The sequence below is a fragment of the Gastrolobium bilobum genome, unplaced genomic scaffold (assembly GCF_033153095.1).
Source record: "Gastrolobium bilobum isolate Gb01-03AN ecotype WA unplaced genomic scaffold, APGP_CSIRO_Gbil_v1 utg15885, whole genome shotgun sequence".
Taxonomy (NCBI): domain Eukaryota; kingdom Viridiplantae; phylum Streptophyta; class Magnoliopsida; order Fabales; family Fabaceae; genus Gastrolobium; species Gastrolobium bilobum.
This window is the reverse complement of record NW_026899231.1, coordinates 1,928-74,016: the sequence shown is the minus strand read 5'-3', so window position 1 is coordinate 74,016 and position 72,089 is coordinate 1,928. Positions and strand designations below refer to the sequence as shown.

General features: G+C 33.8%; 4 protein-coding genes and 1 pseudogene across 5 annotated transcripts; 2 read left to right on the top strand and 3 right to left on the bottom strand.

Moving 5' to 3' along the window:
- Window positions 1-2,592: 2,592 nt before the first annotated feature.
- On the bottom strand, window positions 2,593-4,089 carry LOC133288675 (uncharacterized). Its single transcript, XM_061486492.1, has 2 exons — window positions 3,947-4,089; window positions 2,593-2,979 (listed from the first exon to the last, which is right to left on the bottom strand). The coding sequence occupies exons 1-2, from the start codon at window positions 4,086-4,088 to the stop codon at window positions 2,648-2,650; spliced, it is 474 nt and encodes a 157-aa protein (XP_061342476.1). The 5' UTR covers window position 4,089; the 3' UTR covers window positions 2,593-2,647.
- A 2,560-nt stretch (window positions 4,090-6,649) lies between these two features.
- LOC133288678 (cytochrome P450 71D10-like) lies at window positions 6,650-7,848 on the bottom strand (annotated as a pseudogene).
- On the bottom strand, window positions 7,147-11,352 carry LOC133288677 (pentatricopeptide repeat-containing protein At3g06920-like). Of its 2 annotated transcripts, XR_009748385.1 has the most exons (3): window positions 11,222-11,352; window positions 8,260-11,098; window positions 7,147-7,271 (listed from the first exon to the last, which is right to left on the bottom strand). XR_009748385.1 is itself a non-coding variant. In XM_061486494.1 (2 exons), the coding sequence occupies exons 1-2, from the start codon at window positions 11,244-11,246 to the stop codon at window positions 8,409-8,411; spliced, it is 2,715 nt and encodes a 904-aa protein (XP_061342478.1). In that variant the 5' UTR covers window positions 11,247-11,352; the 3' UTR covers window positions 8,003-8,408. The 2 variants fall into 2 exon arrangements, 1 of the variants encoding a protein (XP_061342478.1); XM_061486494.1 differs by lacking the exon at window positions 7,147-7,271 and having other exon boundaries at window positions 8,003-11,098.
- Window positions 11,353-36,498: 25,146 nt separating this feature from the next.
- On the top strand, window positions 36,499-47,303 carry LOC133288679 (sister chromatid cohesion protein PDS5 homolog E-like). The gene is made up of 14 exons (XM_061486495.1): window positions 36,499-36,573; window positions 38,195-38,398; window positions 38,536-38,717; window positions 39,844-39,970; window positions 40,100-40,297; window positions 41,482-41,541; window positions 41,672-42,763; window positions 42,866-42,961; window positions 43,552-43,625; window positions 44,432-44,483; window positions 45,536-45,622; window positions 45,711-45,754; window positions 46,657-46,725; window positions 46,807-47,303. Exons 2-14 carry the CDS (start codon window positions 38,267-38,269, stop codon window positions 47,021-47,023), a joined length of 2,430 nt encoding a protein of 809 aa, XP_061342479.1. The 5' UTR covers window positions 36,499-36,573; window positions 38,195-38,266; the 3' UTR covers window positions 47,024-47,303.
- A 7,393-nt stretch (window positions 47,304-54,696) lies between these two features.
- LOC133288676 (cinnamoyl-CoA reductase 1-like) lies at window positions 54,697-63,311 on the top strand. Its single transcript, XM_061486493.1, has 6 exons — window positions 54,697-54,920; window positions 55,092-55,246; window positions 55,849-56,034; window positions 60,993-61,345; window positions 62,466-62,615; window positions 63,025-63,311. Exons 1-6 carry the CDS (start codon window positions 54,788-54,790, stop codon window positions 63,038-63,040), a joined length of 993 nt encoding a protein of 330 aa, XP_061342477.1. The 5' UTR covers window positions 54,697-54,787; the 3' UTR covers window positions 63,041-63,311.
- Window positions 63,312-72,089: the final 8,778 nt, after the last annotated feature.

Genomic DNA, 72,089 nt, shown 5'->3' with positions numbered 1-72,089 from the left:
TCGGCATCCTGTTCATCCTCATCTATTTCCTGCAGTGTTATCTGACTTATGACATGTGCAGGTGCAGATAAATCGACTACTATTTCTTCATGACCAAAATACGGTTCACTTCTTGTATGCATGGGTGCAGATGAAGATTGACCACAATCTAATTCAACATATATCTCAATAAAATCTTGAAATTTTCGGTCAACAATTGCATCTATGACACATTCGACATCTTCATCATCACATATATCGTTACCAATGTAGTAAATAGCATCCTTACCAACTGTTGTCTCTACCCTGGCAATCATCCATTGAACGCATTAGCTGCCTTGCAAACCCAATTTTTGTTGAATTCTCTCCTTTAACTCATTGTATGTAGTGCCCCGTTTGATTTTCAACATTTTCGTTTTTCCTTCAAATTGAACACCATTGGGGCCTTCATAATGCTTTCCATCATAGTAGATCATTGTCACATACATGTTTGGACTTGTGCTCATCTTCCTCACGAAATTGGGACTTGGGTTCTGAAATTGGGGGTTTGGGTTCGGATTTTGGGGTTTGGAATTGGGCAATGACAATGATTTCACAATATTAGGTCTGTAGAGATGGTGGGATGAAATACAATCGGATTGAGAGGATTACACATGAACAAAGGGAGCTATTTAGGTTTACACAACAACAACAATCGAAATGAGACCGAAAACATGGAAAATATAGGGTTTCAGTCGACATTTAGTCGACTAAATATCGATACTTAGTCGACTAAATATCCCAAAAATGTAGTCGATTAAGATGATTTTTTAGTCGACTAAATTTGCGGTAGTCCACTTTCTGAAGATTGACCATTTGCTCGACTAAAACAGCAAGGTAGTCGACTAAAAGGGGGCAGGTTGGTGGATAGTTCTTGATCAGGGACAAATTGGTTATTAATTAATTAATGAGGGGCAAAAGGGTCAAAAAAAGTGGGGTCCATTTATTTAAAAAATAAATAAATAAAGTGGCGATTTCTGTACAGAAGAAAATTTTGTTTCTTATAACAACAAATTTATATTTCCCAATAAAAAAAATCACTTTCCGTTAAACCCGACTAAGGAATGTGGAGTGGAGATAATTTTTGTATGCAGTCTTACTTGATAAATATATATGTTATATTATAAGAAAGGAAAACCATTTTCCTAGTAACACTTCAAATTTTTGAGCCCTCCTTTTTAAAAAAAAAAAGTTTGCACGATCCACCAAATACATTAAGTCTGTAGGAGATGTTATTCCTTTCCAGCAACATGACGAAAGTAAACCCCTGAACTATTAGGGGGTGTTTGTTTCAAATTTTTGAGGAGGATTACTGGTAATCCTTCTTTGGTAAATGTAATTACCACGTTTGGTAGAAGGAATAAATTACGATTCCTGGATATCTAAGGATTACCGGTAATTTGATTTATAAAGAAAAGTCACTATTCAGATTACCAAAAATAATATGGTAATTCGGAATACCAATCAGAATACCAAGTAAAGGGAAAACACAACAATAAATTTTGAGACAAAAATACCCCAATACACATAAAAATCTAGACCCAATCTATCAATTACAAAAGTAAAAATAGTTTGGGGCTATTTTTGTAAAATAACCTCATATTCCAAGTCATATTTCGTTCTAAACCAAATATGGAATCAGTAATTTTTACCCAATATTCCCGGTAATATTTTGACGAACCAAACAACTCTTTCGTAAGATTCCAAGTAAACTCAATTTCTACTGAATTCCCATTAATCACGATTCCCGGTCACCAAAAAATTTCTCTTGTACCAAACACACCTATATAAGTTCTGCATGGAATTGTTCTAGAAAAGGAAAACAAAATTATAGCTTTTTTGGTGGAGGGTACATGACAATACAGAATTTTGAATATAGTTACTTACCCAAAATATCACTTGCTTTTTGGCACATGACAATATGTATACGTGCATATATATTTTGTTGCAGACTATTAAAACACCACATCACTAACCCACACCTATTGAGTTAACACAGACACAACCCCACAATGTCAGCTGAAAATTGCGACTTCCAAGTTCAAACCTTTAACAAACCATTTTCAACACTAATCTGTCAAATTAATTACGACAGTACACAAGTATCTATATCGTTAATACATATAGTTCATGCATCCATGATAAACACACAATTAAACATAGTAGATGAGTTTGAATTTATCAGTTAAATAAAGTACACTTACATACAAGGGTACTGTGACTACCATATCAATAATATACAATTCCAACATGTCTATATTAGGAACTAATCTAAACTTCCACTTACAAGATTGGCAACAGAGCCAATCTAAACTAATCTAAACATGTCTGTATTAAATATCGTGTGCTGCGTATTGTGTGGATGATTTTGACACAGTTGAAATGGTTTTGGTGGCTAGGGATGAGAGACTGAAAGCAGTGATTGGGCCACTCCTACAAAAGATTGAGATGGAGAGGCTAGAGAGGATTCAAGCTCAAGAAGAACTGATGAAGAGAGAGGAACTGTGTGAGAGAGGCAAGAAAGTGCAGGAAAGTTATGAAACATTACTGAAGGAAGTGAATATCCCTTGGCAAAGAGGGTAATCCAGGATCTTTCCCAAAAAAGAGAGTTTTGACTATCTGCCTAAGTTTAACTTTTCTTTTTACATGTAATACCACGGGAGCCTAATGGAAGATTATCGATGTTTAATAAGTCAATAGAGGAACTAGAACTGGAACTCGAGCTGGAAGTGTCACTATCAGAAAAAGGAAATTTTCTCTTGACCATTTCAATCCTCTGTGCTTTCGTAAAAATGCTTTTCTGTTGGGCTGGATCTGATGAACTTGGATGCTCATCCTTCACATTAATTTGAGAAATAGCCTTCTTTCCAAGCAATCCCGGCGACATATACCTATTGTCATCATCATCATCATCAAGGTCTATCAACTCAATAACATTCTCTGATACCAATCTTCCCCCATCTGGGACAAAAGAGAAATGTGAAGCTTACATAGCATTACATTTGCCAGCACAATAACTCAAGCAAAAGCTTGAAAAAGATAGAATAGTAGATTCTGTAATCCAAATAAAATATTGGTAGCTGCCTCAGCATTCATGGATGATCCAGCCTCTGGCACTTCTAATTGACAATATACGCTTTCATTAAATTCAAATAATATATACAGCAGGGTACCCTATAATCTTGTTTACATAGGAAAAACAAAACGGCTTTTCTTACCAACTTTCGTTTGCCCTTTCTTTTTGTTTTTATGGAAAGAAAATTTTATCAAGAGAAAAAGAAGAAATCACAAAAGACATGATTTGAAGTTTCCTAAGAGAACAGAAATATAAACGAGAACAGAAATCAAAAGAAAACCTCAACAGTTACAAGTTAAAACTTGTGGGAAATTTTATGGCATTTTCACTTTGAAAATAGGAATGGATGATGTGATGAGTTTATGGTCTAAAATTGTGATTAATTATGGTTGCATGATCGTTCAATCACCTAAGAAACCAGTTAGGCTAAGAACTAGTAGCCTCACTGTTAGGACCTTCGACAGATCATAGAAAAATTGTCTGCGGATTTTATTATTTCCGATAGATTATTAGAAGGGATTACAGGACTGTTATAGGACAATATAACAAGAGTTTTTCCTCCTAGCCACTCCTATCTCTGTCAACAAAGGAACTTAAGCAGAAGATTACAAAATTGAAATAAAGTGACTGGCCATGTGTTGGGGCCTAACACTCAACAATTCAACTAAGTTATTAAAACATTTCTCTCTACCATAGTCTTTACATACACATTGCCTTAATAAAGCAGGAAACATCATGGTTCCAACTACCTAAAAATGTGACCAAAGTTCATTCATCTGATCACTTCTATCTAATTCAATATTTCTAAAGTAATATTCACAAAATGCGTATTTGTATGCAGAATTTTCATACCTGATGCACCTAGAGCATCTTTCTTTGCTTTGCTTGGGAACTGAGTAGTGCCAACACCAAGAGAGTGGGGAGTATCTTCATTTCTTTGCAAAGGAGCAGGGCCTCCAGTGTCAATTCCAAACTTGTAGCCATTAACATCCATTTCATTCAACTCTTCATTCTCTTTATCTATGACTTGAAAAGTACCCTTACTATCAGCTGGAGGCTCCCCTTTAATGTTTCCACAACCAGAGGCATCTGCACTAATTAAAAGTTTTGTATCCACCTCCAACTTCACAACCCTTTGATTCATTTCTCCAAATTTCCTCTCCAAAGACTCAACCAATGCCTTAAGCCTGAGCTTCTCGTCTTCCAATTTGTGATTTTGAGTACTCAACTCATCAATGGTTGCCAAATTCTTCTTTACTCCTTCTTCTAATTCATTGTTTTTTATCCTAAGTGCAGCCAAAGTATTCTTGTCATCTAGCTTCTCATCCTCCAACTCACAGACTCTGATCCTAAGCTTATGCAAAACATTGCTATCTTCCACCCATTTTTTCTTCAACTCCTTCAGCTTGAAATTTTCAAGCTCTAATTCAAGGTTTTTATTCCTTAGCTCTTCAATAGTATTTTTATCAACTAATCCATTTGTCTTCACTTCTTTCAGTAATGTTTCATAACTCTCCTGCACTTTCTTGCCTCTCTCACACAGTTCCTCTCTTTTCATAAGTTCTTCTTGAGCTTGAATCCTCTCTAGCCTCTCCATCTCAATCTTCTGTAGGAGTGACCCAATCTCAGCTCTGAGTCTCTCATCCCCAGCCACCAAAACCTTTTCAACTCTGTCAAAATCATCCACGCGATAAGCAGAACGCAATACTGAGATGAGTTCCGGAATGCTCTTCCCCTCAAAGTCTCCATGGCTGCTCGACGCCACAGATGGGGACGCAGGTTCTGTTTTGGGTAGAGAGTTCATGAAAAACCTAGAAAGGTACAAACTTTGGAAGAAAAGAGTGGAGGAAACAATGGGTTTGGCAAAAGTCACCGACTTTTGATCAGAAGAGAATGAGAATAAGAGGCTTGTTCTTAAGCAGAAGAGAGAGAGAGTAACGGGTTGATGTGAAATGAAGCAAAAGAGAGAGAGAGAGTGAGGAAGATGAAAATGGCGCCTAAAACAGAAGAAATGAAGAAAGAAAACTTTACTTTTTTTTTTTTTTTTTTTGGATAAAAATGAAGAAAGAACACTGACTCTGTATTTCTTCACACATTGAACACACACCTTATTTACCCACACTCCTCACCAGGTTAACCCTAATGGGTTGTAACTTGAATAATTTTTTATTTTTTTTAACTACATATTTTTTATTAATTCACTTACTTTTTATTTGTATGGAGAATATTTTTATCATATTGTACGAGACAGTGCAACACATAAAAAGTGAAAAAGAAAGGAAAGAGAGAAAAAGTAACCCACAGTTCCACCTTTGCTTCACGGTTCTCTTTTCTTTTTTTATAATTCTAAAAGCACATTTTTTCAGTAATATAAAGGGTATTCTCTGACTATAATCGAAGACTAATCCCTAATCGAGTATTGTTGGACTCTTTCGGGGGTGGCTCTTCCAAATCTGGGGGCGGCTCTCCCAAATCTTTTTTTTTTTCATTCTCAGGATTCGAACTCGAGACTTCTGGTTAAGAGACGCTCCTTACCACCTGTACGAAAGGAGTTTGGTTAATTCTAAAATCACATTGGTAACAATATATTGTGTTCTAAATTAATTATCATTCTAAAATTTTAAATCATGTGAGGTAAAATATTCACATGAGAACATCTCTCTTCTTAAAATAAAATAAAATAATACTCTGCTTAGAATAAATTTTAATTTTGTATTTTTAGTGGGTTATGTTTGTATTACGTTGCTGTAAGCAACAATAAATTTCCTCCAGACTAAGCCAACGAGAGAGAGAAAATGAGATAAAAAAAGAAAAGAAAAAACTTGTGGTACCCATGATTTTATTGTGTCTACATGTAACCACAATAATTTTCTTATAATATTATATTTACATTTCCCTTCTTTTTTTTTGGTAATCACATTTCCCATTTTTAATTAATGAAAATATGAGACTTTGCATCTTCATCATGGTAGATTTTGCTAGGAGAACATAAAAGTCATTTTCTTAAGTATAAGAATTTCCAATGCCCCATTTATTTATTTATTTTTATACCGATTTTAATTATGTCTTTGAGTTGATTCGGCTTCTTAAATATCTCGATAAATTTTAACTTTTTTGAATCGAATATGAAATTAATCCCCAAAACTTACCCCCTGCTAAAAAATGTATTTGGTGGGTCTAATGTCTGGTTTCAGTCGTAGGTGTCAGCCTCTTGGCATTTACTTTAGCCATCTTTTGCTTCTTTAAGTTTATTCTTCATAGCCACTAAATTTTTTTTCAGCCATTTCAACTTCTTTTAGTCAGCATGATACTATTTGTACCGAGACAGATTAACAGACAACTCATTAACTCATGTTCAGATTTCAAAAGTTATCGAAATTAATTCTAAAGGACTTGCTTTATAAGACATGCCAAATTTCTGAAAATAAAAAAAAAGGAAGAAGAGAAAGAATGACAAATCAATTATTGATAAATTAAGAGCTTGATTGGGTATTATTATGGCCAATGTCTGAGAGGGAGTACACACAAAAGTTTCTACAATATGGCCTTAAGCCCTTAACTTGTAGCTGAGTGATAAGTGATAGGAATCAACTGCAAATCCTGTTTTCTTTTTACAGACAAGCCAAAGGATTCAGTCATATCAAGCTTTTCAGGCTTGTCTCCTTTAGCCACCTTCCAATCAAAATGGAAAAGCAAATTTGCAAGTGAAAGTTCAACATTAACAATGCCAAATGTGATGCCCGGGCATATCCTTCTTCCAGCACCAAATGAGATAAACTGAAATTCTGCACCTTTGTAATCAATTGAGCTATCAAGGAACCTTTCTGGATAAAATTTCTCAGCTTCAATCCAATAGTTGGGATCCCTCCCAATTGCCCATGCATTAACAATGGACCTTGCTCTTGGCTGGTATCTCATACCTATAAATCTCACATTTTTCACTGCATTCCCTTGGAAGTAACAATGCAATAGGTGGATGTAGACACAAGGTTTCTTTGATAACTGATCTCAAGTATTTCAGTTCATGAATACTTGCTTCATCCACATATCCTTTCCCATCAAATACCATTCTTACTTCAATTTGTGCTTTCTACATCACCCTTGGGTTTTTCACAAGATCTGACATTGCCCAATCGATAGTTGTTGATGAAGTGTCACTTCCAGCACTGAAAATGTCCTAAAAGAGATCTTGGAGCATTACATTATGTAAAATAATCACCAAGAATTCATCACAGAATCAAATTTATCAGTTTAGCTTAACATTAATATGAGTTTTCCAATAAAGTTACCTCTCAATTTGAATCCATCAAATTCATTTATTGTTTATGTTAAAAATTTATTGGTCAGGTTAGTGTAAGTCAAGTGGAGTTTTTCCGTGTGACTACAAAGGTGACTAATTAAATAACCACTAAACTTAAAGGTGTATGCATTTCGAACCACTTTCCTAGACACCAATATAAATTAACGTTATCTATATAATTCCACCAGCCAAAAAATCAACATGTACAAAAAACACTTATTTAGTAACAAACAAGATTTTACGTAGAAAACTCAACTGAAAAGAATCACCGGAAGAACTCTCAGAAATCCACTAAAAATATCTAGAATATTGCAAAATTTATCTATATGAGAAAATAATTTTACTATTATTTTCTCTAACTCCCTCACACCAGAAATGCTCTTAACTTTAGCTCTCTCTCTAAACTTTCTCTAAAGCATTTGCTATGCTTTTCTTCTGGTGTGTTTAGAACTTGTTCAAGCACCCTTTATATACGCAAATTTCCATTTAGTGTGAAAGCTAATAGCCAACATTGTAGCATGTTTTTCCATATGAAAAACAAGTAGCCTACCATGTTCAAATTTGATAGCCCACTATGAAAATTAAGTCAACAATCAGTTTAAGTGCGATAATAAGAAGTGGACCTAGGCCAGTTGTAAATGACTGATCTTAGGAGGACTCTACTATATGACTCAAGATTTTGAAATTTCGCAAGGTTTTCTATAGGTGAAATACTGAGAGAAAAAAATGATTGCTCTGACAATACTATAAAAGATGTTCAAGACTAGTATATCCTACTTTGTCCGCATCAAACAATTGTTAACCCAGAAAAAATACTGAAAAGCTATGGCAATTTTGCATGGATTTTTAACAGAAATATACTAACCAAAATGGTTGTTTTGACAATACTGTCAGATAGAGGATGTTCGAGGTCACTATTCTTCTGAAGCCTTAAAAGAACATCAACTAGATCTTCCCCATTTTCTTCACCAACAGCTTCTATTCCAGTACGAGTACAATATATGCAACCTGTTCTCAAGAGAATCTTGTAGCATGTTGAGACTTTGCCATCTCCCTTAAGACAGCACCAACAATAGCTGCCTGCTCAAGGCAGTCAGCCTTATGCAATGCATCTAAAAGAACAACACATGTTTTGCTATGTATACGACAACCTCTCAGTCGAGTTTCCTCAAAAAGTGTATATGCATCCATTGCTTTATTGGCACCGCTTAGTCCTTCTATCATAGCATTATAACAAGCTGAATCAGGTATGCCCCCACTTGCCTTAAATCTCTCAAAGAGGCCTTTCGCTTCTTGAACATTTCCAGCCTTTGCAAGTCCTGAAATCATGGTGGTGTATGTGATAGTATTGGGTTTTAACCCTTGTTTCTGCATTTCTTGCCAGAACACGTAGGCCTTATTAAATTTTCTAACCATACAAAGACCATTTATCATAATGCTGTAAGTTATTTCATTTGGAGAACATTTCAAGCTTTTCATGTTCTGAAAGCAGACCAGAGCTTCATCTATCTCCTCAGCTTTCACCAATGCATCAAGCAAACAATTCCATGTGTATGCGTTTGCGGTCAGACCTTTCTGCATCAACTCCTCCAAAATTAAATATGCTTCATCAATCCTTCCCACCTTCCCAAACCCATCAATAAGACTACTATAGATAACTACATTTAAATCAACACCTTTTGATTTTGCTTCTTCAAATAACATATATGCTTCATCGAGCCTGTCAATTTTAGCAAGTCCATCAATGACAGAACCATAAGTTACAACAGTAGGTTGGAGACCCTTTGTCTTCATTTCCTCCAGCAGTTGGTAAGCTTTATTGACCTTACCAGACTTGCAGAATCCATCAATAACAGTGTTGTAAGCACGGGTGTCCAAATGCAATCCTTTTTCTTTCATCTCATAAAACAATTTATATGTTTCTTTTGAAAAACCTGCTTTCACAAGACCGTGAATTAAAATTGAGTAGCTCCGAACATCAGGAACTAACCCGTGAGCCTTAATTTCTTCAAATAAAGCCCTACCCTCCTCAATTTCACCAGCTTTGAAAACACAATCCATGTAAGTATTAAGGAGCATCAGATCAGGAGAACAGCCCCTATGCAACATCTCTTTGTAAATTTTGTGACCATCCTCCTTCCTACCACACTTGAAGAAGTTCCTAATAAGGGACGTATATACCACTTCATTCGGAGTCTTATCAGAATCTAACATCTTTTCATAAAGCTTATAGGCATCATTCACCCTGCCATGTCTGCCCAAGCCATCGATAAGTGAACAAAATGTAAATGTGTCAGGGGTGCAAACTTTATGATCCAATCCTAAAAATATGGAGCAAGCTTCATCAAGCCTTTGAGCTTTACATAGCCGATCAATCATTATATTTACAGTTATGATATTAGGGAATAAGCCAGCCTCTTTCATGGCATCCTGAACTTTTAGAGCAGCTTCGAGTTCTCCTGCCTTGCAAAGCATGTCAATTAAAATATTGTAGGTTGCAAGATTGGGTGCTGCATCTTTTTTCATTTCCTCATAGATTCTCAATGCGTCCTCTACTTTACCCTTTCTTCCTAGGCAGGTCAGAAGGCAATTATATGCAATTACACTAGGTATACATCCCTTTCTCTTTTGCCTCTCAAGTAAACTGTATGCTTCATCAAATTTCCCAACTGAACCATAACCCATAATCATGGTGTTATAAGCATAAACACAAGGGGCACTTCTGTCGAGATCCAGTTCTTCAAACAACTCAACAGCTTCATCCAACCTCTCAGCCTTGCAAAGAACCCCAATCATGCTAGTATATGTCACGTTGTCAGGCACCAACCGTTGTGCTTTCATTTCATGAAAGAATTTCCAGGCCATATCCACCTTGCCAACTTTGCCAAAACAATCTATGCATACATTATAGAGCAAAAGGTCAGCATCAAACGAGTTACTTTTCATCTCATCCAGCAAGGACAGAGCAGCATCAATGCGGCCCTCCCTGGCAAACACTCGAACAAGTGTAGTAAACAAATGTATGCTTACTTCATAACCTATTTCCTGCATTTGATGAAAGAGAGTGAGCATGAGATCAGCTTCATGAGCTGCAGAGAGGGCACCAATCAGTGTCGTATAAGCCGAAAAAGCAGGACGAAACTTGAACTTCCTCATTGTTTCAATAACACCAAAAGCTTCTCTTAGCTTCCGCGACTTAACAAAACTAGCAACCAGTTCAATACAAGTATTATTAGATGGTCCAAATCCAGCCATACTCATTTCCTCAAGAATCTGTTCAAAGCAGTCCAAGTTTCTGGTCCTAGCCATAACCATGAGAAGTGCATTATAGGCTTCTGGGCAATGAGCTTGTTCAGTTTTCCCCTCCACCCACCTAAAATACTGCAATGCCAACTTCACATCCTTCAACCTCCTTATTACCCCAGCAACAAATTCTGGTTGAGGCATTTCATCAAACGAGTTGAGAGCATCCTCAAGGGCAGGTCCCCAAGGACCAGTGTCCAACATCCGACATACATCATGAACTGACTTTCTCATACCCTCCACTTTTGTTGCATTGTCTTGGTGGGTATCATCAACAAAGGAACTAACTTTCCCATACGTTCCAGAAGAACAAAAAGGAGTCCCATTTGAAGAGGACGATGATAACTTCTTGAATAATGGGTCTATTTTCAGACATTTAAGAGCAAAGCGAAACTTCAGAACTGCAACCAAAATTAAATAAGAATAATAAGATTTCAAATTGCAACCCTGAAACGAGTATATGATAATAAGGACGACGATAATGTATTTATCAAAATTGAAAAAAGAAAAAGAAAAAAAAAGACCTTGGCCCCTTAAGAGAATCTTCATGTGCACAACAAGCACACTGTGTGACTGTAGCGGTTGGTTTGTCGGAATAAATGGAGACAGATAAACAGGAACGTGAAGAGAAACAGAGTTAACCAAAAGCAAGAGGTTAGTTAGTTCTCTCTAAACATCGAAACGAGGTGCTCTTCTAATTAAACCCGACCCCTTATACTGACCGACCCGATCGAGTTACTAGTTATTAGATCACTCGTTTAATTAAGGGGACATTAATTCAATTATCTAATTCGGTAAATATATGTAAATCTATAATTTATATTAAAAATAATAAATATATTTAAATACATGTAAAAAAATAATATCAATTTTAAATATTTTAATATAAAAAATAATAAATTATATATCATTATCCAATAAAAGATCAATTAAACATATAATACTTGTAATATCGATATTTCAGGATTCAGTATATGTCATCTCTAATTAAATCAAAATTTTCTGAATATTGCATAACCAAGATAATACTATTGTTATAGGTACATAATATATGTAAGTTAATAAGCTACAGACCATTCAAATATTTCAAAAAAAAATAAATGATCTATTTGTGAGAGTGAAAAAAAAGGATATTAATTGAAGAGAATAAATCAATTTTTTTTTTATAAACCGAGCTGGATTACTGATTGAATCGATCGGATCATCAATTTTTACACAATGCAGTTGAGTGACACCGGGTTTATAATATGGCCCTCTAATATAAAAACCAATAATCACCCATTCACCAATTTCCTAATCGATCTGATTTTCATGCCACTGATACAAACGCTTCCAACTCTCTCTTTTTTTTCTTTTTTTCTTTTTTGATAAACAAACACTTCTTCTTTTTTTTTGGAAATATTCCATCGGTTCATCGCTTCGCGACTAGTCCGATTCGGGCGGGTCCAGGATTAAGGCTTTAAACTCCTCCCAAAGGTGGTACTGGGAAGGTTCGAACACATGCCCTCACCCCCACCTGCTCAGCTCCCATGCGCCAACTGAGCTACCACCATTTGGTATAAACAAACACTTCCAACTTTTGCAATGTGGTAGTTAATTTTACAAATAAATTTACATTAATCAATTAACACTTTGAGGGACAGTTTAATTTTAAACTGGTAACACCATATTATATAATTTACGGATTTAATTTTCATTGTAAATTTTTTGACTTTGTTAGGGTCAGTTTAATATCGGTTTAAATTAAGGCAAAATTTTTATGAATAAGTTTTGTTAACAAAATTGTATTAAAAATTGAGATAAGTTATTCTACCTATCTCATTTTCTGTCTATTCTTGCCTACCATTACCATTCTCTAACAACATTATATCGGAATCTCAATTACTTTTATTATTTCTCTCTCTTATTAAGATTATGATGTAATAATGTTGGAGTGTGATAAACAAATGTAAAAGAGAAAAAAAGTATATAAAATAACATATCCCTTGAAAATTAACTCAAAAGATATTCACCCGAATCTTTTTGATAGACTATATGAAATAGAGATGTAACTAAAAATTAAATCTTTATATTGTACAATTAGAAGAATGAAGTTAGAGGATGAATTAAATGGGACATTTAGATTCTTCATTGTGATTCAATACATTCTCAGGTACAAGTGATAAACGTAAGTTCGATCAACTCAAAATCTTAAGATTTTGGATGAGGTTAAATTAATTATTTTATATCTCTCTACTCCACGTAAGAGTCCTTTGGGCTTGAAACGTAGATATTGATAGAGAAAAATTAAGATGCAGAAATATAACTCACAATGTTTAAAGAGGGAATACAAATTTCATAAACTGACTCAAACTTAATATAAATCAGAAACTAAAACTGAAAAACATAACATTACACCCAAATAAACTCTAACTTAATGACTCATTATACTACCCAAAACTGACCCATTATGACACCGTTAAGACTCATCAAACAACTTTAGTGCAGCACATGGCCGTTACATCAAACTTAAAAGACCATTGAATTTTCTAACGGACAAAAAACAAAGAGACTCTAACATTCCCTCACTTAAACTGATGTTCTTGAAAAATTCAGTTTACTCCAAATCCTTTGACTTTCTCCATGGAACATATGCCAAGTAATCCCCTGAGCTTTTGAAACGCAACATATTTGAGAGGCTTCGTAAACAAATCAGCAACTTGATCCTCACTTCTACAAAAAATAAGATCAATTATACCAACCTTTGTAAGATCCCTTAAGAAATGATACTTCACATCTATATGCTTGCTTCTCCCATGTAAAATTGGATTCTTTGACAATTTAATTGCAGAATTATTGTCACAATAAATTAAAGTTGCTCCTTCTTGCTTGAAGTGAAGTTCTTCAAGAATTCTCCTTAGCCAAATGGCTTGGCATGCACAAGCTGTAGCAGCAACAAATTCAGCTTCTGTGCTTGACAAAGTGACAATTGGTTTCTTCTTCGATGCCCAAGAAATAGCACCTGTACCAGTCATAAAAACATAACCTGATGTGCTCTTCCTGTCATCTTGATCTCCTGCATAATCACTGTCAGTAAATCCCACTAAATCAGATTTTACACCCTTCTTGTAAAATATCCCGAAAGTTCTTGTTCCTTGCAAGTAGCGAAGGATTCTCTTGGCAGCCAACAAATGTATTTCTGTAGGATTTTCCATATACCTGCTAATTAAACTCACAGAATACATTATGTCTGGTCTTGTTGCAGTGAGATACATCAAACTTCCCACAATTTGTTTGTAGAAGGTGCTGTCAACCTTCTTTCCTCCATGATCTTTATGTAACTTCAAGCCACATTCAACTGGAGTGTGCACAGGATTACAATCCTTCATCTGAAACCTGTCTAGAATATCTTCCACATATTTATTTTGAGAAATAAAAATTTCATCACTTGATTGTGCTACACTTATGCCAAGAAAGTAATGCATCATACCAAGATCAGTCATTTCAAACTCATTCATCATAGACTTTTTAAATTCTTCAAACATAACATCACAATTTCCAGTGAATATAAGATCATCTACATATAAGCAAACAATAAGCATTTTTCCTTCATCACCAATCTTAACAAAGAGTGTATGTTCATAAGGACACTTTATAAAATCAGCCTTAAGAAAATAAGACTCAATGCGACTATACCAAGCTCGAGGGGCTTGTTTTAGTCCATAAAGTGCCTTTTTCAATTTGTAAACTTTATGCTCATTTCCAACTTTCTCATAACCAGGGGGTTGTTCAATAAATATTTGTTCCTCTAAGTACCCATGCAAGAATGCCGATTTGACATCTAGCTGGTAAATAGGCCAAGAATTTTGTGCAGCCAATGCAACCACCAACCTGATTGTATCATGTGCGAAGTGTCTGAATCATCTTTCCTGTCTCATTCTCCACACGAGCTTTGAAATTTTTAAATGTAGAGAAAGCTTCTGACTTTTCCTGTAAAAAATAAACCCACGTTTTTCTAGAAAAATCATCAATGAAGGTAATTAAATATTTTTTACCTCCATTAGAAATTGGATTTATTGGACCACAAATGTCTGAATGCACCAATTGCAAAATTCCCTTTGCTCTCCATGAGTTCCCTTTTGCAAATTCAGAATGATGTTGTTTGCTAACAACACATTCTTCACATACTAAGGAATGAGGAATTGTGATTTGAGGGAGGCCTGTCACCATATTTTTCTGTTGGAGCGTCTTCAACCCACCAAAGCCCAAATGGCCATAGCGAAAATGCCACAACCATGAAGGATCTTTCATTTCAGCCATTAAACTAGATTGGATTCCTTCAATCTTTAATGGAAACAATCTGTTTGAACTCATCTGAATAACAACAATAGCACCTCTAACAGAATCATATATTTCACAAACACCATTTTTAATAGTGATCACATAACCCTTTTCTTGTAATTGGCCAGCACTCAATAAATTACTTTTCAAATCAGGAACATACAATACATTAGATATTGTTTCCACAAAACCATTCTTGGTTTTTATTTTAATGTCACCTTTTCCCATTACTTTCACAGTAGAATGATCACCAAAACTCACAGTAGATTGCATATTTTCATTCAGATGAGAGAAAGAAGACTTACTACCACTCATGTGGTTGCTACAGCCAGTATCCACATACCAAACATCTGGCTCAATTTGCTTTTCATCTTTAGCAACCATCAATAAGGTTTCACCTTCCTTCTTTTCTGCAAAGTTTGAACTTTCTCCTTTTTCTTTGCTATTTGGCAGCTTAGTATAACATTCAGATTGATAATGACCAAATTTATGACACCTGAAACATTCTACCTTGGATTTATCAGGGGCTCCTCCTCTGCCTCTGCCTTGAAATTGATCATTATTGGCTCTGAAATTAGTGGACCTTCCTCTGCCTCTGTCTCTACCTCTGCCTCTACCCCTTCCTTGAAAATTGTTGGAACGAGTATCGGTAGAAGCCTTTAATGCTTGCTCATCTGTGTCTTCCTGTTTGAACTTCTGTTCATGCACCACCAATGAGCTCTGCAATTCATCAAGTGACAAATCATCTATATCTTTAGATTCTTCTATAGCACAAACAACAAAGTTAAATTTTGCTGTTAATGATCGAAGAATTTTTTCTATGACAGTTATTTATTCTGTCCTGCCTCCATGAATTCGCATTTTATTGACAATGGTCATCACGCGAGAGAAATAATCTGCAATTGATTCTCCCGACTTCATTCGAAGTGTTTCGAATTCCGAGCGTAAAGCTTGAAGCTGCTGCCTCTTTGCTCTTGCAGAGCCTTGATACTTCTTTTTCATGGAGTCCCAAATATTCTTGGAAGTTTCTTTGAAAGAATGGTTTCCAAGATAGAACGGTCAATGGCCTGGAAGAGATAATTCTTCGCCTTCAAATCCTTCAACTTTACTGCTTCATGAGCTGCTCGTTGTGCTGCTGTCAACTGAGCTCCTTCTGCTAGTGCTGGTTCAACAACACCATTGGTAACTACATCCCAATATTCCTTGGATAGAAGGAAATTCTCCATCAACATGCTCCAATGATCATAATGACCATCGAAACGTGGAATGGCTGCTTGCACAAAATTAGAATCTATGGCCATGACTCTTCACTTTTTTTTTTCACAACTCAATTCCCTCACGTGTTTAACTCTCAACCTGGCTCTTGATACCACTGATAGAGAAAAATTAAGATGCAGAAATATAACTCACAATGTTTGAAGAGGGAATACAAATTTCATAAACTGACTCAAACTTAATATAAATCAGAAACTAAAACTGAAAAACATAACATTACACCCAAATAAACTCTAACTTAATGACTCATTATACTACCCAAAACTGACCCATTATGACACCGTTAAGACTCATCAAACAACTTTAGTGCAGCACATGGCCGTTACATCAAACTTAAAAGACCATTGAATTTTCTAACGGACAAAAAACAAAGAGACTCTAACAGATATGACACAAGCCTATTATTGATCTGCCTTGTGCTATACAAAATCATTTTTTTGTTTGTTTATCTTGTGCTTTTCTTAATTCCACTTGAAAATAGAGATGATGAGGATCGAATTCGTGACCTCGTGATCATTAAAGCTCTGATACCATGACCGACCTCAATGTCAACCCTCAACAGCTTGTTGATCCTGGTTGCTCATTTATATTACCAGGCAAATGAAAGGTTAGACAGAATAGTTGTAGTCATTGTGCTAAAAAAATGTTCCCTAATGCCTATGCCCAGATATACAGCTTACAAGAGTAAAGAAGCATTATGATCCCTACAAATTCAAAACCGTTATCAAAGCATTACGATAACGGTGCAACTTCTCTTATTAATAATTTAGAATTCTCATTCTCCTTTCCATTGTTAATTGTGTTGGTTCTTTTCAGGATAATGTTATAGCTAACGCAAAAAAGTATAAGAACAAATTGAAAGCAATTATATAAATATTTATTTATAAAATCCAAATTTATTTCCATATTTAGATTTATTTTTAAAGTGTTTAACATAAAAAAATATATTTGTATTTCTTTTTATCTCTTTATAAATATTGTTCACATCACCCTTTTAATTTTGGATGTTTTATATGTTATCCCGAGATATAAAAACTAGGGGAGGGATTTGTTTATAAATTTTTTTGATAAATTTTTACAAATTACACTATCTTCTCCCAAGAGAGCATAGTGAAATTAGTGTTCTCCCGATAGAAGATAGTGTAGTTTGTAAACTAAAAAGTTTGTAAATAACATGTTACTAAAAATTATCCAAAAACTTAAGCTTAAAAGTTAGCATAAACCAGACATATATCATAAAGTTTTTTTTTTTTTTTTTTGTATACATAAAGTTTGTTTTTTTAATATATATATATATATATATATATTTATTGATGAATGTCAAAGTTCTCCTCAAAAATATTTTTCCAATGATCAAACTTTCAATTTTAGGAATTCAAATAACCACTTTTAACCACTATCACTACAAAAAACAAGCTGTTTAGCCACATTTAGAAACGTGGCAAAAGTTAACAAAAAATGTGGCTAAAACAAACTACCACAGTATTGCCAAACGTGGCTAATCATGGCGTGGCATTTATTTAGCCACATTTTCCTTCTCGCTTTGCTACTGCTGTCTTGAGTGTGGTAACATTATTTTGGCCACGTTTTTTGTTACGTTAGCCACATTTCAAATGTGGCTAATGTTTATGGAAAAAATAAAAAAAAATAATACATTTTTATTTCTTTTATATTATCCCGCTGCCCGAATTCTTTTTTTTTTGGTCAATTAACCTTTTACCGAAAAGAAATTCTACCCAAATTAATTAATGAGATCTATATGTGAGAACTCTACGAAGTTTTTTAAGAAACTTCATTGAAAAGAAATATTAGTTAGAAGTAAAATGCTAAGTATTGGTTCTTCTCACTTTTCATTTCAATTATTTTTACTAGTAAGAGCCAAAGCAACTATAAGAATCAAACATATAAATCATACTCTGTAACTCTGAAGATTTCCTTGATATCTAAGGAGCTATCTCTTGTTTATTAAATTTTAATTTATAAAAATTAAATAACTCTTTACACAATGAACCAATAGACCATCACTACTATAACAGAATCGTGTAAGAGAGAAAAAAAAGGGAAGGAATACAAAACAGAATGAAAATCAACCCCTATATATGTAGTTCATTTCTTTCTATCTTTAGTTAGATGATAAGAAATAGGAATGTAGTTCATTTCTTTCTATCTTTAATTAGATGATAAGAAATAGGAATAATTACACTGGTAAAGGTGAAGTCCCTTCTTGCCATAAGCACATACATTATATTTATTTAAAAAGCTAAAAAGATTATTGAAGGTACCCTTGACTCCCTCTCCAATCTGAGTTTGCTAACCAAATACTTCAATAATAACTGAACGGTCATCATTCCATCTCTGAAAGATTCCAAAGTCAAAAAAGAAATGATGAGTTTGCAACTCCAAATCATTCACAAAGTGGTTAGTAGATGGATCTAGCTGGTGTGCAATATTCTTGAACATGTTTGCCCTTATATCCTTACATAATCTATCCTGATAATAATCTATCCTGATAAAATGAACCATGCAACATTTCATTATTAACATGCGTATATCAGGGCATTGGTTAAGTTTTTAAATTTTTCTATAAGCATTTTAGACATACATTTCTATACTGAGATGCCATATAAGCATCGAGTAATGTGAACAGGTTGTCTTTTGTAAACCCAGTGGACTCTTCTCCAAGCCAATTTGGAATCTGCATTCCATGTACAAAAAAATACATGACTAAATAAAGCTAGTAAGCAGAAATTTGAACAGAAAAAATAGACCTTTTTTAAAAGCCTAAGACAAAATGCCATATTTATAGCGATCTAAAAGAATGGTTAAAAAATCTGTTATTAGATTTTGAAGATAAACTCAAGTGCTTGCTTGAAAAGCACCAAATATATTAATTTTGCAGAACTTTTTATAAGTTTACTCATTTCATCACTTAAAGCCTAATCATGCAGTTAAACTTCTATATCTTTTTCTCTACTATAATGAAATGGAGGATTTTACAATGTTAGTGGAAGAGAGATCATAAGATAATAATGGAACCTTCTTTGGCAGCCAAGACCAAATCCTCCAAAATTTTCCCATTTCCATTAAAGATACACCTATTTTTTTTAAAAAAAGATAAATGTTACTAAGAACCAGTTGAGAGAAATGCCAAAAAATATAATTTTGAAACAAAGCTAAGTAAGTTCCAAATGATGTGTGTGTGTGTGTATATATATATATAGGTGCATAAAGGATCCTAAAAAAACAAATAGATAGACACATAGTGTAATTCAACCTTGTGGGATCAAACCCAGCACGAAGAGCCAGTCTAAGCTCATTCCCCCTTACAAGCACAGCACCACAACCCAACTGCCTCAAATGCTCCAAAATCTTTAAATTATTGTTGGCCTTGATGGCATAACCAATAATAGACCTCAAATTATTGTTCCAGATCAGATGCCTCAAAGGTAGGAAGTTCAATTTCTTGAACAGCCACCAGGAAATTCCTCACATTTTCAAAATACTGATATGCCGATAAAGGTGCCCCATCGGGGATCAGTGCAGAATCAACAGGACTCTCCACTTGGGTACAGCTCCAGGTTGAACCTTATTATAACATTGCAGAGGATAATCCCACTTCTTAAACCAAACCTAAACTCTTCCTCCGAGGGCTCTGCTGGTAAATCTTTAGCTGCAACAACTCCAACCATTTTTCTCAGCCACCCTGCTGCTTCATATCTTTCTGGATGCTGCATATTAAAGATTTCCCATTTGATTATATAAAATTATTTGACTTGTATCTCATTTTTCAAGATCATATTAAATTAATCACTAAATAAGCATAATTAACTTTTGCTATTGTGAGCTAAGCATGTATGTTAGTAAGAGCCACATTCTCAATAAAAGCATAAAAACTTCATTCTCCTAAAACTCTGCATCATCAACCCTTGTATCTGGATTAGACAAACTAAGCACAACCTTATTCCCATCAATCACAAACTGGTCCATTTGTTGGCTAAGAACACCCTCAACAATTTTACAATCGTAGGCAGCAGCAACCTTTTGAATTGCATCAGTTACATCCTTGTTCTGAAAAGAATAGAAAAATTGATTAAAAAAAATATACAAACATTGACTGCTATAATGAAAAATAAGGACGTTTATGCATATTAGTTTCAATATTAACACTGTGTTGGCTAAAATAGACAAACACGCTGACTATATATAAATCAGCATAATCACAAACATACATAAAGAATTCAGACACTTGTGACTACAAGGAAAACTCCTCCCCTAATCAATTGAACTTGGTCCTTCTTCATATTTGAAATACAAATTAAGTCTTCAATTACTTATTTATTTATTTTGCTCAAAATATAAATGAATACTAAACCATAATTTTATAAAAACCGAATAAGATCCCCACAATGTCTTTTCCTTTCTCTTCATCATGGATTATATCCTCCTTAAGATTAGAAATTCACAATTACCGAAACAAACAACTAAAAATACAAAAAAAATAAAAATAAAAAAAGTTTGGACTATTCTGGAAAATAACGACAGAGATTTCCAAAAATCCAATTAGCAAAGCTTCCAATAGCTCCACAATCTTTCACATGGCATGCAAATAGCACCTACACATCTCCAAAGAAAAATATGCGAAACCAAGTGTGTGCATCAGAAAAAGGATCCAAACTACCAAAACACACAATATACTGATTGGTTAATCCTAACATTGATGTATAAATAGCGGACGATGATGGATTCAAATTCGACAATTAACGATTATTGATCTGAGGTAATTTGCGAGTACATGAATGTGCAAATCAACAAAAATAAAAGAGGAGAAACCTTCTTGTGCTTGACGTTAAGCTCCTTCGTAACGTTGGCCTTCTCGTTCATGGTTACAGCATCAAAATAAAAACAAATCAGAGCATATTCCAGAACGTAATGTGGAAATTAAGAGCACAAATCCCCTTAACTCAAACACCGACTAATCATAGGAAATTTAATTAAAAAAACGACCACTAAATCAAGATTCATATTCAATAATGAATAGAAATCCAAAAGACTCTCTGCTATGCCCAGTAAATCTACATGTTTATGGTGTCAATATTATCAGCAGCACAATTCATACGCTGAAGTGGTAGAATTAGAGATTTAACAAAGAAACATCGTAAGAAATAAAAGCTCGGATTCAAACGTACTGTAACATCTTCCTCGCGATTTGAATATGAAATCCCAGAGATCGATGATAAATCCATAGAATCTTCAAAAACGAAAGTAAATGCTGCATTCAAGCTCTGGTTTGTGATTTGGCCATAGAAAAGAAAATCAATAAGAGAAATTGAATCTGAAAAAAGAAAAGGAAAAAAAGAAACAAATAAAAATTAGGTTTTACTAATTATGTTGTGCCTTGTTTGACTTTTCAGATGAAAAATCCTAGAATCTTTCATTGCGATTCTTTGCAGAGTCGAGCAAAGACACATTGACTCATATACCTCCACGGGTACAGAAGGAAAATGAGGCGTATTTTGGAGAAAGGAACGAAAAAGGCTTAGGAGAGAAGCGAAACAATATAAAAAAAGAAAAAAAGAGAAGAAATGAGAAGTAAAATAAGTGAGAATAAGAAAATATTTATTGTGTAATTGATTAACAGATGGATCATGATTCATGAGTTATTTTGCCACATTAACTGCATAGTAAAAAATGATTTTACGACATTAAATATAAATGTGGTTAAACTAATGTCCCTACACTCCGCCTTTTTTGTAGTGTATGACCCACCCATTGAGTTAGCGACACCATAAAGTTGATTCAAATATTTTCACTTTTACAAGTAATGTCCGATAGCAATTTTCTTGATAGGCAATATTTTGCTATACTCTTATATGCCTCTTACTTCTAATGTCCGATAGCAATATCTTACTTCTAAGTTCTAATGATGCCTCTTATATGCTTGACCTTTTAATTGGGTAGTCTCCTCTTTTAAATCTTTTAAGTAACAAGGGGAAGAAAAAAGTGTACGACCTAGCTAGGAAAAAAATTAGGTCCTATCATATTATAATTTTTCTATATAAATTTTTTATTCTAGAATATTATGTATTTATATTTTTTTCTTATATATTTTTGTGTATTTCATTATTATTGTGAATTCAGAATTATTTTTTTTATAAATTTTTATTGTTGTTGTGGACTAATATTCTAATAACATAGTTTAGCAATCAAGCGCCAAAAACAATCTATCTTATAAAATTAACATATTGATAGCACGCTTCGAGAAGTTTCTTGTAGCATCGGGAGTATCGAGTTCGGAAAATTTCCCTTTCACTTAAAAAGAAAAAAAAATTTCGACTTTATCAACACTTTTTTTTTGTATAATTTCCTCCATATCTCAAAATTCCTCTGTCTGGTAAAGATGCACAGACACACCTACATCGGGAGTATTGTAGGTTTTCTCCAACAAACCACTTTAAGCGCACTATGTCATATCCTCTTGGAACAAACTCAACTCTTTCAGGTATGCTTTCATGTACATATCTTCCTCCCATTTGTATGTTGTACTTCAATTCTTTGTTGATTGTGTTAAAAAAAAAAATTAAAGAATCAAAAAATAATAAAAAATTAGATCCATGTTCAATAGAATATAATTACCAATAGAAGTACCTATTTTGGTTCAACCCATGATTTTATATCAAATATTGGATTATATCAATTTCATTAATTTTTCCTGCAAGATCTTTTTCAAGAAAGGGATAATGTGAAGATTAGGGTTTTCAATTTTATTTTTTATGGAAATAAAAAATCAATTTGAAAATTTTACAGATTCAATTAGTTGGAACTTATTTATACTTCAATTGATATCAAGAGCATGGGAGTTCTACATACGAGCTCTTACCCATCAAAGCACATAAACGATAAACACTCAACAACTTTCCACCGTATCAAATAAAGCAAAAGAGATCACACCAAATAGTTGCAAAATTTCTAATCTCAAAACCACTTAAATCCCTAATCACAAATATGTTTCTGTACTTACGTATTTTGTAATTGTTGTGACATCCTCAATTATCATTTCTTTTCTATACCTCGTGGTCAATTTGTTGTTGTGAAATCTTTAATATCAAAATCAGATTCTTTTACACCTAGATTGTTTGAAATTATTTTCTTTTATTGTGAAATTCTTAATTTCAAAACCATTTTCTTTTATACCACATTTTTTATTTTGAGATCCTTGATCTCAATTTTTTTTTGTTATATATTTTAATTCTTGCAAAATATCTAATTTCAAAATATATTTTTTTCGATCTTTTTATTGTTGTAAAATTCTTAATCCTTAGCTTTTTTTTACTATATTTTTTTTAACATTATATCTGTGAAATTTTTAATTTAAAATTATTTTCTTCTGCACTTCAATATCAATTATCACTGTGAAATTCTTAATCTTATTATAAATATAAAGGGGAGAAAAAAATGAAGAATAAGTTGAACTACATTGAACAAAATAACAATATAATTAAACTACATCAAACAAACAACCACATACACAACTATTTAATGCTTCTAAAAACCTTTTCAATTTCAACTTCACTTTGTATTTTGTCATGATTTTAGTAGTTTATTTTTTAGCCAATAGTTATGTTATGACTTATGAGCGAATAACATCACATCACATCCCATCCCTTGGATAGAAATCATGGTATACGTTCATTACTACAGTCAAAATATTAACACAAGTTTCATCACCTCGACTGTCTTTCTATGAATAACATGTCCTATATCACTTTGGGATAAGTCAAATATCTTATCCCCTATAAATATATTACTCAAACACATCCAAGTGTCATCACTCCACCTTCATCATACCACTGATTTGAGTGTCAAAATATTGGCAGGTGTATCACCACCTTCTCCGGTAGCCACCAGTACCAATGTTCATGAAAGAGCCACAAAGCCAAAGAAGTTCATTAGCATATCCTATTCAAACCAAGTATCACGAACTGTTCAGGTTAAAACTTCTCACTTTACTTCTACAGACACACACGCAAATATATTAATGTGTGCTTGAGTATGTATATAAAATTTTAATTTATTTTAAATTAAATCAAAATTTAATTTTGTAATTAAAAATTAATATAATTCGATTTGATTGATTGTTTTTAATTTTAACAACCTAGTTAAATTGTTAATATTTTGAATTGTGTTCAGTTATAACCTATAATTCATAGAGTACAATATATTATTTTTAAATGTTTGGTAAGCTTGATTGTCCAGGCCAATCATTGTATTTTTAAAAACAAGGCAGACCAAACTTATAATTTAACTTGTATGCTAACAGGTCAAGGCAAACTTAAAATAATTAACTTAAGTTTAGCCCATTTAAGTTAAAGTCTGACTTCATTTGACTTATTTACACCCGAAGTCATTGCGCTATATATCATTGTCGAAGTTGATCATTTACCTAACTTTTTTTGGGTATATAAGGAGAGCCTTAAGCCTTAAAAAAAGAAAACAAAAACCAAACAAAACTAATAACAAATTAGAAACATCATCCTGGAGCAATATCATCAACATTTCCTGGGAACGATCCTGAAAAATAGATATCATTCTCAATGAATAGAAGTGGGGCCTAGGACAAGAAGATGATGTCTTGCGAGCCCGAGGAAGGCCTAGTTTAGCCAAATAGTCAACACAATGGTTTCAAGAATGCGACACATGATGAAAACAAACATCCTAATCTTTAGATAACCACTCTCCATAGCTTTTAAAATAAGGCATGCGTTCTGTATTAGGAAGCCAGAGATTGCATCTAAAGTATCATTCTCAATAATAACTTTACTAGTAGCAAGTTGGAGACCCTTCAAAATGGCCCAATACAATACTCCACTTCAATAGGGTTGCAAGAGCCAATAAAGTGAGTGAACCCACCTATTTAGGAATGGCAAAATGAGTCAACTCGGCTCGATCCGACCTAACCTGTTTGTAATTGAAAAAAATGAACTAGATTAGAGTTGACTCGAAAAAATGCGGAAAAAATAGCCTAAAAAAATGAAAAAAACATGATAATTGAAGTAAGATAAAAAAATGAATATGATATAAGATAATTAAAATTGCTAAATATAAACTTACATAAAAAAGTTTCTACTTTCTTTAAACATATCTGGTCCCCTTATTATTCTTTTATATTTTTTAATAAAAAAAAGAAAAACCAGTGAGCTGACCTGTTTGACCCGTAGGCTCACTTAATTTTTTTCGAGCTGGCTTGGGTTGTCAGCTCATTTTCACCAACCCAACCCGGGCGAGTTATGAGCCAACTCGCATTGTTGCCATCCCTACACCTATCCATTTGCCATATTCGTTTCTTGCAAGTCAACCATAATCGACAAGCCTACTATTGTGACTAACTGCTCCCATTAGTGTTGATCTTAGTCCAACCCAACCTTGGAACTTGCAAAGTGAAAATAGAGTTATGATGGTTTGAGTTGTTGACCCTCCTCTGCGGAATCTCGTTAATGTACCTTAAAATATGATCCTCAGGCCTGACAGAAATTGGTATTGTGCACCTCTAAATTCCTCAAACGCCATAAAAATCAACAGGTCACAAAGAAATGGTGTGTCTAGTCATTCCTATAACTTATTTGATTTAAATGACCGAGCAGGTTTTGATGAAACCATGCCTCCAAGCTTAGCATGAAAAAGTTCGTAGGAAGTGCTTCTATTTCGTCGTAAGTAGACATTGGAAGAGCATTATTCTACATCCGAAAATTTGCAACAAATGATATTACATATTTAGCCAACATGGTTTTTCTTGCAAGGGATAGACATTAAGATTCCGCCCTTGGAGACGACCATGAACTCTCTCGGTGATATCTGAATAATGACTTCTCTTAATTCTGCCATGCTTCATCTTCATGCCCAAGTATCTACCAATGCTTCTAACCTACTTGAAATCACTACGAGAGGCAATGTTATATGCAAATCTTAAGGTCAACATTTTGAGAGAGAAAAGATACAAATTTTTTCAACACTGAGCTGCTGGTATATACAAACCAATATAACCTTTTGTGCTCTTCTTTTTTTTTTATGGGAAAATATACTCTTATGTTGTAAGAGAGAATTTTTCTCTCCTACACATATATCAATTTTTGTGTTATTTTTTTATTTCTTTTTCTTTTTCTATAAATAGGTGGGTCCCACACATGATTGTCTCTATAACATGATAGAGCTTCTCTCTTATTACATAAGATTAATAAAGCTCTTTTTTTATATGTGCATGCATGCATGTATGAACTTTTAATTTATTTTAAATTAAATTAAAATTCAAGTTTATATTTAAATATAGTACAATTTGATTCCATGATTGTTTTTATTTCAAGTAAGTAGCAACATTAAAGATATTAATCAAACTATAATTTTCCTGATCTCAAAAGTGTCTAAGCCTAAGTCCATTGCTCAATTTCTATCATTTACCTAGCTCTAAAATGAGGAGAGTCTCCTCTCACCCGAAACTTTTTTTCATAAAAAAAGTTGGAAAAATATAGAAAACTCATTGTTTAAATTGTATTTGTTCAATTTGCAGTTACACAATTATGCATTAATTCAATTTGCGTGTTTACACGTTTTATATGATCAAAATTATTATGTTTTCTAGTTATTAGTAATTATATAATCAAAGAATTGAAATTAACATGAGGATAGAAATATACATGGCATGATTCAACACTATACGGGTATGGTTTCATGATTTTAATTTATTATTACAATTCAAGCACCTCACTAAATTGACATTGTAACTAAAAAAATATTACAAGCATAGTATACCTGGATTTATCTTTTTTGTCAACTAAAAAATAATAGTAATGAAATGTTACTATAATACTATATTTTTTTATAAACCTAAATTATTTGTTTAGTAAACTTTTTCTATATTTTTTTGAGTTTATTTATTTCAAAATGGGTAAATAGAAGTAGCCTATAGAATCACCAGGAGCATTTAGTATCGAGCCTAATTCTAGACTAGGTGCCTGAACCCCTTTAATGTTAGGACTCATTGAAGGAGCATACCTTATGAGCCCAAAGAAAAATAACTAGATTACTATGTAAAGTGGTGCCTATATTTCAGAAATATTTTTAGTGCAACCGTCACATTGAATATATAGTATGAGTGTATTATTATAACTATGTACTTCGGAAGAGTATATAATTATAATATTAAAGTTATTTTTTTTTCTCTCTTCAGAAACTTGTCGGCTGAAATGGAGAGAGAGAAAAAAGTAACTTTAATATTATGACTATGCACTTTTCGAAATACATAATTATAATAATACCATCGCACTGAGAGGAAATGCTCTCATCCAACCATATATCGCATGAAGTTTGTGAGACTATTTTGTTACAATATTATTTTAATTTATAAGTCAGAGTCAATTTAGATCCGCTTCTAAAAAAATCTCAATAATTGTCAGCCATTTGGACCATACAGTAGTAATGGATACTTATAATGTAGCCTTATGTGATATGTGCTTGATTATATGACATTTTGTGTTAATTTTTTCACATATAATTTCACATGTTTAGAAAATAGATAGAAGTATTTCCAAATGGCAAAAAAATTAATTTATTGCAATTTAAAGAAAAAATTACAAATTTGTTGCTGTTTTGAAATTATTTACGGATCTATTGCATAGTGTCACACCCCATGTAGGCGTCACCTCCACGTGGTTCACGCCTAAATGGGGCATGACCTGTGATGCCCAATTTGGGCGTGACTCATGCACAAATGATGGCCATCTGGGGCGTGAATGGTGGAAAAATATCTATTTAAACCATTATCACTCTACACATTCTTCACAACTCTTCTCTACCATCAATTCTTACTTTTACATACAAAATTATTAGCTTATTCATAGTCTTTTTATTTTATTTGTTATTCCATTTTAAAATGAGTTCATACTTTGATTCTGTTCGTGTCGTGTTGTGTTGTATTACAATGGTAGGAAGGTGGAAGGCCGACGAGGTATAATTTTTTAAGGTGAAAAAATGTCAACACGTATCAAATGCAACTCAATAATTGATGAACTGCATCAGAGAATTTTTCAAAAGTCAACTCTTCAAGATAACCAATTTATCACTCAGATCACCACAATGATATGACAATCTGAACAATACATTAGTTTGCAAGTGGTGGATGATGAAGACGTCGAGATGATAATGGAAGAATTTTTCGACCATTCAAGGAAAGATTCTTTGGAGTTGTATGTGGACATTGTTGAAGCAGAGGATGTTGTTTTACCGGTGAGGACAGTTGCTTTAAACTCTCCACATCATGCATCAACATTTGCTGCTCATGCTTCTCCAGTTGCTAACATTTCTGAGGGAGATGAAAATGATCCTACTTGGGTTATACATGACGATTACGACGATGACGATGATGAAAATATCGCAATGGAAGAATGTCTTATGGCTGAGGATGCCAATGTTTCAGAAAGAGATGACAATGATGATAGGCCCAAGTTTCAATTCCCAGTATACCATGATCCAGTGGAGTCTCAAATCCCGCAACTTAATGATATGGGCTCCGCACAATTAGCAGAACATCATAAAGGTATTTTAGTGAATAACTCGTATGTGATTTAGGATGTTTAAATAATGTATTTACAAGTTTTAATTCATATATGCAGGTGATGATGCTGTTATTCCTTTTTGGGAAGAAATTTCATATCACGCACATATTGATTGGAGTTATCGGAGCGAGCAAGAATCACGTACTAATGGTTCGATTTCGGGATCGGGATCAATACAGGGTCTGTGGCAATTGGGTGACAAGTTATTTGTGAATCAGGAATTTGCAACCAAAAAGGAGGTTGAAATGGCACTAAAGATCAACCTCATGAGGGAGCATAGAGATGCAATTATAATTGAGAACACGCCTACAAAGTTAAGCATGAAATGTTGCACGCATGATAAGAGCTGACCGTGGTGAGTTAGGGCAATAAAACCAGTGTTTGGTGAAAATTAGAAGGTCACTAGATGGGGTGGAGATCACAATTATTTGAATGACCACATTTCTCATGGTCACAGACAGCTTGATGCTGATGTCATTGCGAAGCTCATCCCAGGTACGCTTTTACGTTATTGTGCGATGAAAAATCATGTTAATGCTATTTATGTTAGTCTTAATGTGTACGTCACGACTTTATTACTAGGGTTGATAAGGGAAGAACCATCAGTCTCAATTGCACTAGTTGAAGAAAGATCACCTCTAACTATGGATTCAAAGTTTCGTATAGAAAGACATGGTATGCGAAGCAGAAAGCAATTGCAATGATGTATGGTGATTGGGAAGAATCGTATGCTTTTTTGCCCAGGTGGTGTGAATACATGCTTCGCATTTCACCAAGTTCTTTTTATCATATTCAAACAAATTATTATTCTATGGAGCATGGAATAGTTCATGGAAAACGCGTATTTCATCGTATCTTCTGGACGTTTAGACAGTGTTGCGAGGCTTTGAATTTTGCCAAACCAGTGATACAAATTGATGGAACTCATTTATATGGCAAGTACAAAGAAAAGTAAATGAGAGGGCACCATGATATGCTGCTCGTTGATCTGCTGTATGTGTATCCAAGGACGCAACTTACGAGTCCAGTTTTCATCTTTTTTTTCCCGCGCAGCGTATAATCACGGACGCCTTTCTACTTTTTAGAAACATCTGAAATCGGTTGATCCAAATCAAACTATCGCATACACCTGTCTAGTTGGCTGGCCTCAACCGTGTGAAAGTAAATGAGAGGTGTGATAGCAAACTAGAGATACTGCTGCTGTGGAGATACACCTAACCATACATAATCTATATATGGTTGTCAAACCAGCTACACACAAAAATAGTCGATAATTAAATAATTAATAAACAAAAAATAACACTTTTTAAAATACTAAAAAATACATTATACCATATGTCATCTCAACATAATGTATCCATGGTTGCCCGATAATGCATAACCTCATATGGCTTGAATCGCCAAAGAGTATTAAACGTGTCATCCAAAATAAACTTCATTATTAACAATTCAACTTGCAAATTAATAAAAAGACACAATTGCCAAAACACACATACCGACATCCATAGTGCGTCCCAAGACCAGGAGGAGGAGGAGGAAGAGGGGGGCAATAGATGGAAATTTGATCCAGGCCCAAATCTGGAGAAGAATGTGGCATCTACCCATATCAGATCTATCGGCGTCTATACACTAGCACAAATTCCTGAACAAGTGCGTCAGAACCACAGACCCCCAGCTATATCGACCAATATCATCAAACTCTCCTCCAAGCAACGGAACTAAGCGACAACTCAATCTCCTGATATGTCGCATAGAAGCCAACACCCTAACATATGCGCAATATCCGCCCTCGTGAAGAAAATCTCACGGTCGTGATCGCCAGCTATGTCATCCCAACGAGAATACATCTGATCTAAGTACGACATCCGTAAGTCGTCGCGCTATGAAACTCACTCGCCAGAGGCCTAGCAACTAAAATCGCCTCACAAACGGCCGACCAATCATCAAGTGTAGATTTGATAATGACATGCCCGTCAGTAGGCAATCCCAATATACCGGTCACATCCTGGAAGGTGATACTCGTCTCACCTTAGGTCATATGAAAGGTATGTGTCTCTGGTCTCCACCTCTCGACCAGAGCACTAATTAAGGCAACATCAATCTGAAATACATAATACAATTACACGACTTGTCATTAAATTGAATAACAATATAATATATTACATCTTAAAGTGCACACCTGAATATGTCGCATGCGGGCAACATGTATAAATCTTGCCTCGGTCAGGTAATCCACCATAACATCTGGAATATCATTGGTAGGTGGCCCCTCTGCATGTTACCGCGCTTGGTCTTTAGCTGACGTACCTGCTCTGTATTCCACACACGTTGTGAAATATGTGCACTCTACGTCCTCTTTCAAAGGACCTCCCACCTACATGGCTCAGGTATGATATACATGCTGGATCAGTAAGCTCTGGCTCGTGATCGGATGCAGAACCCCCTGATAATGATGAATCAGCCATGATAAAAAACTATACAAAATATTAAATTTATTGTTATCATTAAATTATAATCAAATTATATATACATATGTAAGGCAACGTTAAAAATAATTTAATTTATAACTACTTACAATATGTAACAGTGATATATGTTTAAAAATTATGTACACACCCCTAACAAGTGAATCGTCCAATTTTCCACGAAATTAAACTTATAGAAAGCAGATATTAAAAACTTACTGTAAATTATGTACACTCCAGGGAAGGTACACACCCCTACTGTAAATTAAACTTATAGAAAACAGGTATTAAAAACTTACTTTTTTGACAAAGCTTCGCTAACCAATTTTCCACGGAAGGGACAACAACAACGTATTAGGGACAAGTTAGAGAAAGAGAGTAAAATGGTAAAAAAGAAAAAAATTTGGGGTATTTATAGGTTGTAGGTGATCTCGCTTGAATTAGGCGTCACTGGTCACGCCTGGATTAGGCGTGACCTTTGCCGCCTAATCTGGTTGTGACACAATGCAATACACATGTAATTATTTTCAAAACAATAATAAATTCGTAATTTTTAATATTAAAAATACAATAAATTAATTTTTTTTGCCATTTCCAAATGTGATTTTATTTAATCCATTAGAAATAACTAGTGGTAAAGAATTTGAATAATTTACACAAAATTATAGGTTGAAACATCAATAAATAAAGGTTCGGTTTCATAATGCCACATCAAGCTTACTGAGTTAATGACTAAATCCGAAACTCCCATTGATCATCTTGTTTACACATTTCCTACTGCAAAATTCAAGTCACTTGCACTTTTTCCTTTTCAAAGTTCTGATGTATCAGGTTGGTTCTTCTTGATGTCTGAACCAGTCTTCTTTCTTTTGGTTCTAGGTTTCCCAATAGAGTCTTGCCTGTTAGAAGTTGTAGGTGGATCATCCATGGACTCATCAGCCAAATCAGATCTGTTAATTGCAGAAGTATCCACAGATTTGACAGCAGATTTTACAGATTCACATTTGGAGATGCTGGCAGAAGCTCCTCTACCCCTACTGATCCATTACAAAATTTTAATAATGATTCAAATTAAACAACACTTGCTAAACCCAAATATTTTGCCTGACATGCAGACTAACCTTGATCGAGAATTGTTATTTGCATCCTTGACCAACTCCAACTCGGGTTGTGTTGAATGTTTGTTTGACAACTATGACCTCAAAATGCAGATACACCAAAAAAAAAAGGGAAGGTACATGAAATAATTATCTGCTTGACTTGTTCATTTGTTATTGGCTTTAATGTTTCTAAAAATGAATGTAGATAAGTTATCTACATTCGCTTCCAAAATGACGTCGTTTTGAGTTGAAAAATTAAAAAATTATAATTAAAGACTATTATAACCCTGACATAAATTATAATTACAAAATTATCTTGATTTCTGTCTCAAAACGATATCGTTTTGTGCTCACGGTAGATAAGTTATCGACATTGATTTTGTAGAAAAAGCGAACCCTTTGTTATTTCACCCAAATTATTTTCTTTTTGACATAATTGACCCTTTTGCTTATAAGCCTGCTTGAGGGCATATTTTGTACAGAGGTAAATGTGAACTATTATTTGGGCTTAATTGATATATTGAAGGTTTAACACTTCCTTATGAGATATTCTTTTCTCTTTCTCTTTTTCCCCCTCCACCTTCATACCGTTTTTATTTCAAGTATGTAGCAAGATTAAGGATACTAATCAAACTTTAATTTTCCTGATCTCAAAAGTGTCTAAGCCTAAGTCCATTGCTCAATTTCTATCATTTACTTAGCTCTAAAATGAGGAGAGTCTCCTCTCACCCGAAACTTTTTTCATAAAAAAGGTTGGACAAATATAGAAAACTTATTGTTTAAATTGTATTAGTTCAATTTGCATTTACACAATTATGCATTAATTCAATTTGCATGTTTACACGTTTTATATGATCACAGTTATTATGTTTTCTAGTTATTAGTAATTATATAATCAAAGAATTAAAATTAACATGAAGATGAAAATATACATGGCATATGGTTCCATGATTTTAATTTATTATTACAACTCAAGCACCTCATTAAATTGACATTGTAATTAAAAAATATTACAAGCATAGTACACCTGTATTTATCTTGTTTGTTAACTAAAAAATAATAGTAATGAAATGTTAATGTAATACTATAATTTTTTTTATAAACCTAAATTACTTGTTTAGTAAAATCTTTCTATATTTTTTTGAGTTTATTTATTTACAAAATGGGTATATAGAAGTAGCCTATAGAATCACCAGGAGCATTTAGTATTGAGCCTAATTCTAGGCTAGGTGACTGAACCCCTTTAATGTTAGGACTCATTGAAAGAGCATATCTTATAAGCCCAAAGAAAAAAAAACTACAGCAAGATGGTCATACTATGTAAAGTGGTGCCTACATTTCGAAAATATTTTTAGTGCGACCGTCACACTGAATACACAGTACGATAGTTCTATTATAATTATGTAATTTAGGAAGTATATAGTTATAATATTAAAGTTATTTTTCTTTTTTCAGAATCTTATCAACTGATATGGACAGAGAAAGAAAAAAGCAACTTTAATATTATGACTATGCACTTCCAAAATACATAATTATAATAATATCATTGCATTGAGTATTAGGTGCGCTATCATTCAACCATATCTTACATGAAGTTTGTGAGACTATTTTGTTACAATATTATTATAATTCATAAGTGCTTCTTAAAAAATCTCAATAATTGTCATCCATTTGGATCATACAGCATAGTGTCTGTTTGGATCTTCTTCTTTTTTAAGTTAGAAGCTACTTATAAGCATAAGCGAAGTCAAACAGATTTTGGAAAAAACTCTTATAATAAAATTTCTTTTTTTTTATAATGAAGAAAAAAACTGAAAACTAAAAGCTCATAGGAGGAGCTTTTTTTTAAGCTCTTATCTTTTTTTCTTGAATTGTGTGCTTTTTTTTTTTAAATGAAGAGTGATAAAGATAGAGAGAGATAATTTTCTTGAAACGTGTGCTTTTAAATAATTTTTAAGCTAAAATTTTTATGTAATTTCTAAACAACTTTTAGTTTCTTTTAAGCTCTTTTTTTAGTTTTAGCTTATAAGTAGCTTCTAACTTAAAAATAAAAGGATCCAAACAGGCTCATAGCCTCATGTGATATGTGCTTGATTATATGACATTTTGTGTTAATTTTTTCACATGTTTAGAAAATAGATAGAAGTATTTCCAAATGTGATTTTATTTAATCCATTAGAAATAACTAGTGATAAAGAATTTGAATAATTTATTCGAAATTATAAGTTGAAGCATCAAGAAATAAAGATTGGGTTTCATAATGCCACATCAGGCTGACTTAGTTAATGTCTAAATCTAAAACTCCCATTGATCATAATCTTTTTCCTTTCATCCCAGGTCCACTGTAATTTTATTGTGTTGAATGTCAGTTTGACAGCTGGAACCTCAAAATGCAGATAGATACACAAAAAAAGGGAAGGTACATGAAATGATTATCTGCTTGATTTGTTCATTTGTTATTGGGCTTGTAATTTCTCATGTTGCATGAGAAATATAAATTTTTCTACAGATAGAGAAAAGAGTGGGGTCCACCTTAAAGAAAAAAATATAAAATGAAAAAGTGATTGGCACGGATATCAAAGTGAGAGTGGTAGGAGATGAGATTTCTTACGCAACATGAGAAATTTTTTTTCTTTTGTTATTTCACCCAAATTTTTTGTTGTTGACATAATTGACCCTTTTGCTGCTTATAAGCCTGCATGAGTGCAGGTAAAGGGGAACTATCATTTGGGCTTAATTGATATATTGAAGGTTTAATTTAACACTTCATTATGAGATTTTTTTTTCTCTCTCTCTATTTTTTTCCCTCTCCACCTTCGTACTGATTTGATTTGTATACTTCATAATATCAGATTGAAATTTCTTGTTTATATAATTGGGAATGGATCCACTTACCACAAAAAATGTTTACAACTCTTACAACTAATTTAATCACCGTTGATTTCCGTCAATCTAACAGTTATAATCTATTGGAAATTAATAAATGTGACACAATAAATGTTATTAATTCCCAATAAATTATAACCATTAGATCGACGGTGATTAAATTGATTGTAAGAGTTGTAAATTTTTTTGGTGGTAAGTGAATCCTCCCTCTATATAATTAGTGATTATAAATTTTAAATAAGTAAATTGGGATTGATCTCTCAAACTATTGACAAATTCTTATTATACCCTTTACATATTACTTTACAGTCAACCTCTCTTTAAGCTCAAAAAAAAAAAAAAAAAACTACTTTTTCAAGTGAAAATGTGGAACCTTTTCATTTTGAGCCGCGCACTGTGAAAGACACACACGACGAATCCTTGTAGCACACTGACAGACACACACCAAATACCAAAAACCAAGTTTTGCTAGTGAGTTGAGTATTAGTGACACATAGTGCTGTGCAACACTACGACACAAAGAATTGCATTCTCTCTTGTAAAAAAAATAGTCATGTTATTTGATCATGTTAAAAAATTATATATTTTTATCTTTCTTATCTCATCGTCAATAAGTGATTATGATCAAATAACATAACCACACGACTATTCACATAAGAGGATCCACTTCCGCAACACAAGAGTTCATTTCAAAAAAAAAAAATATATATCAAATGAACAAGGGTATATCGGTAATTGCAGGGAGGGTGATGACCAAAACTGAGTTCATCAGCAATGCCCCTCAACGCTGCATTAAAGCACCAATGAGAGAAAAAAGGAAAGGATCCTTTGGGGAGTTTTCTTTTTAAGGTAACCAAATAAAAGGGAAAACAATAAAAAATAAAATCCTAGTACACTGTTTGGCAGATTTCAAACCCAGAAACTGAAGGGTATTAAAAAAAACATAGGGGGGGAATCAGAAACTGATTTTTATGTATTTGCTTGCATGTCCAACACTTTGCCAAAAACCCCTGAATTCAGCTGTGCTGAGTTGTTTGCATTGACAGGGTTAGGGCTATAAATTGCAAAGTTTGCAGTGTGAATGTGCCAACTTTCTGGAAAGAAAATGACATCTCCCAATGAGGCTGAGTATTTGATTGAGAGGGATACAGGAAAGAAGCTTAGACATGTGGGAAGGAATTTACTCAAATACCTGCCTTCAGTTGATAAGCTTCTTGAAGTACTTGATGTAATGCCCCCTCTTGCCTTTCATCTATTTTGCATATCTGTCTGTAAATGAATATTTTTCTGGTGGATTTTTTTTGTCATCATGAATTCCATTGTGTTTTCTGAATTGATCATGAATTTCTATCAGTTTGGATGATCATCTGTTGAACATGTTTGGTATTGGTTTGAGTTTCTTATGTTTGGTGTAGATATATGTTTTCCTTACAATTTTCTTTTTCATTTTTTTTTTCTGTAATACAATTGTTTGTCATGATATTTGGCATTCCTAACCTCAAATGGGTTGGCACACCCAAAATTTGAATAGTTTCCACAGAAATTCTGTAGATTTTTTTTTTTTTTTTTTAAATTATGAGTGTGATGGTTTTCAAGGTCTAATCCGTCTTCCACTTTTTCTATGGCATTCAAGTTTTCATTTTTCTTGAATTTTCTGACTTGGAGTCTCTTTGGGTCTCAGGGGTTCAGTTCATTTGTCTAATTTGTTGTATTCCTGCAAATCCTTTTTCCAATTTCTGACTCATTGGTTGAATAGAGTGACTGTCCATCTTGAGAAGCCCCTTTGGAAGTCCAAAACCTCCTTTAAGGTCAAGTCTTTTATTTGGACTGCGGTGCTTAATGCTTAATAGAATTAATACTAACGAAATGTTGGAGGTTCTTTGCATAACTAAAACTAAATAAGACTTTTCAAGTAAGGGTAGCACTTGGGCGCTTCCCAGATTCCCTTGGGGGTCTATTTTGCCCTACGGCTGGATATCTGGGATGCCACACCTAAGTGCTTCACCATGAGGAGGTGAACACATTGGCAAGAGCAAGGCAAAAGACGGCGCCTTGCAAAGGGAGCTAACCTCCCCTTGCACTAGTGAACTACACTTTCAGTGTATTGGCAGGATTTTAAGTAAAGGAGACCCCACCAAGGATTCACCACCTTGACAAAATGGTTACTCGGGCTCTCTGTGGCAATAAGCAACAAGGGCACATAATGCCCATTGTCCACTGAAACGGACAAAATCACAAATTTGACCATCACTCAAGACTTATCACAATCAACCTGTAGCAATTGCCAAATGCAGCCATTAACCCAGTACAAGGAAGCCCACACTTCTGTTCAGCTTGGCTCACTTGCTGGTTAGAGACCAAACTTGCATAATTACATGGTAGGGCACCCTTCACCAGAGAGCAATGTCCTAGGAATTCCTTTTGGACCCCTATAAAAACCTTTCCCTGAGCAATGAAGGCAACACACTTCCAAACCAGAACCTTAAAATCCCATTTACTCCCTACTGATATGCAAAGGAATGGGGCAGCTTTGCTCCAGATGTTTTCTCTTTTTCTTTCTTGTTTTATTTTCTGTTTTTCATTATGGAGGATCCCTTTTCCTCCAAATTCCTTGTAATTTTCTTCTCTTTGGTCTGATGAATTCCTTCTATCAAGTGGAATATCTGGTTAACTCTTCTCCAGTAACAGCATAAATTAGGAGTTTTCCCCATGTATTTCAGGGCTTCTTCTGAATTTTGGAACTCATTTAAACAACCTTGTTACAACAGGCTTCTGAGCCTGATTGAACTCTGACTTTCTTCTTCTTCTTCTTATAATTATTATTATTATTTTGGTTTTCTAACTTTTAGGAACTGGAGCTGGTATTATCAACTGTGGATCAAGCACCAACTAAGTCAATTCAAGAATCACTGGTACCATCAATGAAGGCATTGATTTCTGATGAACTTTTGAGGCACACAGATGAGGATGTTAAGATTTTGGTTACATCTTGCATTACTGAGATTACAAGAATTACAGCGCCAGATGCCCCTTATGATGATGAACATATGAAGGTGATCATTTTAGTTTGGTTTAATTGTCATTTTTATTCCAGTATACTGTATACTATAAATGATGTTAATGCTTTTTTTTAATCATATTTTTCTTGTTCGAATTATACATAGAAAGAATTTCATTTCATGGTAAACAGGAAATTTTCAAGCTCATAGTGGCAGCTTTTGAGAAATTGTCTCTCGCATCTGGTCGTAGCTATGAAAAAGCACTTACCATACTTGAAAATGTTTCGAAGACTAGATTATGCTTGGTCATGCTGGACCTGGAGTGTGATGACCTGGTTATTGAGATGTTTAAGCATTTCTTGAGCATTATAAGGTTAGGGCCTTGGCAATATATCTTTTATCTGTTTCTTTGTGTTCCAAACTTGCCTGGGTGAAATTTAATACCTCTCTTTGGGTTTTTCTTTTTTTCTAATTATTTGTTTAATAAATGTACACCATCTCTATAGAATTCCTACACCCGACTTTGAGGTTTCCTTTCTATTTCTTCTAATTGGATATTTGAGCTCTGTTTAAGATAGTTGACATTTAAAAAGTTTTGCAATTTTGGTGAAACTTATTGAAGTTGATCACATAACTAGAAGATCATGTTGTTGTTGTAATCATGTGTCAGTTTTTCTGTATACTATCCTTGTTATCATTGAGAACATGTGTTAGACACCCTCCTATTACTGCGGTGTAAGGGTAGCAGGGGATTGGGTGCTCACGTGGGTAATGAGGAAAATAGGAGAGATAATCGTTATGGATATTTGAAATGTAACAAATAGAATCAGTTGGAATGAAAGTGATCAGAGGAATGGAGGAGGGATAGGATAGGAGTAAGCAAGTTTCGAGTGTGAGGAGGAAAGGGAAGAAGAAGACCCATTGAACCTGAAGTGTTTTTTTGTGTCTCCGCTAGATGTAAAAGTCTTCACAAGCTGTTATCAGATGAAGGCTCATGAATTATTTTTATCTAACAGCCTATTTTCTTTCCTGTTTTGGTGAGTGTTTTGTGTCAGTTCTTGTACAAATCTCCCTCTGATACTAATATCACTTTTAATATCAGTGGAAGAGAAGAGATTTTAGTAAATATTTTCAATGAAACAGTGCTCTATTTTCCAGTTTCATATCAACTTACTTGAGAGGTGCTTATGAAGGTGAAGTCACTTTCTTATCAATTCTTTCATGTGTTTAACATATCAATAGTGAAGCAGTGCAGCCAAGGAAATCAGGGTTTTCTTTGTATTTTCCTTTTGCAAATGAATATGACTAGTAGATGAAGCTTTGGCAAATTTTTTTTTTTTTTTTTTTTTTTTTGTATTTGTATTAAGCAAGTTGTTTTATCTTAAACTAATTAATGCTAATGAAAAAGTAGATTGCTTTTTCTTTCTTTCTTTTCCCACTCAGTTTTCATTCACTTCTGTAGTGACTAATACTTAAGGTATTATTTACTCAATTTAAAGGTCAAACCATCCCCAAAATGTAGCTCATTCAATGGAATCAATAATGAGCTTAATCTTGAATGAAAGTGAAGAAATTTCAGCAGATCTTCTGAGGCCTTTATTATGTAGTGTAAGAAAGGAATTTCAGGTAACATACTTTGCACTATATCAATATTCTTTTCTTTTCATCTCTTTTATTTATTTATTTGTTTTGGTTATTTGTTATTTCTTGTCCTTTTATTTAACTTTGTCAATCTGGTGTATTTTATTTTCCTAGACTATTTCTCCTTGTTCTTGGACACTGGGGGAGAAAGTAATTAACAACTGTGCTGTTAGGCTAAAGCCTAATCTAATGAAAGAGATGGAGTCCTCTGGCAGAGCTCTCAATGAGTATGCACAGATAGTAACTTCTATTTGCCAGAACGATTCTGAAACTCCCCAATGTGATCATTCGGATGGTTCTGAGAAGGCGGTGGTACGTTTTACTTGTCCTATGTGATACTCATCAGATAAACTGGTATAGATAACATGTGATATTCTTGATCTTAATTTTGCTGCATGTTGGAAACCATGCAACAAATTTAACTGACCTGCAAAATCTCTAGAACCTTGACTGTTGCTATTGTTTCATTTGTATGTTTTCTAAATGAACCACCTCTAAATTAATTGTTTTTTGGAAAGCAAAGGATGCTCAATGCTTTATTAAAGATAGAACAACCGAGAAAAATTAGGTAATGTAAAAGGGCAAACCCTAGAGCACAAATACTCTCTGACTTTGTGAAAATAAAGGTAAGGGTCGATTGTACAGAGTCTTACCCTTGCATTTATTTTGCAAAGAGGCTGTTTCCAAGACTCAAATTTGTGACCTTTCAGTCACAAATATGCAATCTTACCACTTGCTCCAAGGCTCACCTTTTAAGTAAAATAAATTAATGTAAGGAATAAGAAATTAGGTAACGGAAGTCAGAGTGAAGCATGATCAGGATTTTAATTTTTAATTTTAATTTTTTTTCAAATAACCAATTTGTAATATGTTTGTGGTTATATGTGTTTTAAATCATAAGCATACTGGTTCTCCTTCTTGAAACAAGCCCAAAAAAGCATATGCCTACTAAAACTCCATTAGGAAAAAAACAACTACCGACCATGTCACTTGTGCACCAGTTATTATTCAAAGAGGAACTTCTGATCAAATTCCAGCAGAGAAAAATAATCAGGTCCTGTTTGGTTGGTAATATACCAGTAATTTATCGTCAAATTATTCCAAAATTATGATGCTCACTTGAGCCATTTCCATATGTACAAGATTTGCAAATAGTTCGAGGAAATCATGCTTGGTTTATAATCTCTAATGTTAGGAAATTGGGAAAATAAGGAAATAATACAAATCAATTAATAATTATTTAAAGCATATACAGTCCCTAAGTAGGAGATACTGCAAATATTTCCCTAAATGAGAGATACTTTCCAACTCCATATTTCATAATGGTGAGAAAAGTTCTGTTATTGGGAATGGGGGCATATGAATGGTGCTTGTTTTTTACACGACCTTTTGTTGCATTGATATCTTTGTATTTGTGTTGTTATTTACAACAAGCTGTTACTTGGTTTGAGGATTTGCAAGATTGAAGTTAGGATGGTTGTGTTGCAATGCTTCAGGTTCATTTAGTTGAAAACAAGCTTGATGTGCCTAAAGATGCAAATGAACAACCCTGTGAGGTAAATTATCTTTATCTTTCTTATCAAGTTATTGGATTACCAAATTTTCTTTACAATTGCAACACTTGCTTTATTAAAGTACCAGTCTATATTAATACAATATTGAACATTTAACTGCATTCTTCATCAGGAGACCAAGCGGCTTGAATCAGATATTGCCTGTGTGAGAGATGCCCAAATTATGGATGATACAAAATCAAACATAAGAAGTGCCCGTGCTTCTGCTAAGGACGGTGAAGCTATAAAACAGTCTGGTTCAAAAAGGAAATTGCATTCTGATCTTACTAAGAACTCCAAAAGAAGCAATGCAAAAACCAATTCAGAAACTGGCAATTTAGAGTCTGTTGGGGAACCAAAGTCAGAAACTCAGTTGAATACTGTGCCAAGGAAGAGGGGCCGTAAGCCTAATTCTTTAATGAATGAAGAGGAAGGCTACGATCACTCGTGGATTTTGGGAGGAACAAAAACTGGAAAATCAGCTCTATCCAGAAAGGCTTGCGATAGCAACTCTGCTTTTTCACCTTCTGAAAACCCTACCTCCAAAAAGGATAAGTTGCAGTCAAAGCCTAAAACTGTAAGTGAAGCTCTAATTTCAGAGCCGAAAAATGAGAGCATTGCGAAACCTGCTCAATACAGAAAGACTCGTGATATGGGCAGTGATTTTCCACATTACAAAAAACCTGCTTCCCTCAAGGATAATGTTCTGTCAAAGCCTGAAGATATGAGCAAAGGTTGTGAAGATTCAATTTCTAAACCTAGAACTGATGCGAATGCTGATGCTTCTCCTCCTTTTACAAATCATAACTCTCCTGATGGAAGCTACCCCAAAAGAGGCCGGCCAAGGAAAATAACTAGCACTGGGAGTCAAGATATTGATCCCATTCCTGTTTCAACATTAAAGGAAGACCATTTGAATCCTCTGCTTGAGGGATTGGAATCTCCTGGTGTTAGGTTGGAAAAGGAATCTGAAGTAAGGAAGGATTCTGAAGTAAAACCTCAGGCACCCATTAGGAAAATCACTGTAAAGTTTGATGGGAAAACTGCCGTGGCTAAAATGGAATCTAAGTTCTCTTGTGAAGATGAGGGAAAACACAAGTCAGCTATGAATATTGATGTAGAAAATAGAGATGAGGGCAGGTCCTCAGCTCAAAAAGAAGTTAAAAAAAGGAGGAGACTTGATGCTACTCCTAATAAAGGTCACAAAAAATCATCTGATATGAAGGTATAGCAAGTATCTTTTTACAATCTTCCTGGACAACCCACAATATATTTGTAAAACCTCACATATTTTATCTTTTGTGGCCATGTTGTCTCCACTTTATAGGAGCTGATTTCAGAGTCTGCAAGTAAAACATTAAGTGGAGTTGAGGAAACCCCACGAGCAAGGCTGAAGAGAAGCCGCATCGCTGTGAGTGTTGAGGTATGCATTTTAAATCTAACAGAGTCATTGAAATTTCAGTTTTTTTCCTATGTAATCCTTGAGATGGCTCATTTTCTTCAATTTTAATATGATCTGGTATTATTTTTCGGTTTACCCTGAAGGTCCTTAAAATGTGGCACTGCCTTAAGATTATCTGCAAATTGTAATAACATGTTGATATGCCTTGGGAAGGCTAATGGAGGAATTATTGCCTTCATATTGCTGCTTTTGATTTTTTCGATTAAAATTTGTATCTGTTTAAACAATCTCTGTCTGTCCGTCTCTCTCTCTCTCTCTGTGTGTGTGTGTGTGTGTGTGTGTGTGTTCATGTGTATGTTTAACCGCTGTCCAGTGTAAAGATTTTTACCCTAGTCTCCATACTATTACTTAATGACAGCGGTCCAAACGAACAATATTTGACACAAGATTTTTACCCTAGTCTCCATACTATTATTTTTCAGGCTTTTGACAGAGTAGTTTGAATTAGAATCTTGGAACTTTCCCCTTCTGTTTATTTGTCCTCCTAATTTTTTTCCTATTAAAATTTTCTCTCACTAAACTAAATTTTGCTGTATTTTTTTTTTCTTCAGCCATCTGAAACTAGCAATCATGGTAACTCATTGATTGGTAGTAGAGTAAAAGTTTGGTGGCCCTTGGATAAGATGTAAGTATTTTAGTAGCACTATTTTATAATCTATTTCTATCTCTGCATTCCTTTGCTGCCAATTTTTAAGTAAGTATACTATGAACTTGGCTACATTAGGCCATATGATGCTGTGGGTTCATGCTTATGAACTATGGGTTTAAGACAAATGATTATATTTAGGAGAAACAATGCTATAAATCACAGTTAGGTTCTGAATTATGGACACACACAAAAGGAGGATGCAGGTCTACTATGTGCCATGTCATAGGGAACTAATGATATTGATCTTTTTATGATGAATAATTCCTCTGTCAACAGAGTTCTCGTTCGCAATGATTTTTTTATTTTTTTATTTTTTTTGGGTTGGCATGGTTTGAAAAAAATTAATTTCAAAGTTTTATTATTGACATACTCTTTGGATTCTCAGACTTTGAAATCACTTTCCCTACTGTCTTACAAGCTCTTTGAGTAGGCTTACAAGATAGTTGCATATGATTCTGAAAGTAGATCGGATGCTCTTCTTGTCATCTACCATCTCTTTTCTCTAGGTTCGCCCATTGGATTGTGTTAGAACATTTGAATTAAGAAACAAGCTTTGTGATTTAGATAAAGAATTTGAATCAGGTCGTTTTTAACTTGAGCTTTGGAGCTAAATGCTATGTTGTAGAAGTTTTTTCCTTTAAAGGTATCAGTTGATTGTTATTTAATATATTCCCTAAACCAGCTAGATGTTTATCTTGTTTCAGGTATGTGTGTTTGTTTTGATATGCCTTTTGCTTGCTTTATTTTATCCAGTAATTTGTGTGTGTAATTTTTTTCTTCAGGTTTTATGAAGGTGTTATCCATTCTTATGATCCTGTTAAAGGAAAGCACAAGGTGATATGGCTGTTACTGATCTTTGTTTTCCTTATTTGTAGGATTCGTTCATGCATCTTTGCAAATGGAAGCTTTATATATTTCCTCTTATTTATTTGGAACATATAATGTGTGTTGTTGTTTAAACCAAACCAACGTGACATACTGATTGAACATATTCTAATCTCTGTTTAACAATCAGTAGCATTGACTCTGATAGTATCCTTGCAGCATATGACCTTTTAAACCATTCTGATTTTTAGTGTTACTTATCCTGAAATAAGGTTTATCTTTCATTTCTGGGATTTGCAATAATACAAAGTACCCTTAGTTTAAGACTTAAACTGTTGAAGAACATGGATTTTTATTAATTAATATGCCTGTGTTTCCTCGTGAAAAGCCTAATATTTCCTTTTGATGGCTTCCCAAATTTAGTAATTAGTTTGTAAGTTAGGTGAATACAGAAGCGCTGGAATTTAAAACCTCCTGATACTGTACTGTGATAACTTTCTGGTGACTAGAAAGAAAAATGTCATACTCATAATCTCAATTTTTTCACACGCTTCCCGTGCATAATGATAGTGTGAGTGAGGGTAACACTTGTCAACTTGAAAATCATAAACTATTGGATAACTTAGATGATTATGTTTATGATACGCATCTAGGTGGAAAGGATTATTTGAATAAGAAAAGTAACACGTGGAAGGTCTATATGAGAAGACCCAAAAAGGGTGGAGGCTCAAGTAGTTAGTTAATTAGTTCAGAATGTTAGTTAACTGATGAGAGGGTCTGGGGATATAAATAGGAGTTTTTTACGGGAATAAAGGGAGGAGAATATTGTAAAGGCTGAGAAAAAAGCTGAGAAAAAAGCTGAGAGAGAGAGGGAGAGTGCTCCCTGGTTCTTGATAGTCTTTGTAAAGCTTCGAATAATTCCATTGTATTACTGAGTTGGGAAACAGCAATAAAACTTTGACAACATTTCCTTATACTGTTCTATGTTCTTAGTTGAGATTCTGAATTGTGATTTCTGAAGTCGGAACAGTTTATTAATTTTTTGAATGACTTTTCAATAGATTTTGTATGCTGATGGTGATGTGGAAGTGTTAAACCTTCAAAAACAGCGCTGGGAACTAATTAGTGTTGATGATTCCCCAAATGAGGTGAGTATATAGCTTCGGTGCATATTTAATTGTTGCTCTCTCTCTCTCTATATATATATATATTGATATTATGATATTCTGCTACCAGGAAGAAGGACTTGCGCTTCAGAAGCTCGCAGAGGCATCAGACATGTAAGTAAAATTGGTCTGAAGGACAATAATGCCTAATATTACTGGCATTATACAATTTTTTATTCTTTGTGAACCAAGAGCAAACCTTGATTATTGCTGATGTGCTACATGAGCACTCTACTCACAATGATGCAAATACTGCGTTGGGCCTTTATCAGTTATCTATGAAAGGATTAGGCATTTATTTGTCAAAGGGTAACTTGTATGATAAAATTGGCTTGAGTCCATTGTCATGATAGATATGCTTTCTCGTTTCAATCATTATGTTTTGCTTCTGCAAGAGCAAGATCCATCAAGGTTTAGCTCTTTATCCGGGTGTTGCATGTGGTGTGAGCCCTCAAATCTCGAGTCACAACTCAATGTAAACGTGTAAGAAATCTCATTAGAGTGAAGGACCACTCTTGTTTTGCCCAAATATTTATACCTTTGGCAAACAATAAATAGTTCTACTATATCCAATTAGTCTAGCATAATAAAGAGTTCATTTGTTGTGCCTTTTATTAGCCCAAATAACCGGTTTTTAGTTTTAGTATATTCTCTGCACCAGTGTCTCTACTCATTGTGACTGTATTATGGAAGTACCTCAATTAGACATTCTAGATGCTTTGAAATTTTGTTATTGATGCAGCAATGTTCTCGTTATTTTTTTTCAACGTTCCTGGCTAGTACCGCCAAGCCAGTCTCAAGTGAAAGGACCTCGATATAGAAGTTTGTTTTTTTATTGTTATTTTAAATCCAATTATCTTGAATTTCATACCAATAGCAGGCCTTTTCATCTTATAGGATTGCTAAACCTTGAAGTTTGTCTTCAATTAAATGCTATGCATCTTTTTTTGTTTTTTTGCTATTAATCCTTATCTGTTTTATTAAGCTTATACTGTCAAGTTATTCATAATGTGCAGAGCAGAAAAAAGCAAAGAAAAACCCAAGTTGGAGTTGGTCAAGGATGCAAATAACAATTCTCGATCAAGGTTAGTCTGCATGTTAGGCAAAATATTTGGGTTTAGCAAGTGTTTAATTTGGATCATTATTAAAATTTTGTAATGGATCAGTAGGGGTAGAGGAGCTTCTGCCAGCATCTCCAGATCTGAATCTGTAAAATCTGCAGTCAAATCTGTGGATACTTCTTCAATTAACAGATCTGATTTGGCTGATGAGTCCATGGATGATCCACCTACAACTTGTAACAGGCAAGACTCTACTGGGAAACCTAGAACCAAAAGAAAGAAGACTGGTTCAGACATCAAGAGGAACCAACCTGATACATGAGAACTTTGAAAAGGAAAAAGTGCAAGTGGCTTGAATTTTGCAGTAGGAAATGTGTCAACAAGATGACCAAAGGAGTATAGGAAGGTTACTAGTTACTATAAAGCTGGCACTAGAGCTAGTAACTTCGGCTTTACCATAGGGATTATCAGTCTAGTCTGTTTCTCTTTTAGTATGGTTTGATATTTTGTGGTGTCTTAAGACTATTTATTACAGCAGAAGGGTTTGGTTCACACCCTTTTTTGAAACTTGGTTTTTTGTATATAATGATTTCATGGATTTGCGGTAGAAGGGTTTGTTTCATTCCTTTCTGTGTTGGCAAGGACGCACTGGTGCAGCCACTTGGTAGGCACTGATTGATTTTCAAAAATACTACATATTTTCTTAAAAAATTATAGTATGACTTTGGTATTGGTTAGGATTTTAAAAATAATAACTGGATTTTACTAGTTGGATCTTTTGACATTGACTGAGTTTTTTTTCTTGGCTCTGCCACTTGGCAAGGCTAGTATTTCTTGAATAGCAAAGAGGATGACTTCTATGCAGGTCAGCTCTAATACTCACTTCATTGGGTGATTTTTTTTAATTTCATGTTTCAGAAGTACTTAACTTTTTGTAACAAATGGTGTCAAAAAGTATGTTAAGTCTTTGCTAATAGAAGTTTTGAACAAAATGTGTTTAGACCTTGGTTTAAGCTCATTACATAAAATATGCAATTCATATGCAATTTTGTTAAATAAACATGTGACGTGTGCATCACGGGGTCTCAAATTCATGGTTGAGTCAGCACAGCACTACTTTGAACAGAAGAGCGTGGAATGAATTTATCAATTTAATGACACGCTGATTTTGGTTGGGGGGTTTGTTTTTATTGACGTCGGTTTAAGTCAAAAGGCTGAAAAATATTACTCGCCAATTATTTTGAAAACAAATGCTAGTTTCCCATTACTTTGAAAACAAACCTTTTGATTTCCACAGACAAAAAAAAAAAAAAAAAACGTTTTGATTGGGTTGGGGTTGTTGTTGGGTGTTGACTTTATGCTTGAATGTGTTGAATGTGAAGAATGTCTTTCTTGTTAAAATCGAGATCTTAAGTAAGATTGGAAGGAGATTAAAAAATCGAACCGTAAAATCATAATGTAAAAAAATTGTGAAAACATTTGAAATATTAGTAAAATCATTTTGATAAAAAAATTATAAAAATGTAAAATCATAGTAATAAATTGAGATTTTTTTTTTTTTATAACAATAAATCGAGATTTTAACAACAATATACGGTTCATGCAACATCGCAAGCACCGTATTTTCTTTAGAACATGACTGCCGCAGAATCTATAAACTAGGATTCCTTTCCTACCTCAACCTCCCCTTTTTCTATTGTAAATATTGCAAATCCGTTGTGATGGTCAATCCATGCCCTACATTTCAGGAAATTATAGACAGATTTTGCTTGACTAATTTGTCTACATAATGGAGAAAAATGGCAAGTCTTAGTTATGTTTGCACATCCCATCACTTTAATTATCATACATAAATAGGGATAAGTTATTTTATCTATATTTTATTCATGCTTACCTTGCCAACCAATCTTCAATATCATTATATCAGAATCGCAAGAGAAGAAAGGAATTATAAAGATTAGTTGATATTATGATCTAACGATTTTAGAGAGTGGTAGACAAGGTAAGCATTAAAATAAGGGAGATAGAATAACTTATTGCACATAAATGTATAGATTCTACTTTAATTTTGATTTACATTTTATTCTATTATTCAATCATATAATTTTTTATCATTAAAAATGTTTTACTATTTTTACAATTATTATTACATATGATTGCATGCTAGTTTACACAACTTAAAAAGTATCTTGTAAATTTAGGTAAAATTTAAAAGAAAAAATATTTAAGAAGATATTTAAAATTATAAGAAAAGCATGCATACTTAATTAAAGGACTCAAAAAGTAAAGATTGAAAAATTAACATTTAAAAAATATACCTAATTAATTTAAAATTTTTAAATTTGAAATTAAAATAAAATAAGAATGACATGTGTCAGTTATTCTTTAAGGGAGAATAGAATAAATTATTGAATTGCTCTCAAGTTTAATTTTATGTTTAAGATTGGAGCAGCTGAGATTTGTAAAAAAAAAAAAAATGGAGGAAATTTTAATTTAAAAAATAAATTTAAAAAGAATTAATTTGAGAGTAAAATTTAAAATGTGGGAAGGAAATGAAATTTCAATATGAAAATAAAAATTCAAAAGTAGTTATTTTAAGAATATAAGTAATTAAGATCTAAAAATATTAACGTAAAAAGAGACTACTAAAATAGTCAATAGTTTAAGAAGGGAAAACTTCAGTTTCACCCATTGTGATTACCTATGTTGCACCAACATCGATAACATTCCGACACGTTAATTCTAAAAAATATTAAATTTCGACACGTTAGGACACGTTTTGATATTATATATATATATATATATATATATATATATATATATATTTTGGAATAAAGATATTATATAATATTTTTAATTTATGTAATGTATATTATATTTAATATTCAATAATTTAACAAAAAAATAAAGTTAAACTTATAATACCCATCAATTTTGCAAAGAAACATAAGATATCTCAAATATTTATATTAAACTCAATAAAATGGTAATCGTAATCTAACGAATCTAATAGTTGGAACTCTAAATGCAATGTAACGTAACCTTTGAACCTTTTTTGAGTCTTTGCAACGAGTATTGGAGTGTCGGACACAACACGTAAGGATTTTTGAAGTGTCAATGCTTCATAGTTACAACTAGAGGTGTTAATAGGTCGGGCTAAACTGTGCTTTGGTCTTGAAAGGCTAAGCCTGTGTTTAAATATGTCAGACTGATGTAGTATTTAACCTGTTACGAATATAGTTATTGGACTGTGGCCTTAATTATTTACAAAAAATAAAAGGTTGACTTAGTCTGTTAAAAAAAAATAAGACAACAAAAATTTATCCAAACATAAAATACGATCAATAACACTAATAATTCTATAAAGATTCATAAATTTCATGTATATACAAATAACATAATATAGAACAAAATCATTCAAAAAGTCTATTTAATCAATAAACTAAAATAGTACAAAATCTTGCATATCCAATTAAAGCCTTTCTCCATTGCTATGGTTGTGCTACTCTGGTATGGATTCCAACAGTGTAGAGAGAGAGACAAAGAGAGGAGATGAAATGAAGTGAGGGAGAGAGAATAAAATGATGATGGACCACATAGAGGGATGGACCATTGGAAATAACGCAACAACCCAAATGATGCTAAATAGCGTCCTTATAATTTTTTTTTTCGGTACATAACGTCCTTATAATTTCAATCCCTAGGTAACGTTGTTGTTATATTTTTCTCTCTACAATTTTTTCTTTTTTAAAACCAGTGTATATAATTGAACCTTACTAAATATTAGATTAATACTAGTTTCACGAAAACACATACAAAGTTGGAATACTGGTATACACGTAATTAAAAATGTATTTTTAGGGAGGTGTATTTGATTAAGATTTTAAAGATTTTAATGGATTATTTTTGAACAACAAAATCCATTGGATTAAAATTTTAAAGGATTGTAAATTAAAAAAAATCATGTGATATTCTATTTGGACTTTAAAAAATTATTTTAGAGTCCGTGTCCAAATATGATAGTATTCAATCTTATGGTATTCAAAAATCTGACGATTTTAACGGATTTTCTATTAATGAGTATTTTATGAGACCTTTTAGTGAGAAATATAAATAAACATGTCTCTCTCACAATCTCACCCTAATCCCTGAGATTTTTCTATTCTAGTGTCTCAGAACCTATCCTAGCATTTTTTCAAAGTCAAGGTATGTTCTTTTTTTGGAGGTTAAGTTAAGGTATGTTCTTTTTTTACTCTCATATTTTCTTTGGTTTTGATTTCTCTTTATACTATTCTTCTTTATAATTAATTGATGATTTATGGTTGTACTTGTCGTCTCTAATGATGTGTTCTACTTTACTTTTTTTGATATATTTATCATAGCATTGTTAATACGTTGATGATAAACATGTTTAATACACAATATATTGTCGATAAAAATTTCTCAAGACTTTTTATGCATCATATTAGGCACACAATGAAAGACAAATTTTGATTTGGAATTAATGTATGTTCTTAGTGGATGGGAGGATTCAACTCATGATTCCAAGCTACTAAGTGATGCTTTTATAAGAGGAATAGACTTGAAGTTCCCCAAGATAAGTATTTATTTTTTTAGTTTTTATACTAATTAATTTTATGTATTACATATATATATATATATATATATCATTAGCTAAATATTTTCTAGTGGGTTGTGGAAATTCCAATTGATGCCAATTTTTACTTCCATTTCGAGGTATACCATATCATCTATTAGATTTTCCAATCATAATAATGACCCTTAAAATGCAAATGAACTATTTAATCTTAATCATTTTTAGTGATCAATGCCTCCTTTTTCATTTAAAACACGAGCAGAATGTGCTCAAAGAATATGGGAGATGCTGCTTCATTGAGAGTGGCAGTGGCGGACCTAGAAAAAGGAATTCATGTCCGACATTAAGTGGCGGGGGTTCGGGGGCAGTGCTCTGAAATTTTTTTTGATATAACTTTCATGTGGAGGAGTTGACTTATCAATGCAAGAACATTCCCACCAAAACCAGCCTACCCAGACATGTCATAAGCAACCCAGTGATTTTGCAGACAAATACTTAGCAACCCTTGACCAAGAATGTTGAAAAAGAAAGAAAAACAAATAGGATAAATAGCAATTCTAGGCAGATAGAAACATAAACTAGTAAAAAATGATGTATAAAATAAATGTTATCAGTGAAGCAAGTATGATAGTGAAGCTATGTCCAATGATTGTTGAGTTGAGCGATTGTAGTGTGCAAACTCAGAACAAAAATCAAGTCATCATATCTCTTCAGTTACTACCTGAAAAATAGTATACATAAGAATTACTAATATTTAATCTCAACACATAAAGGTATTTAATATCTGCATTGGCAAAATTAACAATGACTAACCTCCATGAAAAGCTGGTACACTGAGATGGAGGAAAATGCAAAAAAGTCCCAAAGTGGTCAAACCATCTACATACTGTTATGCTCCTTAGGATTAGCCAATTCATCTGCTTCCTACCAATTCTCTAAGGTGGTGTTTGGTTGGGTGGATTTTGAAATAACCCCATGTAAATGAAGTTGGCATTCCTCAAAGCATGCGTTTGGTTGAGAGTGAATTGGGTGAATACCCAGGCAAGGTTGATGCCTACCATTCTCATTTTTGTGCCATTTTCCTATGCTTCCACACTGTTTAGAATCCATTTTAGAAGGTGGCTTTTTAAAGAAACCCAGCTAAACCACGTAAGGCCCACAACATATGAGACCACAATACCCTCCGATATTATATGTCCGTGGGCTTTGCCGTCGACCAAGGAAACAATCTCTTGTTGGGGTCTCTTCCCATTTAAGAGAACCTTTGCTTAAAAAATGGACTCTCTCTTTCCTCTCTCTCTCTCACACACACATTCAGCTTCTGCCTTGTTTGCTGTCAAGATTCGGTCATACTCTGTAGTATTTAACTTTGCTCGTCTAGAAACCTTTCTTTTCTTTCTTATTAAAGCCAAGAAACTTGGTTACATTTCAGTGTGAGTTGGTCCTCACAAGTGGGGCCTCTTCTCTTTACTTTTCTGGGAAATTTTCATACAACTCTCGGGCTAACTATGACTTATTGGATTTAGCAATCAGCTATTGAGTAGTGATGATGGGCGTGAACCAAGGGTCCGAGCGTTGAACTGAGAAGCAGAAGCAGAGGAGACTTTGGTGATGGGGTGGTGCTTTTGTTTTAAAAGAGGGATATTTTCGTAATTGCTACTTATTTTTCCATCTATATTTTATCTCAAACCAAACACAGACTTTATAAATCTTACCTAATTTGCCCGGTAAATTTTTTTTAACCAAACAACTTTTTTTACATTTTCCTACCAAACTCATTTTTCAATTACATTTTTCTAGTATTCAAAATATTTCTCCTCAACCAAACGCCACCTAGTGGGATTGATGTCCACTTTTCTCCTCCCTACGTCTAGAGATATTTTGCAAGGGCCCTATAAACATGCGAGTTCTAAACTAGTAGTACTAGAGCAATATCGAGAATTATACCAAAAAAAGGAGTAATATCAAGAAATGTTAGGCACACGTGCAGATTTTTGTGAATCAATCTCATAAAATATCTCAAAAGAGCATGTTAATTATTAATCAACTTACCTATATTTTTTTGAACCCCAGCCCGATAGTCCAGCTGCTTCGGTGAGAGCAGCCTTCCACCTCTGCACTAACGAGGGTTTCCCCTTCAACAAAGGGTGTCCCCTTTAACAAATCTAAATCCCTCTATTTCTACCCTCCTACTATTTAAACTAAGCCCCTGCCCTTTGAACTATAACCCCTCTATTTCTTTTTTTCTTTTTTTACTTCGTAAGTAATTCTATAACTTCCTAACTTCCTTATCCTATCAAAGCTGAACAAATATTTAAGGAGATCTTCTTGTCTTTCGCAATTAATTCTATAATCACACCTAATTAATTTTATATTTACTTCAGAGGAAGCTCTCTGTACACACGAACAAAAAGTTACAGTGAAAGTAGATAATAAAACATTGGATTTGGAGATTTAGAATAACTATAGCAGAGACGTTCACAAGAAAAAGATATTCTAACAAAACCTAAAAGGCAAGAAAAGATGAATTACATGTTTCAATTTCAGAAAATCCTTTTACACTTGATGCAGCTTATTGATCCTCTCGTCAGGGGACGACACTAAAGGTTGACTTGTCTTTCGACTCTTTCCGATTGGCACCCTTGGCATTGTCCTTCTGAATATACTGACAATCAACACCAATTTTCATTTAAGTGACAACCCATTGTCTTTCTGCAAGCATAAATAGAAGTAAGAAAAGAGAAATATAAAGGGTTTTGTTACATTTGGTGCCAGGTAAAAAAAAGTTGAAAAACTGAACATGTACAAAAATAAAAATAAAAATGGAAAACTGAATATGAAACTAACCTCTTTAACAAGGAAAGGAACGTGGGAGAGAGAAGGTGAGAAGAAGGGGAAAGTCTTTGAAGTTGTAGTTGAGACTAAGAAGGTATTTCTCTTGATTCATTGTCTTGCAGCAGAAAGAGAGAGAACGGGAGAGGTAGCGTGTAGGATGTTGCAAACTCAAAAAAAATTTAAAGATTTTTTGTTCAAATTTTTGTGTCGTGCGGACACGTGAGCCTAAGTGAGTCTGCCTCTGGAGAGTGGCACCAAAAAATGTAACCTCTTTTTTTATATATATATATATATATATATATATATAGGGGCAGGATATTCTTACACCGGTGTAAGAGTTAGAAGTCTTACACTCCATCTTGACCATTGATTCACTTGTATCCAATGGCTCACATTACTAAAAAATCTGAGCCATTAGATATAAGTGGGATTAACGGACAAGATTAAGAGTGTAACTTACACTGGTGTAAAATGATCCAAACTCATATATATATATATATTGCTTTGTGCCACTCTCAATAAAGCATCATCTCCCATATTGTTTGAGCACATATATCTCTGTCATCTCTTTAGTCCTTCCCAAAATTTTCTCTCATAATCTAAATATTCTCTGTTTCTTTACCAATTAAGAAGGAACATACGGAACCATTGAATATGCCTGCTGACAATTCTTCAGTTTCTGGCCAAACCGTGTGTGTCACTGGCGCTGGTGGGTTCATAGCTTCTTGGCTCGTCAAAGTTCTCTTAGAGAAAGGCTACACTGTCAAAGGAACCGTGAGAAACCCAGGCATGCTATTATTGCCAGCTATACATATATATATATATATATATATATATGCTCATTAATTACATATGATATGACATCTTTCGCTTGCATGTTAAATTTGCTGTGTTTAAGGTTGTTTAATTAGCTGAGATTTATGTTATTTTCTGACATGGGCATGCGTGGATTCATCAGATGATCCGAAGAATGGTCACTTGAAAGAGTTAGAAGGAGCGAGGGAGAGGCTAACTCTGCATAAAGTTGATCTCATTGATGTTGAGTCTATCAAAGCTGTTGTTAATGGTTGCCATGGTGTCTTCCACACGGCCTCACCTGTCACTGATAACCCTGTGAGCTTTCTATCTCTTTCTTTCTTTTTCTTTTTCCTCTCTCTTTCACGTTTTGTAATTGATGATCATGACTCATGAGTGTGTTTTCTCTATCAGTTTTCCACGGATTGATTGCTGTAAAGTCTAAAGTGCTGTAAAATGTAACTTACTACCGTACCTTATCACGAGTTAATTGGACCCACCACCAACATTATTTTTTTTTAATAAAACATGAAACGATCACGTGCTTTATTGTTCTGTGATTGTGATAGACCGGAAGCTTTATTGTTCTGTGATTGTGAATTGTGATAGATGTTAAATTTAACATGATTAGTTGATATTAAATTAAACGATGTCAACTTTTTTATTTATAAATAAATTAATGGTTAATTATATTTTCGTTATGTTTTCTAACATTTTCTTTCTATTGTTTATGAATTCCTCAAACGAGAGGATCTATTCTTGTGATAAACACACATTCTCTTAACACTGACACTGAGCCCCACACTTCACCCAATTTTTTTATATTTTTTTTTTGCTTTCTATGCGAATTCGACTCTATGCAAAACGGAATTAACTAATGACATAAACAGTAATTGAGATGAATCCTTTGTGGAACTCAGGAAGAAATGTTGGAGCCAGCAGTGAAAGGAGCCAAGAATGTGATAAAAGCAGCTGCAGAAGCAAAAGTGAGACGCGTGGTGTTCACTTCATCAATTGGCACAGTGTATATGGACCCCAACAGGAGTACGGATGCGGTGGTTGATGAGTCAAGCTGGAGTGATTTGGAGTACTGCAAGACCACCAAGGTTCCATTTAACACGACATTGAACATTGTGTCATATATTTTTTTAAAATTTGACGGAATGCCATGTTCTTTAGAAAATTGAGTAAATATTATTTTTAGTTCTCAGCAAATTATTTTATGATACCTGTTTTAATTCATAGCAAATAAAAAGACACATCGTGGTTTCTAAAAAATTCAAAATGGACTCATTTTAATCCTTTTAGAGATTAATATGGGTCTTTTTTGAATTTGTGAGGAACTACGATTTCAACTAAATCAGTCCATTTTAAATTTTTTAAAGACCACAATAAACTTTTTTATTTATTAGAGACTAAAACAAGTATCCTAAAATTTGGTGAGGACAAAAAAAATATTTACTCTAACAAATTTGTCAAAATATTGCTCTCCAAACTCGTTATAACTGACAACGAGTCTGGTCATATCACGATGGCATGTTTTTTTGAAGCCACCAAACTCGATGCCATGGTGGTCAAAGTGCTTGGTCATTTTCTGTAAAAATATGATAAGTGACATCACGATTCAAACTCGCTACGGGATATAAGAAACAGAGAGAATAAAAATGATGGGTAAATTAAAAGTTATGTTACATTTTACAAAAAAAAAATTGTTATATGATATAACATAATTTTTCTACATATATAATTGAGAAGAAGGAGAAGAATGAAGAGAGAAAAATCAAGGCTTAGGGCTCAAATAAAATTGTGTGTATAGAAAAATTATGTTATATTATGTAATATAACAAACATAAAACTCAAAAATGCAATGTTATTAAACTCAGTCCGGTTATTGAACCGGTCGAGATATTGGGTCACTGGTTCAACCGCATGACCCGGTAAATATATATAAATTTATATTAAAAAAATTATAAATATACTTAAATACCTGTAAAAAAATACACCAATTTTAAATATTTTAATATGAAAAATAAGATAAAGGTTATACTTGCTACCTCTTTTTCTTACTACCTTTTACTATTAAATCTTAATCGTTAATTTCTGCCAGTACCAATCCAACGGTTATAATTTATTGAAAATTAATAATTAATTAATAAGTATGACTTAATAAATTATAACTGTTAGATTAACAGAAATCAATGGTTAAGATTTGATAGTAAGATGTAGTAAGAAAAAAAAGTAGTAACTATAACATCTCCTGAAAAATAATAAATTACATATCATATATTGTCCAACAAAAAAGTAATCAAACATATAATTTTTGTTATACTCATGTTTCAGGTTCAGTAAACGACATTTTCAACTATAAATTCAATCAAAATTCCCTACATATTGCATAACCAAGATAATATTAGCGTTATAAGTACATAATCTATGTAAATTAATAAGCTACAAATCGCTCAAATATTTCAAAAGAAAACAAATAATTTGTGTTTGAGAGTTAAAAAAAAGAAGAAATCAATTGATGAAAATAAATTAGTTTTTTTTTTTTTTGCAAATCGAGCCGGGTCACCGGTTTTTGCGAAAATTGGCCGGGTCACACCGGTTCTGTAACATGACCAATCCAATATGAAAATCGAACCGGTTACATGACCGGTTCATCGGTTTTTGGGTCGACCCGGCCGGGTCGGTCCGGTTTTTATAGCATTGCAAAAATGATATAACTGAAACTGAAACCATAAAGGCCACAAAGTCTGCAGGGTATGACCCACAATATAGTTTCTCTCAGATGCATGATGAGGGTGAAGGTGGGTATTCTGTTCATCATGATTTACCACTCGTTGACGAATAAGATGTTGAGATATATAAAATTATCAATGTAACCTCACTCAACAGTTTAAGCTTTTGAGTTGAATTAGTTCTTTACTTGGTATTAGAGCCTCGGTGTACCGGGTTAGATCCTCACCGCCCCCACTTTATTTCTAGTGGAATTTATTTCTTCGCACAGGTAGGTGGGCTGTGCATCATCCACCATTCGAGCGAGCTCAGTGGACTCTCGTGTGAAAGAATGTGTTGAGATATATAAAACTATTAATGTAACATCACCCAACAGCCCCCAAAAGCTTAAGCTGTTGAGTGAGATTACATTAATAGTTTTATATATCTCAACATGAGATAAGAGAGAGAAAAATATATAATTTTTAAATAAGTGGTTATGATCAAATAACATGACCATTTTTTCACATGAGAAGATCCACTCCCGCTTTTCTCACAATTTCAAACTTATTGCTTCCTTTTAAGTACCGAGACAGTGTCCTCTCTTTCTTTCTAAAGAACTTATGGAGATTATGACTTCTAGACAAATCCATTGAAGCACCAGAAAATCCTATGCTCTCTCTTTCTTTCTTTTTTCCTTTACCTTTCTCTCCTTTCATGATAATATCTCTGTTGAAATTACTCCTTTTGAGAAAGCATTATATATAGAGCTGGCAAAACGGGCTCGACGGGCCAACCCGTCCAACCCGCCAAATGGGGCGGGGCGAGCTGAGTTTTTCAACTCATCTCAAAAGTAGGGTGGGGCGGGACGAGCTCATTTTTTGGCAGGTTGATGATGGGCATAGGCGGGTCACTGTAAAGTAGGCTCGGGTTGGCGGGCTAACCCGCCCAACCCGCCAAACGGGGCGGGGCGGGCTGGCTCATTTTTTTGGCGGGTTGATGGCGGGGTGGGGCGGGACACCCACTTTGCCATCTCTAATTATATATCTTTCTTTCTCTCGTCCTCAAATGGAGATAGATCTTAAACACTGCACAAAGGTGGAGCAGTAAATTTAATCTGATTCATCATGATCACTTTTCTTTATTCATAGCCTGTATCTGTTTGGTAGCAGTAATGGTTAACAGTGCTTCATGGTCTTTATTCTATCTCTCTCTTTCTAACTCGCTATACCCTGTTGCGAGATTGTATTGTGGAGATGATCTTTGATGCATTGGTGTGTTGGGATATTCAAGTGTGATGAGTACCATGAACTCAATATCTTAAGGTTTTAGGTTGAGATATGGTGTCAGACTCAGTTGGTGTATTTGAAGTAGCTTGGTCTATTGGTGGTGGTCCCCCGCAACGAGCTTCCTCCTGGAGCCGCCTGACAGTGGTATCAGAGCCGCCAGGTTGGGCTTGAGCTAGCCTGGTGATTGGCTAGGAAGTGGGTTGAGTACTTGGATCCTGGGGTACTTAGTAGAGGGGAAGCATATCAATGTTGGGTTTCACATTTGAGGTTTTTGATTGAGATGTGGTGTCCGACCCACTTGGTGTATTTGATTTACTTAGCTCATTGGTGGTGGTCCCCCGTCACGGGCTTCTCCTGGACCCGCCTGACAGTGGTATCAGAGCCGGGTTGTGCTCGAGCTAGCGATTGTTGGGACTCATGAATCTAATGCCTTAAGGTTTTGGGTTGAGATATGGTGTCGGACCCAGTTGGTGTATTTGGGATATTCAAGTGTGATGAGTCCCACATTGGTTGGTAATGGGCTAAGTGAAGAGTATATAAGTTGAAGGACTCATGAATCCAATGCCTTAAGGTTTTGGCTTGAGATATGGTGTCGGACCCGGACCAGTTGTGTATTTGAAGTAGCTTGGTCCATTGGTGGGGGTCCCCCGCCACGGGCTTCCTCCTGAACCCGTCTGACATCCATCTCATTTTGGTGCTTCTTTTACTAATTAGTGAAATTTTTAGGGAGATGGATGAAAATACAAGTGAAAGAAAGGAGTATAGTGGAAAAAAATTTTCCCCGTTTGGGCAAGGACCATGTGGCCCTAAGAAGCTTCGACACGGCTTTTTTTTTTAAAAATTTGTGTGTTGGACACCGACATGCTCCGACACGCAATCAACTCTTTAGGACACGTTCGCTATTTTGATACGCGATTTTGATCGTGTCCGACACAGTCAAATGACATAAATGTAAAATTTTCAAAAAAATTATAAAATTAAAATCATTCTAAAATAAAACGAATCAGCGAGTGCAAAACGTTGGCTATCTCTACTTTTTTATTTTTTCTTCACTATATTTTTTAATCCAAATTCAATTTTTAACAATATTACAAATTTAATTAATATTCCTATTTAATCTTTTTTTTTTTAAAAGCCAAATGTCAGTTATATGATTTCATTCTACACTCTATATGGATGTTCTATTATTATTTTCTTTATATTTATGTTTATGTTATAGAATTTGAATATTTGATTAATTATATAACTTATTATGGACTGTTATATGTATTAAATGTAAACTATATTATATATATTAAAAATATTATTTAATATCAAAATATGTTCTAACGTGTCGAAATATGTCATTTTTTAGAATTAACGTGTTAGAGTGTCATATCGTGTCGTATCCTTTGTACCGTGTCAGTTCAATGTAGAGGACCACCATAACTTGTCTCTGTATCGTGATGTCGCATGTCACACTTTTGCATAAAAAGGCTAAGCATTTAGACCACCATACTAGTTGCAATTGGCACTGAGTTTGGTAGCCTCATAAAATGTGCCAGGTGAGATGATCAAACTTGCTTGAATTATAAATGTGATGTTTAGGCAAATTTTCTATCAAGTTTGGTGGCATTAGGAAATGTGCCACTTGAGATGACCAAACTTGCTGACAGTTGTAACAAGTTTGAAGACATGACATTTTGACAAATTTTTTTGGCTAGCGTGACATTCTAACAAATTTTTTTTAAATGAGTGGCATAGTGATCAATGTCCCCCATTTAACTACTCAATTATCAATGCACTCTATAACGTCAACAAGTTGTAACTTTTGTTGGTTATGAATTCATTGACTTAAGTAACAGGCTATCTAATTATTGAAACGAGAAATATTAGTAACATATTTTTATTATTATACAAAATTATATGATACTATGTAGTATGTATCTTTTAGGTAGAACTTCAAGGCTTTGATACCAATCGAGTCATATACGAAACTGGAATGCTAGAAATGGGAGTTTTAATAATTAAATGAGAATATAATATGTATTGGGTATAATAAATGGTTAATTAATCTGCAGAACTGGTATTGCTATGGGAAGACCGTGGCTGAACAAGAAGCATGGAATTTAGCAAAAGAGAAAGAGGTGGATTTGGTTGTGGTGAACCCAGTTTTGGTTCTAGGACCATTACTACAACCAACCGTTAATGCTAGTACAATTCACATCCTCAAGTACCTTACTGGCTCTGCTAAGACTTATGTAAATGCAGCTCAGTCTTATGTAGATGTTAGGGATGCAGCATTAGCCCACATTCTTGTTTACGAGACACCACCTGCTTCTGGTCGATACATATGTTCTGAAAGTTCGTTGCACCGTGGTGAGCTAGTTGAAATTCTAGCCAAGTACTTCCCCCAGTACCCTGTTCCTACCAAGTAAGTGTTTGTTATGTTTCTATTATTGTTGTGATTCCTGAACTCAATCCAAAGAATAAAAAGCAGATACAATTAAATGAAAGATTTTGCTATGCTGTGGACCACAACTTCTAAATTGTATAAGACTTTTGGGGTGGGACATATAATAAGTAGCTACCAGAATTAATTTACTTAAAGTTTATATTAATTTACTTGAAAGTTCAAATAATAGGAGAGGGATGCAAAATACACAAATTAAATCCCAGTAAAAATACTTCCATTAAACTTTTTTTCTTCTAGATAAACTAGAAATGGGTGCACTGAGTTTTACTTTTTATGATAACCCATTATTGATGAGGGATTTTTTTAACATGGACCCGGTGCATAATTCATTGGATGCTCCTTTTTTAAAAATAGAATTTTTTTTTTCATTTATACCTTTATCTTTTTTTAAAATTCCTTCTAAATCTTTTTTTATTTATTTTTGGACAAGTCTCACCAAGGTCGGGATCGCAAAAAATGAGCTCATTGATGAGATGTCCTTTGACTTCTTTATGTGCTCCAACCTCAACACTAAGGAGACTGGAGTCAAATTGAAATCCAAGAATTCAATGATTTTATAGGTAAAATCGAGTGGAGCTCACAAATCCTTACCAAACCCATATCATTGTCAGACACAAGGACTTGAGCCCTGAGTGTATCTGATTTTTTACCTTCCTCTTTTCTTTAACACAAAGGCATGCTTAATTATCTTTTAATAAAAAAAAATTATATATTTTTTTAAAGAAAATTGAGAGGAGGATGGGTTAAGTGACCTGCTTTGATAACTTGCTCAGAAGAATATATATCATATATATTGGGAAACCTACAAGCCCAAGACCAATGCAAAGCTTCTTACATCTAGCATAACTATGGATTTTAAATATTCCTACTAGTCTTTGGCATTATGATATATCCCCTCTTGTTTTGAAATTTTATTACATAGACTTTTATTAGTAACAAAAAATTCTTTTGAAGAGTGAATTGGTGTACCATAAGCTCGATGTACCAAAACATCCAAAAGTGAAGAATTTAGATACTATTACTAACTTATGTTAATAATTTGGGTTTGTGATTCTTACATAATATTTTACTTGTGCAGATGTTCAGATGAAAAGAACCCGAGAGTGAAACCTCATGTGTTTTCAAATAAAAAGCTGAAAGATTTGGGATTGGACTTCACCCCAGTGAAGCAGTGTCTATATGAGACCGTTAAGAGTCTACAGGAGAAAGGGCACCTTCCTGTCCGCATGTTAGTTGTAATTTTTTAATTTTTTTTTAGATAATCTAAAGGTATCTTCACATTCGGCCACCTTATTTTCGGAGTACAGCTCCTAAGCCTAGCTTCTCTTTGAAACAGAGAATGTATTGGACCACTGTTATTGGATGAAGGATGAAACTAATCCTTCTTCGAAGAAGAGAGAGTTTCACCTCTGGCTCCCAAAAAAAATTTCAAAAATTTGCTTTGGGCAAAATTTGAACCCTATTAGTTGTAATTTTTACCTTAAAAACAGTGTATTTTGTGTGGCATTGGGCTGTATATGATTTAAGATGCAAGTGGAAAGGCTAAAAAGTGTGCAAAAGTGGCCCATTAAGGTGTTTTAGTAAGTTGATGGCAAAATTATGCTTTTTCTCACATTTCTTCTGTCATGTCATCACAGGAAGGCACAATTGTGAGCAGTGGGCTGATGTGGCATGCTGTAGGAGCTTTGGATATGACCAAATCAGATTGACAACATCGTTCTTGGCTTTTTGAATTAGTTAAATATGAACTCTAGTTTTAGTTTTGTGAAGGCTGAAGTTAGTTTCTAGTTTTCAAGTTTTCTGACTTTTGTAAGAAGGCACGTGCAAGATTCATTTCTTGGAGGGATCCAAAATTCAGAAAAGCTTTCAATCTTCAATATGTAATTCTGATTAGCTTTTAGAATTCTGAATAGTGTAATCGAATTTGTGGTCTGTACCTCTTGACTCTTACTATTCTGCTTTGTATTTGGTTTATGCAAAGACAATGAATTTTCTTTTTGTTACGAGTTTCTTTGTTGAAGTTGCTGGAATCATGTGTTTCTAATTCTTTTCTTGGAATCTAGATGTATTGGTTGATACCCATTAATTATAATTACTTGTACAACTCAATATTAATTTTCAGTTAGCAATTTCTTGTTGTTTGAAGGCTGTGGGAATTGTCTTTGACATTATTTTACATGAATCGTGATTGAAAAATGAAGATGCATGCTTCTTGTTGATTGAATCTTTAAAATCATGGATGATTTGAAGTGAAAGGTGAGATTTTACATAAACAAATTTGGTTTAATATCTGGGGACAGGTTTCAATTTTCTTGTCATTAGATAGATTTATTTTTATGCAAATTTGATTCTGGGTTTGGAAAAATTCCAAAATGTGCTGTAGCACTCAACTTTCATCAAGAAAGTGCTATAGCAGTAAAATCCAGGAATGCAATATAACAAGGGTAAAACCAAGAATTCCATAATTCCAGTTGTTGATATTTGATTAGTAATTGTTGTAGACATAAATAGAGTTACTTCTATGTAATCAAAACTGAATTTAGTTAGTAGAAATTGAACTTTAAGCAAGAAGACGGATTACCCCTGATTTGGTGGAAGATCGAGAAAAATTGCTTTGTCAAAGAGAAGCAAGAAGCAACAATGAGTGTATAAACTTAGAGAAGAAGAAGCAGCAAGTCAGCAATGATTGACGACCCTGGATGAGCTGCCAGTAGGGTTTTTTCTGTTTTAATTTGAGGGAAGACGTGATTTCTCAAAAATACTCCCGAATTTTTTTTAAACTGAATCAACTCGTTAAACTCGTCGAGTCAACTGAGTTTATCGAGTTGACACGGCTTTCAACCGTTTCAACCCAAAACCCTTTTTAACTATAGAAAGTTTAAGAACACTTACATTAAAACTCAAAAGAACTAAGCAAGGATGTGTTGTTCTTCAAGAGAATTCAAGAATACAACTCCATGATCCTTCAACTCTCAAAAATCGTGGCTGTATGATGGTGTGAGGAACTCGAAAATTTGATCCACACCATGAAAATGATATGGTGGTGAAGAGGAGAGTGAGAGAAACAAATTTAATGAAGAAAATTTGATGGTTTGGTAAAGTTTTGAAGATGAAATCTTATAGAGAAATAAGAGTTTTTTGTCATCAAAACATAGAAAGTAGAAATAGTATGGTTTCGACACTGCGTTTTTACAACACTGGTCAACGATGTCTTTTGAAACAGAATTCAATAGCCATGAAATGCTCAATGTAGGAGAAACTAGAATAGCGTATTTCGTGAAAGTTATTTGAACTACGTGTGTGTGTGTGTGTAAGAGTCTTCATTAGTTTGTGGGGATAGGATATTATCACTGCCATTTTCAAAAGATTATAATAACCTCTCATGGGCTCATGTTTTGAGTTTCTTATGAACTCATGTTCTGAATCATTTGTATTGCTTTTTTTTTTTTAGCAGCTTGTAAATATGAATTTTTTTAAACGGATGATGTCTAAATATATTTAGTTTCACTTTTTTTGTGACTAAGTCTTCTCCATTGCACTTGACAAAAATATTGACCTCTTGTTTTCATTTCAATGGGGATCAAGAGTTGTGCAAAACGTCATTCCAAGAAGGGTAGAAAGAGAAAACTCAAAAAGCTTACAGGAAGGTAGAGATAGATTTGGACAAGGGACTGAACTGGAGAAGGAAGTCTAGCGATTCAGAACAGGAAGTAAGTAACTCAAAACGTTTCTCATTTTTCTCGTCAGTATGTCATCATGACATAGCTCAACATAAAGAGTTTAACTTCACTTCTATATGCAATAACATTGATGGAATCAATCAAAGAATTGATCTGGTATTGATTTTAAAATAAGTTGTGAGTATGATTAAGTATCTCTTGTACCCTATTTAACGTGAAAGTATTAATTATGAGAAATCATAATCATACAAAAATGAAAATAAATATAAAATATTAAATATGATAAATCATAATCATACAAAAATGAAAATAAACATAACCGTTGGATCACGTAATTGATCTAACGGTAAAATTAATTGATAATAACATTGGTAGTAATACTAATTGATTGTTACAATATCTTTTCTCTAAAAGAAAATAAAAAATGAAGAGGCAGAGGAAGCCTACTTCATTGTATAACTCCAACGTGTGGTAGGATTGTAAAAAATGTAACCAGAATATGCAATTTCAAATATGTATGCTCCAATACAGTTATTCCTTTCTCATACCTATTTCTGTCCTCAATGACTTCACAAACTGATTGCTATATTATTCGTCATAAAGAATATAAACTGCAACTATTGTAATATTTTCAATTACACGTCTCTAACCCTATAAAATAATAAAAATGTTATTTTTACATCAAATACAAAAATGTAATATTCAAATTTATTAAATTATGTATTTTTTAAGTTATATAATTTTAATGAGCTGGGTTCATATCAGAATCAGGTTCTGTCTTTGTTTCGGTACTGAGAAAATGCAAGAAAGTAATAACTTTATGAATTTCTTATAATTTTAATTTGCCTAATTCTGAAACTCAAAATAAAATTTAAAAATCAAACCCAAAGATTTAGACTGAGTTAGTCTACATATTTTAAAAAATATAAATTTTGAACTGATATAATTGTCATAAATTAAATATGGATTACATATAGAAATAATAAAACATATGAAAGGAACAATTTGTATTATTATTCAAATTTACACGTAGATGGAAGTAAATAATAATTTTAATTTAAACAATGTATTTGATGTAAAATATTATTTTTATTATTTTTTAGTTTGTGAAAATATATCAATCAAAAGTTAAAAAAAATATAATTAATACTTTTGGTTAAAAAGTATTTTTTGTGTTTGATGTAAAATATTATTTTTATTATTTTTTAATATTTTATTGTTTGTGAAAATATATCAATCAAAAGTTTAAAAAAAACTTAGGCTCTGTTTGAATACTGTTTTCAAAAATAGTTTTTTAGTTTTTAGAACAAAAAAAAAAAAAACTCGTTTGGTAAGGCCTGTTTTGTAAAAAAAGTTTTAAAAACTATAACTATTTTCTTGTTTTTAGAATCAAATTTAGAGAATATGTTTGAGTTATTTTTGTTTTCTGTTTTGGTTTTTAACTTTCAAAATAAAGAAAACATAGAAAATAACTGTTTCCATAATTATTCTACAAAACAGTTTTAAGAACAAAAAAACCAAAACACACTCAAACATACCCTAATACTTTGGGTTTGATTTTTAAATTTTATTTTGAGTTTCAGAATTATATTAAAAAGGAAAAAAGAAGCAAGAAGGAAAATTTATATTTCTCACTTCATGGTGGCGAAAGACAAAGTTAAAAGTGAAAATTAAGAATGACTTTTAAAAAAGCATAAATAATTTGATATTGAAGAAAACAAAAAAAATAGAAGCATCAATCAATGATTCGATATATTGATTTGATTATAGTAATTCCAATCCCTGTGAGAAATGGTCATGTATATGTTTTTTTTCATTAAATCTATTTATTTTCTTTGTCCTTTAAAATTCCATTCAACATGTATATTTACTTTTTCTTTGAAATTTCCATTCAAGATCCAGCAATTCCATTCATGTTGTGAGATAAATTTGATTGGGTCCCACTAAAAAATAAAATATAAAAAAGATTAAAATGGGATTCACCTTGATTTTGTGTGATTTACATGAGAGAAGCTATATCAGATTATACTTACATACATGCTATCACTGAGACCCTTCAGCGCTGCAGTCTTCAAGACTTCAAGAGTCAACACTTGCTTTTTAGTATCGGACATTCTCTTCCAATAACTTATCAATCCTTCGTAGTATTCAACCTTTTATGTACATCAATCCTTTGTACACCAATCCACTTTCATCTTCCCAGTTATCCGATATTTGATGAATAATTGTATTTTTATCGGTAATCCATTCCAAACATGCATAAGATTTCAATGAATTTGTTGTTTTCTTTGTTGTAAATATGAATCATACAATCCATAAGAGTGATGCATCACATCAGAGTGAGCCTCAATTATATAAGCCTGCAGACTGTGTGCATGTTAAGTACTGATATATATTTGTTGGACATTTCAGGATAATTTTTTTAAGACACTATAAACCTATATATAGCTAAGGCTATTTATGCAAACAAATAAAGGTTCTTGAAACGGTCAATCAGCCCTCTAACAATAATTTTATTAATTTAGGGTTTTTGGTATTATTCAACAAAAGGAACAAATTAATATATAATTTGAGAAGAGTGATAAAGTAATAAATCTTTATCTATAGATAAGATAATCTATTGGAGATAATATATGAAATTGTATCATTTGGATAATTTCCTTTCAGATAAATTCAACACTTTCGAGCATAGAAATGACATGAGTAAAATGAATCAAAGAAATGGAATGGTTGAAGTTAGAAAGGAAGTTTAAGCAAAGGGCTAAGGCTATTATATTACACACACACACACGCAAAACCTACTCCCACCCAAAACTAAAACCAAAAGAAAGAAGACTGGTTCAGACATCAAGAGGAACCAACCTGATACATGAGAACTTTGAAAAGGAAAAAGTGCAAGTGACTTGAATTTTGCAGTAGGAAATGTGTCAACAAGATGACCAAAGGAGTATAGGAAGGTTACTAGTTACTATATAGCTGGCACTAGAGCTAGTAACTTCGGCTTTACCATAGGGATTATTAGTCTAGTCTGTTTCTCTTTTAGTATGGTTTGATATTTTGTGGTATCTAAGACTATTTATTACATGGAAGTGATCCAATCCATTCGAGCTATATTACCTCCTGCTTCCAATGGATGGGATGACAACCTGGTGTGGTGTAAGGCGGTGAATAAAGGTAATATGGTCAAGACAGCCTATAACACTCTTATGTGTTTTGAAGACAACAATCCTGACCCCCTTTGGAAGACGATCTGGACTTGGCGAGGTCCACAAAGAATTCGCACTTTTTTGTGGTTGGTATATCATGGCCGTCTTCTATCAAACGAATTCACTGCTAAGTGGAGTGGGTCTCCGTTTTGTCATTTTTGTTCAAACAAGGTGGAGAATATTTTACATGTGCTCAGGGACTGCAGCTTGGCATCACCGATTTGGATGGCTTGGTTCCTAGGCAACCCCCCTGTGGATTTTTTCAACCTGCCTCTAGAAGCCTGGATCCAAAGAAATATGAACCAAGGTTGGACGCATTACCAGTTACTAGAATGGAAGGATATTTTTGCCTCAACTATCTGGTATCTCTGGAAATGGCGCAACAATGAGGTACATGATCCTGATTTCACTAGACCGAATCTTCCGTTGCTGGTAATCTCCAAATATCTTAGAGACATCATTGTTGGAAATCTTAGATTTATGCGGAAGCGGTTTAAGACCTAGTACATTGGTATGCTTACCGAATCATCCTTGTTTCACAATTACCTCTCGGTGCGCAGGTCTCGTGTAGAATCTTCCCTTGTAGGATTCCTCTTCACGAACAGCTCACATCAGCGCCGCAGCACGAACAACCTCCTTAAAGCTGGGCTGTGGCAGATCTTCCAAACTATCTCTCGAGGAGGAAGGAGAAGTGTGTGGGCACTGATTAGATTCTGAGCTTGTCTCTTTCTCACAAAAAAGACATTTTAGGCTGATGACTTAAGAGGTACTATTTATATGGGTTCCAAGAAACCCTAGCTCATTGGGCTCTAGGTTCCTTGGGCTCTTCTCATACTAATAACCCATTTGGGCTTTAGTAAAAGAGCAAACCCAACAATCTCCCACTTGCTCTTTTGGATACAAACTTGAGTCGTAAAACCCAAGATCATGTAACCCATAAGTCATCATCTATCCGAAAAATACCCCATCCCTTGTCTCAAGCTAGCTTGGGGATCTACCATCTGTTATTAATCAAGGCTCCTGATAATCAACGAATGATTATCTAATTCGGTGCTACTCCACTAAAAGCCCGAACTTGAACTCCAAGATTAACAACACTTATAACATGAATATGCATCGCCCCTTTGTAGAATGTCTATAATTGATTGACAAGTTTTCTGTAACTCAATCAATTATTTATTCCCTTGACTATGATAGTTTCTCTAATGGATTACATGCACTGGCCAGTGTCTTTAATATCCAAGTACCGAAACATATCAAGGGGACATATCCTACAAATTCCATGTTGTTTATCTCATAAATACCGATAATCAAATAATCTCACTCCCAAAATACCGAGTTATTGGTCGTCAATAGATCGAACCTCACCCGTTGGTAAATCAAAGAATGAAAACTATTTGATTACCTATTTATAATAAACTCAGGATTAAGAGCAATCTCATAACTATAGTTAACTGGAGATTTGATACCTTATGACAGAAAAACAACCTTAATCAAATCTCTCCTTGATCCTTTCAATGTGAATGTTAATTCACACCAATATTTTACAATGATTCGGACAAAATCATTTCATAAAATATTGCAGCCTGAATAAAGTGCCCAACTTTATTTAACGGCTGTGACTCCATTCATCAATTGTGAGATCCTATGATCATGTCCTCCATGAACGTATCCATATGTTCATATACTCCACAATTTGATCTGGACATTTATGTTTGTAAATAGTGCGCAAAATAAATAAATAAAACCTTATTTATGAAATTCAGAAAATGATTTTATTGTTTCATCGTCTTACTCCAAGAGCACAATGAAACCAATAACTCCCACTTGCTTAATGCAAGTCTGGGATCCTCCTAAGACCCAAAGAAGTAACATGCCTCTCGAACACAAGTTCAGGCAAACTCTTAGTAACTGGGTCTGCAAGATCCACCTCTAATGCTATCTGAGTTTAGTGAAAAACTCATAGCTCGAGGTTGATTTTCTTGAGTCAATATCCACTTGAAATAACTGAATTTTTTAAAACTCAGCTTTTCAAGACTCCCACTAGAATATACCAGCATATAATCTCTCGTTCTCCAAAGATACTTGAGTACATGCTTAACAATAATCTAGTATTCCTCTAGGTTCAAAATGGTACTATCTCACTACTCCCACTACATGACAGATGTCTGGTTTAACACCCAACATGATATGCGTGAGTCTACCTTTGCCAAAGCATAAGATATCTTGCTCATGCATTCTTCCTTCTTAGAAGTCTTTGGTCACTCCTTAGGAAGATGAATTCCACATCTGAGAATTATAATTCTTCTCTTAGAATTCTCATGTTGAATTTTGGGTTTTGTCAATGTAAGTAGCCTGAGGTGATGCCAACAACTTATTCTTCCGGCCTCATAAGAATTTTATAACAAGAATATAATTGGCTTCCCCAGTACTTCCATACCAAAACACTAACTTAGCCAACTCTTTATGCTTGATATTACCTCCACATTGTTTCTAATAAGGAGTATATCATCTACATAAAGTACCAGAAAAGCTGCTGTCTTCCGTTGTATCCGTTACATACAAATACACATCATTCATCAAGGTTCTCTCAAAATCAAAATTTTGATAACCTGATCAAAACTGATGTTTCAAGACCTGGATGCTTGCTTAAGTCTATGAAATAGACTTTCACAAATTGCATACCGTGTGTTCCTACTCATTTGCTATAAACCCTTTTGGTTGTTGTATGTAGATATCCTGACATCCAACTCCCAAAATGAAATCTCATAATTGAGACTTATAGCAACTAAGAGAATCTGGATAGACTCAAGCATGGCGTCTGGCAAAAATTGCCTCCAAGCTAGCTTTGAAGGTTTTCACCTTTCTGTCCATCCTCTCTTTGCCTTTTATGTCCACATGCACCTTGTGGGTTTTACCCCTCTTGGTGTCTTTACTAGGACCGAACGGAGTTGAAATACAAGTATTTCATCTCATTGTTCATAGCCTGAGCAACACTTGATCAACAACATCTTCTAGTGCATTATCGTAACTAGTAGGATCAATGTCACTCAACAAGAAACAACTTGAGAGTTAACAAGGTTCTCTCCCACTACGAATGTACTGCACTAGACCTTGTGTATTTATAGGTAAAACAAAGAGTGGGTCAAATGATGGATCTTCAATTTCTTGAGGATCCGCTTATCCTTGATATTGTTCCTTTACATGTGATACTAATATTTCTACTAGTTTCACTTATATATTATCATGTTGAATTTCCAATCATGGTTCTCTTGTTTGTTCACTTAGAGATATATATATATCCCCTCTTGAACAATCAAGGGAACAGTGGATGAAGCTTCTAGAGATTCTAGAAATTCTTGATCTGAGATAAATCTCATCAAGAATAACCTAACTTAAGAGCTTATAATTTCTTATCTAGTCCTCCTTTAAGAAAATCATGTGAGTGCTCACTTAGATTATCTTGTCCTTAAGACTAAATAAGAAATCATCCCTAGTTCTCTTAGGGTAGCCAAAAGATATGCACTCTTCCATACAAGATTCTATCTCATTTGACTGTTGTTGTAGGACGTGTGCCGTAGCACCCTAAATCCGAATATGGTTTGATCTGGGCTTGCACCCTTTCCATAATTCTTTAGGTGTCTTTACAACAAACTTTGACGGAATCAGTCTTAGAAATGTTTGATTTTCACATCTAGAAATGTTTGATGTTTTTGCACTGCTTTTCAGACTAAACCTCTTGGAATTTCCAAAAGCTTTAGACTTATGGCGCACTTGGTTCATCTGTCCAAATCCAGAGTAAACATTCATATAATG

Bases quoted from the DNA above. Each gene is read 5' to 3' on its own strand.
- LOC133288675 (XM_061486492.1), bottom strand. From the start codon at position 4,088: ATGGATGTTAATGGCTACAAGTTTGGAATTGACACTGGAGGCCCTGCT. The intron at 2,980-3,946 runs GTATGAAAATTC...CTTTTGTCCCAG, and splicing joins AGATGCTCTAGGTGCATCAG to ATGGGGGAAGATTGGTATCA.
- LOC133288677 (XM_061486494.1), bottom strand. From the start codon at position 11,246: ATGAAGATTCTCTTAAGGGGCCAAG. The intron at 11,099-11,221 runs GTCTTTTTTTTT...TTTTGGTTGCAG, and splicing joins GATTCTCTTAAGGGGCCAAG to TTCTGAAGTTTCGCTTTGCT.
- LOC133288679 (XM_061486495.1), top strand. From the start codon at position 38,267: ATGAAGGCATTGATTTCTGATGAACTTTTGAGGCACACAGATGAGGAT. The intron at 39,971-40,099 runs GTAACATACTTT...TTATTTTCCTAG, and splicing joins GTGTAAGAAAGGAATTTCAG to ACTATTTCTCCTTGTTCTTG. The intron at 40,298-41,481 runs GTACGTTTTACT...GCAATGCTTCAG, and splicing joins ATGGTTCTGAGAAGGCGGTG to GTTCATTTAGTTGAAAACAA.
- LOC133288676 (XM_061486493.1), top strand. From the start codon at position 54,788: ATGCCTGCTGACAATTCTTCAGTTTCTGGCCAAACCGTGTGTGTCACT. The intron at 55,247-55,848 runs GTGAGCTTTCTA...TGTGGAACTCAG, and splicing joins CACCTGTCACTGATAACCCT to GAAGAAATGTTGGAGCCAGC. The intron at 61,346-62,465 runs GTAAGTGTTTGT...TTACTTGTGCAG, and splicing joins CAGTACCCTGTTCCTACCAA to ATGTTCAGATGAAAAGAACC.